Source organism: Mirounga angustirostris, unplaced genomic scaffold (genome assembly GCF_029215605.1).
Source record: "Mirounga angustirostris isolate CCGP_5_RB_7025 unplaced genomic scaffold, mMirAng1.0.hap1 SCAF_9, whole genome shotgun sequence".
NCBI lineage: Eukaryota > Metazoa > Chordata > Mammalia > Carnivora > Phocidae > Mirounga > Mirounga angustirostris.
The window spans coordinates 24,036,977-24,109,065 of NW_026991717.1; the positions used below are offsets into that span (position 1 = coordinate 24,036,977).

General features: G+C 36.8%; 1 pseudogene; it reads right to left on the reverse strand.

The window, feature by feature from the left end:
* Positions 1 to 21,222: 21,222 nt before the first annotated feature.
* LOC123862049 (lymphoid-specific helicase-like) lies at positions 21,223 to 38,747 on the reverse strand (annotated as a pseudogene).
* Between the last annotated feature and the right edge of the window lie 33,342 nt (positions 38,748 to 72,089).

Sequence of the window (72,089 nt, forward strand, 5' to 3'; positions counted from 1 at the left end):
ATGCACAAGCTAACCATCCATCTGAAGGAGCTGGAACAACAACAGCAAATAAAATCTAAACCAAGCAGGAGAAGAGAAATAATAAAGATTAGATCAGGGATCAATGAAATAGAAACCAGAAAAAAAAAAAAAACAGTAGAAGAGATCAATGAAACTAGAAGATGGTTCTTTGAAAGAATTAATAAGATCAATAAACCACTGGCCAGATTTATCCAAAAGAAAAGAAAAAGAATCCAAATTAATAAAATCATGAATGAAAGAAGGGAGATCAACACTAACACCAAGGCAATAGAAACAATTACTAGAAATTATTACCAGCAACTAAATGCCAACAAATTAAGGAACCTGGAAGAAATGGATACCTTCTTGGAAACTTATAAACTACCAAAACTGAAAGAGGAAGAAACTGACAACCTGAATAGACCAAAAACCTGTAATGAAATTGAAGCAGTTATCAAAAACCTCCCAAAAACAAGAGTTCAGGGCCAAATGCCTTCCTAGGGAATTCTATGAAACATTTAAAGAAGAAATAATACCTATTCTTCTGAAACTGTTTCAAAAAATAGAAACAGAAGGAAAACTTCCAAACTCGTTCTATGAGGCCAACATTACCTTGATTCCAAAACCAGACAGAGACCCCATCAAAAAGGAGAATTACAGACCAATATCCCTGATGAACATGGATGCAAAAATACTCATCAAGATACTAGCCAATAGGATCCAAGAGTATGTTAAAAGTGTTATCCATCACAACCAGGTGCGATTTATACCTGGGATGCAAGGATGCTTCAATATTTGCAAATCAATCAATGTGATAGAACACATTAATAAAAGAAAAGACAAGAACAATATGATCTTCTCAATTGATGCAGAAAAAGCATTTGACAAAATACAGCATCCTTTCCAGATTAAAACTCTTCCGAGTGTGGGGATGTGTATTCCTCATTTTCATAAAAACCATCTATGAAAAGCCCACATTGAGTATCACTATCAACAGGGAAAAGCTGAGCGCTTTTCCCTTTCAGATCAGGAACATGACAAGGATGCTCACTCTCACCACTATTGTTCAACATGGTACTCCAAGTCCTAACATCATCAGTCTGACAATAAAAAGAAATAAAAGGCATTCAAATTGGCAAAAAAGAAGTCAAACTCTCTCTCTTCACAGATGACATGATACTTTATGTGGAAAATGCAAAAGACTCCACCCGAAATTACTAGAACTCATACAGCAATTCAGTAATGTGGCAGGATACAAAATCAATTCACAGAATTCAGTTGCTTTTCTATACATTAATGATCTAACTGTAAAGAAATTAGAGAATCAGTTCTATTTACAAGAACCCCAAACCCATAAGATATCTAGGAATAAAACTAACCAAAGATGTAAAGGATCGGTATTCTAGAAACGACAGAACACTTATGAATGAAATTGAAGAAGACACAAAAAGATGGAAAAATATTCCATGCTTATGGATTGGAAGAATAAACATTGTGAAAATGTCTATGCTGCCCAGAGCAATCTACAATTTCAACCCCAACCTTATTAAAATACCATTGATCTTTTTCACAGAGCTGGAAGAAACAATCCTAAAATTTGTACGGAACCAGAAAAGACAGTGAATCGCCAAGAGAATGTTGAAAGAAAAAAAAACAAAACAAAACAAAAAACCTGGGGGCATCACAATGCCCAACATCAAGCTATACTACAATGCTGTGATCACCAAGACAGCATGGTATTGGCACAAAAACAGACACATAGCTAAGTGAAACAAAATACAGACCCCAGAAATGGACCCTCAACTCTATGGTCAACTAATCTTCGACAAAGCAGGAAAAAACATCCAATGGAAAAGAGATAGTCTCTTCAATAAATTGTGCTGTGAAAACTGGACAGCCACAAGCAGAAGAATGAAACTGGACCATTCCCTTACACCATACACAACGATAAACTCAAAATGGATGAAAGAGCTCAGTGTGAGACAGGAATCCATCAAAATCCTAGAGGAGATCAGAGGCAGTTACCTCTTCAACCTCAGCCACAACAACTTCTTTCATGATAGGTCTCCAAAGGCAAGGGAAACGAAAGCGAAAATGAACTTTTGGGACTTCATCAAGATAAAAAGCTTCTGCACTGCAAAGGAAACAGTCAACGAAACTAAGAGGCAACCCATGGAATGGGAGAAGATGTTTGCAAGACACTTCAGATAAAGGGCTGGTATCTAAGACCTATAAAGAACTTCTAAAACTTAACATCGAAAAAACAAATAATCCAGTCAAAAAATGGGCAGAAGACATGAGCAGACACTTCTCCAAAGAAGACCTACAAATGGCTAACAGACACATGAAAAAATGTTCATCATCATTAGCCATCAGGGCAATTCAAATCAAAAACACAATGAGATACCACCTTATGCCAGTTAGAATGGCAAAATATGACTGGGCAGGAAACAGCAAATGTTGGCTAGGATGTGAAGAAAGGGGAACCTTCTTACACTGTTGGTGGGAATGCAAGTTGGTACAGCAACTTTGGAAAACAGCATGGAAGTTCCTCAAAAAATTAAAAATAGAGCTACCCTATAACACAGGAATTGCGCTCCTGGGTATTTACCCTAAAAATACAGATTAGTGAAAAGAAGGGACACCTGCACCCCAATGTTCATATCAGCAATGTCCACAATAGCCAAACTCTAGAAGGAGCCCAAATGACCTTCAACAGATGAATGGATAAAGAATATGTGGTTCATATATACAATGGAATATTACTCAGGCATCAGAAAGGATGAATAACCCCCATTTGCATTGACATGGATGGAACTTGAGGGGATTATGCTAAATAAAATAAGTTAAGCAGAGAAAGACAATCATCATATGGTTTCACTCATATATAGAAAATAAGGAATAGCACAGAGGACATTAGTGAAAGAAACGGAAAACTGAAGGGGAAGATATCAGATGGGGGAGATGAATCATGAGCGACTATGGACTCCAGGAAACAATCTGAGGCTTTCAGAAGGGGGATGGGGGATGGGGTATTAAGGAGGGCACATGTTGTAATGAGCACTGGCTGTTATATGCAAATAATGAATCACTGAACACTATATCAAAAACTAATGATGTACTGTATGGTGACTAACATAACATAATAAATAAAGCAAGAAAGAAAAGAAAACATTTTTAAATATTTATTTACCCTAGAGAGAGCACAAGTCGGAGGGACAAATGGAGAGGGAGAGAGAATATCAAACTCCAAACTGAGAACAGAGCCTGATGCAGGGCTCAATTTCAAGACCCTGAGATCACAACCTGAGCTAAAACCAAGGATCAGATGCTTAACCAATTGTGCCACAGACACGTCCCAAGAAAACATTTTAAATGCAGCAAAACAAAAGAAGACAGCTACATAAAAGGGAAACCCCATAAGGTCATCAGTAGACTCTTCAGCAGAAACTTTGCAACTCAGAAGAAAGTAGCATGATATAGACAAAATGCAGAATGGGAAAAATCTCCTCCAAGATTACTCTATCCAGCAAGGCTATCATTCAGAATAGGAGAGATAGAGTTTCCCAGGCAAACAAAAAAGTGAAAGAGTTCATGACCACAAAGCCAGCCCTTAAAAAACATTAAAGGGAAAAAAAAATCTAACGATGCACTCTATGTTGGCTAATTGAACATAATAAAAAATAAAATAAAGTAAAATAAAAAATAAAGGGAATTCCTTGAATGGAAAGTAAAGATCAAACATGACAACATGTAAGTAGGAAAAATAAAAAAGCAGTAAAATGAATATTTCTGTAAAAAATCAGACAACGAGCTCACAGAATTCAAAAAATGTAAAATATGGTATATCCCTAAAACTTGGGGAGGAAAGAGTAAAGAATGAATTCAGTCTTAAATGTCCAACTTAATACAGACTGATATATGCAGAAAGGTTATATACAAACCTAATGGTAACCACAAACTAATCCCACTAACTGATATACCAAATAAAATAGAAGGAAATCTAAATATATCACTAAAGAAACCAACAAATTATGAAAGAGAGAAAGAGAAGAATCAGAGGAAAACAAGGGGGAAAAACACCAAAAAGTAATAAAATGGCAATAAATACATAATTACAAATAATTATTTTGAACGTAAATAGACTAAATAGTCCAATCAAAAGATATAAGGTGTTTTAATCAGGAAAGGATGCTGTCTTTTGTCAATGCTTTTTCTGCATCAATTGAGAGGACCATATGGTTCTTCTCTCTCCTCATTAATGTGTTCTATCACATTGATTGATTTGCGAATGTTGAACCACCCTTGCATCCCGGGGATAAATCCCACTTAGTCATGGTAGATGATCCTTTAATGTATTGTTGGATCCTTTTAGCTAGGATCTTGTTGAGGATTTTGGAATCCGTATTCATCAGGGATAATGGACTGAAATTCTCCTTTTTGATGGAGTCTTTGCCTGGTTTGGGGATTAAGGTAATGCTGGCCTCATAGAATGAGTCTGGAAGCTCTCCTTCTGTTTCCATTTTTGAAACAGCTTCAGGAAAATAAGTATTATTTCTTCTTTGAATGTTTGGTAGAATTCCCCAGGGAATCCATCAGGCCCTAGACTCTTGTTTTTTGGGAGATTTTTGATCACCACTTCAATCTCGTTACTGGTTATTGGCCCATTCAGGTTGTCAATTTCTTCCTGTTTCAGTCTTGGGAGTATATAGGCTTCCAGGAAGGCATCCATTTCATCCAGGTTGCTCAGTATATTGGCATACAGTTGTTGATAATAATTTCTAATAATTATTTCTATTTCCTTGGTGTTGTAATCTCTCCCTTTTCATCCATAACTTTATTAATTTGGGTCCTTTCTCTTTTCCTTTAGACTAGTCTGGCCAGTGGTTTATTGATCTTATTAATTCTTTCAAAGAACCAGCTTCTAGTTTCGTTGATCTGGTCTACTGTGTTTCTGGTTTCTAATTCATTGATCTCTGCTCTAATCTTAATTATTTCTCTTCTAATGCATGGCTTAGGCATCGTTTGTTGCTTTTTCTCTAGTTCTTTAAGGTGTAGACTTAGTTGGTGAATTCGGGATTTTTTCCTATTTTTTGGAGTGAGGCTTGGATGGCTATGTATTTCCCCCTTAGGACCACCTTTGCAGTATCCCATAGGTTTTGGACAGATGTGTTTTCATTCTCATTGATTTCCATGAATTGTTTAAGTTCTTCTTTGATTTCCTGGTTGACCCAAACATTCTTGAGCAGAGTGGTCTTTAGCTTCCAAGTGTTTGAATTTCTGCCAGATTTTTCTTGTAACTGAGTTTCAGGTTTTTTTTTTTTTTTTGAAGACTTTATTTATTTATTTGAGACAGAATGAGAGAGAGAGAGAGCACATGAGAGGGGGGAGGGTCAGAGGGAGAAGCAGGCTCCCTGCCGAGCAGGGAGCCCGATGCGGGACTCGATCCTGGGACTCCAGGATCATGACCTGAGCCGAAGGCAGTCGCTTAACCAACTGAGCCACCCAGGCGCCCCTGAGTTCCAGTTTTAAAGCATTCTGGCCTGAGAATATGCAGGGAATAATCTCAATCATTTGGTACTAGTTGAGACTGGATTTATGACCTAGTATGTGGTCTATTCTGGAGAGAGTTCTATGTGTGCTCAAGAGGAATGAGTATTCTCTTGTTTTAGGATGGAATGTTCTGTATATATCTATGAGGCCCATCTGGTCCAGTGTGTCATTCAAAGTTTTTGTTTCTTTGTTCATTTTCTGCTTAGATAATCTGTCTATTGCTGAGAGCAGAGTATTGAGGTCTCCTACATTTAATGTATTGCTATCAATATGACTATTTTGGGTAACAGTTGGCTTATGTAGATAGCTGCTCCCATGTTGGGGGCATAGATATTTATAATTATTAGATCTTCTTGTTGGATAGACACTTTAAGATGATATAGAGTCTGTGTCTCTAACTACAGTCTTTAGTTTAAAATCTAATTTGTCTGATATAAGAATTGCTACCCCAGCTTTCTTTTGGGGTCCATTGACATGGAGATGGATCTCCATCCCTTCACTTGCAGTCTTCAGAGTATAGGGATAGAGGGAATATTCCTCAATTTCATAAAATCCATCTGTGAAAAACCCACAGCAAATATCATCCTCAATGCGGAAAAGCTAAGAGTCTTTCCCTTAAGATCAGGAACACATCAAGGATGCACACTCTCGCCACTATTGTTTGACATAGTCCTGGAAGTCCTAGCAAAAACAATCAGACAACAAAAAGAAATAAAAGGTATTCAAACTGGCAAAGAAGAAGTTAAACTCTCTCTTTTCACAGATGACATGATACTTTATGTGGAAAACCTGGAAGACTCCATCCCCAAATTACTAGAACTCATACAGCAATTCAGTAATGTGGCAGGATACAAAATCAATGACAGAAATCAGTTGCTTTCTTATACACTAACAATGCAACTGTACGAAGAGAAATGAGAGAAATGATTCCATTTACAATAACACCAAAAAGCATAAGATACCTCGGAATAAACCTAACCAAAGAGGTAAAGGCTCTATACTCTAGGAACTACAGAACACTCATGAAAGAAATTGAAGAAGACACACACACACAAAGAAAAACATTCCATGCTCATGGATCAGAGGAATAAACATTGTTAAAAGTCTATGCTACCCAGAGCAATCTATACCTTCAATGTCATCCCAATCAAAATTCCAATGGCATTTTTCAAAGTGCTAGAAGAAACAATCCTAAAATTTGTATGGAATCAGAAGAGACCCCGAATTGCCAAGAAAATGTTGAAAAAGAAAAACAAAGCTAGGGCATCAAGTTGCCCAATTTCAAGCTATATTACAAAGCTGTGATCACCAAGCCAGCATGGTACTGGCACAAAAACAGACATATAGACCAATGGAACAGAATAGAGAGCCCAGATATGGACCCTAAACACTATGGCCAAATAATCTTTGACAAAGCAGGAAAAAACATGCAATGGAAAAAGACAGTCTCTTCAATAAATGGTGCTGGGAAAATTGGACAGCCACATGCAGAAGAATGAAACTCGACCATTCTCTAACACCATACACAATGATAAACTCAAATGGATGAAAGACCTAAATGTGAGACAGGAATCCATCAAAATCCTAGAGGAGAACATAGGCGTTAATCTCTTTGACATTAGCCACAGCAATTTCTTTCAAGTTACAACTCCAAAGTCAAGTGAAACAAAAGCAAAAATGAACTTTTGGGATTTCATCAAGATAAAAAATTTCTGCACTGCAAAGGAAACAGTCAACAAAACTAAGAGGCAATTCACAGATTGAGAGAAGACATTTGCAAATGACACTACAGATAAAGGGCTGGTATCCAAGATCTATAAAGAACCTCTCAAACTCAACACCCAAAAAACAAATGATCAAGTCAAAAAATGGGCAAAAGACATGAACAAACCCTTATCCAAAGAAGACATACAAATGGCTAACAGGCACATGAAAAAATGTTCATCATTAGCCATCAGGGAAATTCAAATCAAAACCACAATGAGATACTACCTTACACAGTTAGAATGGCAAATATTGACAAGGCAAGAAACGACAAATGTTGGAGAGGTTGTGGAATAAGGGGAACCCTCTTACACTGTTGGTGGGAATGCAAGTTGGTACAGCCACTTTGGAAAAGAGTGTGGAGGTACCTCAAAGAATTAAAAATAGAGCTACCCTATAACCCAGCAATTGCACTCCTGGGCATTTACCCCAAAGACACAGAATTAGTGAAAAGAAGGGCTATATGCACCCCAATGTTCATAGTAGCAATGTCTGCAATAGCCAAACTGGAAAGATTTGAAATGCCCTTCAACAGATGAATGGATAAAGAAGATGTTGTCCATTTATACAATGGAATATTACTCAGCCATCAGATAGGATGAATACCCAACTTTTACATCCACATGGATGGGACTGGAGGAGATTATGCTAGGTGAAATAAGAAAGGCAGAGAAAGTCAATTATCATATGATTTCACTTATTTGTGGAACATATGGGATAGCATGGAGGACATTAGGAGAAGGAAGGGAGAAATGAAGGGAAGGCATCAGAGGGGGAGACTAACCATGAGAGACTATGGACTCTGAGAAAGAAACTGAGGGTTTGAGAGGGAGGGGGGTGTGGGGATGTGTTAGCCTGGTGATTAGTATTAAGGAGGGCATGTGCTGGATGGAGCACTGGGTGTTATACGAAAACAATGAATCATGGATCACTACATCAAAAACTAATGATGTATGGTGACTAATATAATAAAAAATAGATTTGGGTGACATAATGGATTTAAAAAACGGCAAATCTATATACTTCTTACAGGAGACTCCTCTGGGACATAAAGACACAGCTGCAGATTGAACGTGAGGGGATGGGGAAACATTTATCATGCAAATGGAATTGAAAAAAAAAGCCAGAGTAGCAACACTTATATCAAACAAAATAGATTTTGAAACAAAAACTGTATAAGAGACAAAGAAGGATGCTACATCATTATGAAGGGGACAATAAAACAAGAAGATATATAACAATTATAAATACTTGTGCACCCAACATGGGAGCATCCAAATACATAAAACAATAACAAACAGAAAGAAACTAATTGATTGTAATACAATAATAGTAGGGGATGTTAACACCCCACTTACATCAATAGATCATCCAACCAAAAAATCAAGAAGGAAACAAATGCTTTGAATGACACATTGAATCAGGTGGATTTAACAGATGTATTTAGAAAATTCCATCATAAAACGGTAGAATACACATTCTTTTCAGGTGCTCATGGTACATCCTCCAAAATAGATTATATATTAAGCCTCAAAGCAAGCCTCAACAAATTTAAATAGGTCAAAGGAATACCATGCATCTTTTCTGACCCAAATGCTATGATGCTAGAAATAAACCACAAGAAAAAAAAATCCAGGAAGACCACAAATACATAGAGGTCAAATAGCATGCTAGAAAACAATGAATAGGTTAATCAAGAAATCAAAGAAATCCAAAAGTATATGGAAATAAATGAAACTGAAAACTCAATGGTCCAAATCTTTGGGGTCCAGCAAATGTGGTTCTGAGAAGGAAGTTTATACCAATATAAGCCTACCTAAAGAAACAAGAAAAATCTCAAATAAACAACTTAACATTATACCTAAAGGAGCTATAAAAAGAACAAACAAAACCTAAAGACAGCAAGAGGAAGGAAATAATAAGTACAGCAGAAATAAATGATATAAAAACTGGAAAAAAAAACAATTATGATCAACTATATGCCAATAAATTAGGCAATCTGGAGGAAATTGATGCATCCCTAGAGACATATACACTACCAAAACTGAAACAGAAAGAAATAGAAAACCTGAACAGACCAATAAAAAGGAAAGAACTTGACAGCAATCACAAATCTCCCAACAAACAAGAGTCCAGGGCCAGATAGCCTCCCAGCAGAATTCTACCAAACATTTAAAGAATTAATACCTAGACTTCTGAGGCTGTTTCAAAAAATTGAAACAGAAAGAAAATTTCCAAACTCATTTTATGAGGCCAGCATTACCTTGATCCCCAAACCAAAGATACCACCAATAAATAAATAAATAATAAATAAATAAATAAATAAATTTTATTAATTAATTAAATAATAAATAAAACAGACAATCCCTGATGAACACGGATGCCAAAATTCTCACCAAAATACTAGTTAATAGGATCCAACAGTACATTAAAAGGACTATTCACCACCATCAAGTGGGATTTATTCCTGGGGTGCAAGAGTGGTTTAACATCCACAAGTCAATCAATATGATACACCACATTAATATAAGAAAGGACAAGAACCATATGATCCTCTCAATAGATGCAGAAAACACATTTGACAAAATACACATGCTTTCTTGATAAAACCTCTCTTCTGTGTATGAATAGAGGGAACATACCTCAATATTATAAAAGCCCTCTAGGAAAATCTGACAGTGAATATCAACCTCAGTGGGGAAGAACTGAGAGTTTTTTCTCTAAAGTCAAGAACACAACAGGGATGCCCATTCTCACACTGCTGTTCAACATAGTACTAGAAGTCATACCGTCAGCAATCAGACAACACAAAGAAATAAAAGGCATCCAAATTAGCAAAGAAATCTAACTCTCACTCTTCCACAGATAACATGATATTTTATGTGGAAAACCCCAAAGACTCCACCCTGGAAATGCAAGGAGTCATATAGGAATTCAGCAAAGTGGCAGGATATAAAATCAATGCACAAAAGTCAGTTGCATTCCTATACACTAACAATGAGCAGAAGAAAGAGAAATCAAGGAATCGATCCCATTTACAATTGCAACAAAAAGCATAAGATACCTAGAATTGAACCTAACCAAAGAGGGAAAGGATCTTTACTCTGAAAACTATAGAACACTTATGGAAGAAATTGAGGAAGACACAAAGAAATGGGAAAACATTGCACACTCAAGGATTGGAAGAACAAATATTATTAAAATGTCTATGCTATTGTATGGTGACTAACATAACAATAAAATTTTAAAAAATAAGTAAAATAAGTAAATGAAAAAAAAATGTCTGTGCTACCCATAGCAATCTACACATTCAATGCAATCCCTTTGAAAATACTCTCAACATTTTTCACAGACCTGGAACAAACATTCCTCAAATTTGCATGGTACCATAAAAGTCCCCAAATATCCAAAGGAATGTTGAAAAAGAAAACCAAAGCTGGAAGCATCACAATTCCAAATTTCAAGATATATTACAAAACTGTAATCATCAAGACAATATGGTACTGTCACAAAGACAGACACATATATCAATGCAGTAGAATAGAGAACCCAAAAATGGACCCTCAACTTTATGGTCGATTAATCTTCAAGAAACAGGAAAGAATATCCAATGGAAAAAATGTTTATTCAACAATTGGTGTTGGGAAAACTGTACAGCAGAATGTAGAAGAATGAAACTGGACAACTTTTTAATTAACATATAATGTATTATTTGTTTCAGGGGTGCAGGTCAATGATTCATCAGTCTTACACAATTCACAATGCTCACCATAGCACATACCCTCTGCAAAGTCCATCACCCAGACACCCTTTCCCTTCCATCTTCCTCTCCTCCAGCAAACATCAGTTTGTTTCCTGAGATTAAGAATCTCGTATGGTTTCTCTCCCTCTCTGGTTTCATCTTGTTTCATTTCCGCCCCCCCTTCCCCTATGAACCTCTGTCTTGTTTTTTAAATTCCTCATATCAGTGAGATCATATGATAGTTGTCTTTCTCAGATTGACTTATTTAGTTTAGCTTAATACCCTCCAGTTCCATCCTCGTCATTGCAGATGGCAAGATCTCTTTCCTTTTGATGACTGCATAATATTCCATTGTATATATATATCACCTCTTCTTTATCCATTCATCTGTCGATGGACATCTTGGCTCTTTCCACAGTTTGGCTATTATGGACATTACTGCTATAAACATCAGAGCGCATATACACCTTCGGATCCCTACATTTGTACCTTGGGGTAAATACTCAGCAATTGCTGGGTCGTATGGTAGCTTTATTTTCAACTTTTTGAGGAACCTCCATACTGTTTTCCAGAGTGGTTGCACCAGCTTGCATTCCCACCAACAGTGTAGGAGGGTTCCCCTCTCTCCACATCCCCACCAACATCTGTCATTTCCTGACTTGTTAATTTTAGCCATTCTGACTGGTGTAAAGTGGTATCTCATTGAGGTTTTGATTTGGATTTCCCTGATGCTGAGCAATGTTGTACACTCTTTCATGTGTCTGTTGACCATTTGGATGTCTTCTTTGGAAAAATGTCTGTTCATGTCTTCTGCCTATTTCTTGATTGGATTCTTTGTTCTTTGGGTGTTGAGTTTGATAAGTTCTTTCTAGATTTTGGATACTAGCCCTTCATCTGATATGTCATTTGCAAATATCTTCTCCCATTCTGTTGGTTGACTTTTGGTTTTGTTGACTGTTTCTTTTGTTGGGCAATAGCTTTTTATCTTGATGAAGTCCCAAGATGTTGCCCTTGCTTCCCTTGCCTTTGACGAAGTTTCCAGGAAGATAAGTTGCTGTGACTGAGGTCGAAGAGGTTGCTGCCTGTGTTTTCCTTCAGGATTTTGATGGATTCCTCTCTCACATTTAGGTCTTTTATCCACTTTGAGTCTATTTTTGTGTGTGGTGTAAGGAAATGGTCCAATTTCATTCTTCTGCATGTGACTGTCCAGTTTTCCCAACACCATTTGTGGAAGAGACTGTCTTTTTTCCATTGGACATTCTTTCCTGCTTTGTCAAAGATTAGTTGACCATAGAGATGAGGGTCCATTTCTGGGCTCTCTATTCTGTTCCATTGATCTATGTGTCTGTTTTTGTGCCAGTACCATACTATCTTGATGATTATAGCTTTGTAATAGAGCTTGAGGTCCAGAATTGTGATGCCACTAGCTTTGTTTTTCTTTTTCAACATTCCTCTGGCTATTCATGGTCTTTACTGGTTCCATACAAATTTTAGGATTATTTGTTCAATTTCTTTGAAGAAGGTGAATGGTATTTTGATGGGGATTGCATTAAATGTGTAGATTTTTCTAGATAGCATAGATATTTTCACAATACTTGTTCTTCCAATCCATGAGTATGGAACATTTTTCCATTTCTTTTGTCTTCCTCAATTTCTTTCATGAATCTTCTACAGTTTTCTGAGTAGTGATTCTTTGCTTCTTTGGTTAGATTTATTCCTAGGTATCTTATGGTTTGGGGTGCAATTGTAAATGGGATCGACTCCTTCATTTCTCTTTCTTCTGTCTTGTTGGTTTATAGGAATGCCACTGATTTCTGTGCATTGATTTTATATCCTGCCACTGGACTGAATTCCTATATGAGTTCTAGCAGTCTTGGGGTAGAATCTCTTGGGTTTTCCACATAAAGTATCATATCATCTGCAAAGAGTGAGAGTTTGACTTCTTCTTTGCCTATTTGGATGCCTTTTATTTTTGTTGTTGTTGTTGTTGTCTGGTTGCTGAGGCTAGGACTTCTAGTACTATGTTGAATAGCAGTGGTGATAGTGGGCTAAACTTGACCACTTTCTTACACCACACACAAAAATAAACTCAAAACGAATGAAAGAGCACAATGTGAGACAGGAATCCATCCAAATCTTAGAGGAGAACCCTTGCAGCAACCTCTTTGGCCTTGGCCAAAGCAAGTTCTTCCTAGACATGTCTTCAAACGCAAGGAAAACAAATGCAAAAAAAATGAACTCTTGGGACTTCATTAATGTAAAAAGCTTTTGCACAACAAAGGAAACAGTCAACAAAACCAAAAGACAACCAACAGAATGGGAAAAGATATTTGCAAAGGATATATCAACGAAAGGGCAGGTATCCAAAATAAGCTCTTTAAGTTCTATAAAGAATTTATCAAACATAACAGCACACAAACAAATAATCCAATCAAGAAATGGGCAGAAGACATGAACAGACATTTCTCCAAAGAAGGAATACAAATGGCCATCAAACACGTGAAAAAAGCTCAACATCCCTTGACATCAGGGAAATACAAATCACAACCACAATGAGATCCCACCTCACATTAGTCAGATTGGCTAAAATTAACAATTCATGTTACAACAGATGTTGGCAAGGATGTGGAGAAAGGGAACCCTCTTACACTGTTGGTGGGAATGAAAACTGGTGCAGCCACTCTTGAAAACAGTATGGAGTTCGCTCAAAAAGTTAAAAATAGAGCTACCCTACAACCCAGCAATTGCACTACTAGGTATTTACCCAAAGGATACAAACATAGTAATCCGAAGGGGCACCAGCATCCCAATATTCATATAAGCAATATCCACAATTGCCAAATATGGAAAGAGCCTAGATGTCCATCAACAGATGAATGGACAAAAAAGTAGTGGTATATACATACAATGGAATATTACTCACCCATCAAAAAAAAAATCTTACCATTTACAATAATGTGAATGGAACTAGAAGGTATTTTCCAAACCGAAAAAGTCAATCAGAGAAAGAAAATTATCATTTGATTTCACTCATATGTAGAATTTAAGAAATGAAGCAGATGGTCATAGGGAAAGGGAGGGAAAAATAAAATATGATGAAAATATGATGAGAGGGAGACCAACCATAATAAGCTCTTAACTATAGGAAACAAACTGAGGGTTGCATGTAGAGAGTTGGGGTAACTGGGAAAAGGGATGGGGTAACTGGGTGATGGGCATTAAGGAGGGCATTTGATGTAATGAGCACTGGGTATTATATGCAACTGATGAATTGCTAAACTCTATCTCCGAAACTAACACACTATATGTTAATTAACTGAAGTTAAATAAATTTAAAAACACAAGAAAAGATAAATGAAACCAGAGCTGATTCTTTGAAAAGATAAAAACAATTAATAAACCTCTAGCCAAATTCATCAAAAAATGAAGAGTAAGGACTCAAATAAAATTACAAATGAAAGAGGAGAAATAACAACCAACATTACAGAAATGGAAAACCTTATAAGAGAATATTATTAAAATGATATGCCAACAAATTGGACAAGCTGGAAAAATGGATAAATTCCTAGAAACATATAAACTACCAAAACTGAGGATGGAAGAAATACAAAATTTAAATAGACTAATTATAAGCAATGATATTGAATCATTAATCAAAAAACTCCCAACAAAGGAAAGTCCAGAACTAGATGGCTTCACAGACTAATTCTACCAAATATTTAATGTAGTGTTAATACCTATTCTTCTCAAACTATTCCAAAAAATAAAGGAAGAAGGAAAATTTCCAAATTAATTCTATGAGGCCAGCATTACTCTGACACCAAAACCAAAGAAAGACACCACTGAAAAAGAGATTACAGGTCAATGTCTCTGATGAACATGGATGCAAATATCCTCAGCAAAACACAAATAAACAGAATCCAACAATACATTCAAAAAATCATTCACCACTATCAAGTGGGATTTATGCCTGGGATGTAAGTATGGTTCAATATACACAAATCAATCAATGTGATACATCACATCAACAAGAGAGAGGTTAAGAACCATATTATCATTTCAATATATGCAGAAAAAGCATTTGACAAAGTACAACATCCATTTATGATAGAAAACCCCAACCAAAGTAGGCTTAGAGGGAACATACCTCAACATAATAAATGCCATATATGAAACACCCATAGAGATCATCGTACACAATGGGAGAAAACCAAGAGCTTTCCCTCTAAGCTCAGGAACAAGACAAGGATGTCCACTCTCACCATTTTTATTCAACATAGTACTGGAAGTCCTAGCCATGACAATTAGACAACAAAAGAACTAAAAGTCCAAATTGGTAAGAAAGAACTAAAACTTTCATTATTTGCAGATGACATGATAGTATACATCAAAAACTTTAACGACTTAACCAAACTATGGAAAGAGCTGAGATGCCCTTCAACAGATGAATGGATAAAGAAGATGTGGTCCATATATACAATGGAATATTACTCAGCCATCAGAAAGGATGAATACCCAAATTTACATCCACATGGATGGGACTGGAGAAGACTATGCTAAGTGAAATAAGTCAAGCAGAGAAAGTCAATTATCATATGGTTTCACTTATTTGTGGAACATAAGGAATAGCATGGAGGACACTAGGAGAAGGAAGGGAAAAATGGGGGGGGGGATTGGAGGGAGAGATGAACCATGAGAGACTATGGACTCTGAGAAACAAACAGGGTTTTAGAGGGGAGGGGGAAGGGGGGATTGGTTAGCCCGGTGATGGTTATTAAGGAGGGCATGTACTGCATGGAACACTGGGTGTTATATGAAAACAATGGATCGTGGATCACCACATCAAAAACTAATGATGTATTGTGTGGTGACTAACATAACATAATAAAATTTAAAAAAATAAAAAAAATAAAAATAAAAAAAGACTCAAGCAAAAATTCTTAGAACTTATAAATGAGTTCATGAAAGTTGCAGGGCACAAAAAGAATGAGCAGAAATCTCTTGCATTTCCATACATTAACAATGAAGTAGTAGGATTAGAAATTAAAGAGCCATTCCATTTATAATTGCACACAAATTAATAAGATACTTAGGTAAAAACCTAATCAAAGAAGTGAAAGGCCTGTACTCTGAAAACTATAAAACATTGACAAAAGAGGTTGAAGACATCACAAAGAAATGGAAAGACTTTCCTTCCTTATGGATTAGAAGAACAAATACTGTTAAAATGTCTACATTCTATATATTTAATGCAATCCCTATCAAAATACAAACAACCTTTTTCACAGAACTAGAACAAACAGGGAATGACAAAAGACCCCAGATAGCCAAAGCAATTTTGAAAAAGAAAAAGTTGGAGGTTTCACAATTCCAGACTTTAAGTTATATTACAAAGGTATAATAAAACAGTATGGTACTGGCACAGAAGTAGACACATATCAATGGAACAGAATAGAAAACCCAATTATATGGTCAATTAATTGTTGACAAAGCAGGAAAGAATGTCCAATGGGATATGGAGAATCTCTTCAACATATGAGATTGGGAAAACTGGTCAGCTACATGCAAAGAAATGGAACTGGACCACTTTTTTCACCATATATTTAAATTCAAAATGGATTAAAGACCTGAATGTGAGACCTGAAACCATAAAAATCCTAGAAAAGAACACAGGCAGTAAGGTTTCTGGTATCAGTCATAGCAATATATTTCTAGAGATGTCTCCAGTAGTAAGGAAAAAATAAAGCAAAAATAAACTATTAGGACTAAATCAAAATAAAAAGCTTCTGCATAGCAAAGGAAACAATCAACAAGCTAAAAAGTAACCTACAGAATGGGAGATATTTGCAAATGACATATCCAATAAAGTCTTAATATCCAAAATATATGAAGAACTGATACACTTCAACATCCAAAAACCAAATAATTCATTTTAAAAATGGGCAGAAGAAATAAACAGACATATTTTTTTTCAAAGAAGACATCCACATCCAGGTGGCCAAGAGACACATGTAAAGATGCTCAATATCACTAATAATCAAGGAAATAGTTATCAAAATTACAATGACATATCAGCTCACACCTGTCAGAATGTCTAAAATGAAACACACAAGAAACAAGTTGTTGGCAAGGATGTGGAGAAAAAGGAAATTTGTGCAATGTTGTGAAACTGTCTAATGGGAATATATCTATATAGATATAATGTAATATTACTAAGCCATAATGAATAATGAAATCTTGACATTTGCAATGGCATGAATGAAGCTAGAGAATATGTGAAATAAGTCAGTCAGGGAAAGACAAATACCATATGATTTCACTCATATGTATAATTTAAGAAAAAATACAAATGAGCTAAGGAAAAAAAGAGAGAGAGAGAAAGACAACCCCAGGAACAGACTCATACATATTGAGAACAAGCTCATGGTAACCAGAGTGGAGGAGAGCATGGGGATGGGTGAAATAAGTGATGGGGATTAAGGAGTGCACTGGTCATTATGACTACTGGGTGATGTATGGAACTGTTGAATCACTATAAGGTGAACATCTAACACTATTATAACACTCTATGTTTGCTATACTGGAAGATAAAATGAAAGTTTGGAGAAAGAAAATAAATAAAGTAAAAAGATTAAACAATAAAAAATGAATCTTTTGGAATAAAAAATGTAAACTAGGCAAACTTTGCTGTATAAAATTGTGTTATTATATACTCAAAATAAAAACATTCTAGTATTTACTCATCCTTACAGAATATTTTATGAAAATTTTATTTTAAATTATACTGTATCACCAATTTTTTATGTTGTCTTTGGAAGAAACATTTAATAAGGATTATGTATAAAGAAAAAAATTATCTCACTTTGTGAAAAGGAGAAGCTAAATTAGGTTCAATCAATATATTAAATTATTTGGGAATCATTATCAAGAAGTGATGATAAAACTTATTAGGATATATCTCTGTGGGGATATGTTACTAATAAAGGTATTGCAGAAAGTTTATAAAGTTTATAGAAATTTATCAATTATTGGTGTCTAGTTATTATGTTTAAATATTGTATTACACAAAGTAACTACTTTTTCTTAACAAATGATTTATTTCTTGTAAGAAACATTTATTTGGTAAACTATTTTATAGAACTATATCCTAAAGTGAAACAATTTCTTATTTAAACAACAGAAAGCATAATCCAATCTGTCCCCCATCAAAAGGCTACTCCATAACTGAAGTATCTGAAACCCATGAACTGTACTGCTAAAAGAGGGGGGAAAGACATGAAATTTCCACAGGAAAACTGTGTAAATCTGACAGTGGTTAAGCACACATCAGCCAGTACCCAAAAATATTACTGAGCCTGAAAGATTAATGGAAAATCTAAACTTGCTATGAACAATTCTTTGTTCTTAATAAATTTCAGAAATTACTATCTCTTAATTGTGTTGGTACACGTTATGTAAGGTAAACTGATAAAATCAAAAAAGTAAAGTGGACTGTATTATTGTCGATCTGATTCTTTATTTTGGTTAACAGCTGGCTTATGTACTTGGCTGCTCCCATGTTGGGGGCAAAGATATTTACAATTGTTAGATCTTCTTGTTGGATAGACCCTTTAAGAATGATATAGTGTCCTTCTGTGTCTCTAACTACAGTCTTTAGCTTAAAATTTAATTTGTCTGATATGAGAATTGCTACCCCACTTTCTTTTGAGTTCCATTGGCATGAAAAATTGTTCTCCATCCCCTCACTTTCAGTCTGGAGGTATCTTTAGGTCCAAAATGAGTCTCTTATAGACAGCATATGGATGGTTCCTGTCTTTGTATCCAATCTGCAATCCTGTGAAGTTTCATGGGAGCATTTAGGCCATTCATGTTGAGGGTTAGTACTGAAAGATATGTGTTTATTGCCATGCTATTGTCTGTACAGTCCCTGCTTCTATGGATTGTCTTTGTAAATTTCTGGTCCATATTACTCTTGGGGTCTTTCATATTTTATAGGATCCCCCTTAGTATTTCTTGCAGGGCTGGCTTTGAGGTCACATATTCTTTCAGTTTCTGCTGGTCCTGGAAGCTCTTTATCTCTTGGTCCATTCTGAATGATAGTCTTGCCAGATAAAGTATTCTTAGCTGCATGTTCTTCTCATTTAGTACGTTGAATATGTCTTGCCAGCCCTTTCTGGCTTGCCAGGTCTCTGTGGACAGGTCTGACCTTATTCTGATGTTCGTCCCTCTGTACATAAGGAATCTCTTCCCCCTAACTGCCCTTAGGATGGCTTCCTTAGTTCTAAGATTTGTAAGTTTTACTATTATATGCTAGGGCAGTGGTCTGTTCTTGATCTTGGGAGGGGTCCTCTCTGCCTCTAGGATATGAATGCCTGTTTCATTCCCCAGATTAGGAATTTCTCAGCTATGATTTGCTCAAATATATCTTCTAGTCCTCTCTCTTGCTCTCCATCCCCTCAAGGATCCCGGTAATTCTGACACTGGAATGTTTCATGGCATCGTTGATTTCTCTAAGTCTGTTCTCATGGATTTTAAGCTGTTTGTTCTAGGCCTCCTCCTGTTCCTTCCTTTCTATCAGTTTATCTTCTAGATCACTAATTCGTTCTTCTGCCTCATTTACCCTAGCAGTTAGAGTATCTAGTTTAGACTGCATCTCATTCATAGCATATTTTAAGTTTAGCCTGATTAGCTCTCATTTCTGCCTTAGAGATTCTATGTTGCCATTAATGGTTTTCTCAAGCCTAGTTAATTTCATCATAAGTGTTACCCTGAAGTCTATTTCAGACATCTTTCTTATATCCATATCCATTAGGTCTGTGGGAGAGGCCATTGCCTCTGGTTCTTTTCTTTGTTGGGAGTTCCTTCTCCTAGTCATTCTGTTGAGAGGTGGTTGAGGGGATGTACAGAGTTGAAAATACCAACCACAATCCAGGCAAGGTGCATCCTGGGAAAGTTTGGAGTAATTGGAAGCTACCACCAAAAAAACAACCAAAATGAAACCCAAGAATAAGATTTATAAAGTAAAAAAAAGGGGGGGGATGAGGGGAAGGGGAGCTATAATCTCTCAATGTGGGCAAGGTAAAGTGTTTCAGTTCTTCCTGGGTGTACTTTGTTCTCTTTGTTAGAGAGCACTACTTCCCAGAGTTATGGGGAGATTAAAACTAATATATATATAAATAGGTAGTATTGAATAGGGGAAAAAGGACTACTTTGAAGATTATATCTATAAAGAATAAAAAGTATATAGGTGTGAAAAAGTACAAGTTAAAAAGTTCCTATGGAATATGTTGCATTAAACATCTAGTTGGAATAATAAGTAGGTAAAAAGAAAAAAACAGAGAAGAAACATGAGAAAGAATAAAAAAAGAAAGCTGTATTTAAGTAATACACAGGTCATGAGGCAACACCAGTAGCTCAATATACTATTTTCCCCTAGTGTTGGGGTTTTACAGTTTTATGGGAACCCTCGGGTTTTTGTCTTGTTCTTCCAGCTTGTCTTCTGGGGGAGGGGCCTGCTGCATCGTAGATGGAACTGGAGTGGATTATGTTAAGTGAAGTAAGTCAAGCAGAGAAAGACAATTATCATATGGTTTCACTCATATGTGGAACATAAGCAATAGCATGGAGGACGATAGGGGAAGGGAGGGAAATCCAAAGGGGGAGAAATCAGAGAGGGACATGAACCATGAGAGACTATGGACCCCAAGAAACAATCTGGGAGTTTCAGAGGGGAGGGGTGTGGGCAGAGGGGGTAACAGGGTGGTGGGTATTGAGAGGGCACTTACTGTGATGAGCACTGGGTGTTACACTTAACTAATGAATCACTGAACACTACATAAAAAAACTAATCAGGTACTATACAGTGGCTAATGGAACATTAAAAAAAAAAACGTAAAGTGGACTGGATTTTAAAGCAAATACAGGTAAATTACTAGATATATACAAGAACTTTAAAAGGAGTCTTTAGCTCAAATTTAAAACAAACATTCATGGGGCACCTGGATGGCTCAGTTGGCAAGTGTCTGTCTTCTGCTCAGGTCATGATCTCAGGTTCCTGGTATTGAGCCCCACATCAGGCTCCCTACTCAGCCAGGGAGTCTGCTTCTCCCACTCTCTGCTCATGCTCTCTCTCTATCTCTCTCAAATAAATAAACAATAAAATCTTAAATACAATAAAACAAACATACAGGACTGGAATCCTCAGAATTTTCTAGTGTCTTAAAAATCTCCATTTCTCTTTATCTGTCCTGAGGCATTCATTTGATTAACAAGATCACTTCGATCTAAAAGATCTTTATCACTAATGACCGCTCTTGATACTTTTACTTCCTTTTCATAAACCTAGATTTTAATAATTCCATTAATTCCTTAAGGTCTAAAATTTTCTTAGATTAATTTAATTGAGACTGACCACCTTGGAAATGATTTTCATGGATGATCAACTTTTCCAGTGCTCTTTTAGCATCTGCTCTTTCCTCATTTTTCTGATCCATAGTATTTGCTGTGATGAGATGATACACAACTGGCTTTGACTGTCCAATTCTATGAGATATATCCTGAGCTTGAAGATCAAAGTGGGGGTTCCAATCACTATCATCAATGATAACTGTATATGCTGCAGTCAAATTAATGCCCAAATCACCAGTTCATGTACAATCAAAAAAGATAAAGAGAAAATGGAGATTTTCAAGATAACTAGAAAATTCTGATGATTCCAGTCCTGAAAGTTTGTTTTAAATTTGAGCTAAAAAAAAACGTCTTTTAAAGTTCTTGTTTGCATCCAGTAATTTACCTGTATAGGTTTTATTTATTTTTTTAAATATTATTTTATTTTATAATGTTATGTTAGTAACCATACAATACATCATTAGTTTTTGATGTGGTGACCCACAATTCATTGTTTTTGTATAGCACCCAGTGTTCCATGCTGTACGTGCCCTCCTTAATAACCATCACTAGGCTAACCCAACCCCCCCCCACAAACACAAAATCGTGTTTGTTTCTCAGAGTCCATAGTCTCTCACGGTTCGTCTCCCCCTCCGATTTCACCCCCTTCCTTTTTCCCTTCCTTCTCCTAATGTTCTCCATGCTATTCCTTATGTTCCACAAATAAGTGAAACCATATGATAAGTGACTTTCTCTGCTTAACTTATTTCACTTAGCATAATCTCCTCCAGTCCCATCCATGTTGATGTAAAAGTTGGGTATTCATCCTTTCTGATGGCTGAGTAATATTCCATTGTATATACGGACCACATCTTCTTTATCCATTCATCTCTTGAAGGGCATCTCAGCTCTTTCCACAGTTTGGCTATTGTGGACATTGCTGCTATGAACATTGGGGTACATTGGCCCTTCTTTTCACTACATCTGTGTCTTTGGGGTAAATATCCAGTAGTTCAATTGCTGGGTCATGGGGTAGCTCTATTTTTAATTTTTTGAGGAACCTCCACACTGTTTTCCAAAGGGGCTATACCAACTTGTAATCCCACCAGCAGTGTAAGAGGGTTCCCCCTTCTCCACAACCTCTCCAACATTTAGGTTTTAAAATCCAGATTATCCACTTTACTTTTGTGATTATGCATATTTTTTTTTCTCTCTGAATAATCCATGGATCAATCAAGCCTGCTAAAGTTTTTTTTGTTTTGTTTTTTTTTTTGTTTTGTTTTGTTTTTTTTTTGAGAGAGAGAGAGAGAAAGAGAGCATGAGCAGAGGGCAGAGCAGAGAAAGAGGTAGAGAGAGAATCTTAAGTAGGACCTAGACCTAGCACAGAACCCAAGGCAGGGCTCAATCTCACAATCCTGACATCATTACTTGAGTGAAAATCAAGAGTTGGAGGCTTAACCACTGAGTCACCCAGATACCCCGAACTTGAAATTTCTAAAATGACAGTAATCCACTAAAATGTCCAACATTCTTGTCATTAAAAAACAACAACAACAAAAAAAAAAAAAAACGCAGAAACTTGACCTCTGGCTTTTAGTTCTGGCAGCATTGGACACAAAATTAAGAATTTCCCAGAATTTGTTACAAAATCTTCATCAATCTTAAACTCTTGTGTGATCTGGTCTATAGGATACTCAGTCAAATATGGATGATTACAGCATTTATGAAGGAGCATCATTATATTCTGCACCTTCAGATTAACTTCAGATTGTACAGGGGTGTTCATTTCCACAACAGCCCTTTCTCAGTCTACTCCTGGCAACATTTGACTGGTCAATTTTTCCAGCTCACTAGGGAAATCATCTATTTTGCTATAATTTATTGACTTTCTAGTTTGTCATCTTGGTCATACCGTGGTACTTAGTTAACTGTTCCTATTTCACTGGATTCAGGTGTGTTTGCAACTGCACCACTCACAATGGCTGTATAAAAGAGTTGTTTCTTTGAAAGTGGTGCATAAATGACTACTTCTCATTTAGGAGGAATTTTAAAAGCAACATCAGATTTTAGTCACCTAGGTAAAAAAGATGTTAGAATCTGGTGCAGCATGTGCAAACACTCTGTTCTCTTTATTTACCAATAATATCTTCTGCAGTTTCAGAAAGACTAGTGATATCATACCAAGATTCAAAGCTTTTCAAGTCACCAAATACATCTGGCAACAGAAAGTTTAGTGATAGCCAAAGTTCTGAAAAATTGTTTTACAAGGGAGTCCCAGGCAAAAGAAGTTTGTTATCTGCATTGAATCATTTTAACTACCTGATCAGATGGCACTTCATATTCTTAATCCAGTGTCCTTCATCTACTATTAAGTATTTCCAATAACTGTGTTGTAAAGTCTTTTGGTGTCTCATGGCTATTTCAAATGAACTAATTACCACAGGATGAATATTCAGTGCCCCTTTTTACTTTTGAATATTCTTTACACAATTTTCAATGTTCCTGCTGGGTCCCATGAAATAATTTAGTAGGAATGTCTGGTGTAAATCTTTACAATTCAGCCATCTATTTAGGAAGTGTAAACAAAGGACCACAGACAAGAAAAGATCCTTGTAGTCCTCTCTGAATCATTAATGCAATTGTAGCAATACACTGAACTGTCTTTCCCAATCCCATTTCATCTGCTAAAATGCCATTAATTCCGTTTTCCCAAAGTATCCTAAGCCATTCCATATCTTCCACTTGGTACCATTGCATCACTCTTTCTGGGAAGTGTTCTGTTTGTTGAAATGGTACTCGCTGTTCATGACAATTCTGAACTGGGATGAAAAACAATTTAGTATTCTGCCTAACCATTTGAAACAATTTATATTTAATTATACTATTTGAATCTTCGTTTTTCTGAAGGTCTTTTATACAGAAAAGGACCTTTTATACAGATTAAAAAAGGACCTTTCATTCTCTTTCTTTCTTTCTTTCTTTCTTTCTTTCTTTCTTTCTTTCTTTCTTTCTTTCTTTCTTTCTTTCTTTCTTTCTTTCTTTCTTTCTTTCTTTCTTTCTTTCTTTCTTTCTTTCTTTCTTTCGCCATGGACAAAATTTCCTCTTTTGCCATTACCTCTGAAATATTGTATGATTCATCTTCTCTTCCTCTCTACTTTCTCATTACTGGATTGTATCCACCTACATCAATGGAATTTTTACCTTAGTAACTTTTAAAGATTATTTTCATCTCTCCAATTCATCTTTCTTCTTCTGTTCCTCTAGTTGTTGCTGTTCCATTTAGTCAATAAAAAGTTGGAGTAGATCTTGTTTTTTATGTTGAAGTCTACCATACTGAATGTCCACAGGCTCTCTATCCCATGACATGGGAGTCTTTTCTATCATCCTTCGTTCTCTCTCAAACCTAGCAGCCTCAAGCTCTTCCTCCTCCAGCATGGCTTGGGTAATCACTGCAATCTGCAGTTATTCAACCATATGTGGGGCTAGACCCACTGCTGCTTGCAGGCCACTATGCCAGCATGGCTGGACACGCAGCGTGGAACCAGTCCTCTCTCAGAATCTGTACCACTGCACTCTAAGACTCACAGCTGCTGCCTGCCCAGCCTTCCTTGCCAAATCCCCAGCCAGGGAAAAATACATGTAACAAATAAGTTCTTTTTTTTGTTGCATATCTTTTTTTTATTTTTTTAATTTTATTATATTATGTTAATCACCATATATTACATCATTAGTTTTTGATGTAGTGTTACATGATTCATTGTTTGTGTATAGCACCCAGTTCTCCATTCAATACATGCCCTCTTTAATACCCATCAACAGGCTGCCTCATCTCCACACCCCCATCCCCTCTAGAAACCCTGTTTCTTTCCTCAGAGTCCATAATCTCTCCTGGTTCGCCCTCCCCCATTCCCCCCCCTTCATTTTTCCCTTCCTACTATCTTCTTCTTCTTTTTATTTTTAACGTATAATGTATTATTTGTTTCAGAGGCACAGGTCTGTGATTCATCAGTCTTACACAATTCACAACACTCACCATAGCACATATGCTTCCCATTGTCTATCACCCAGACATCCCATCCCTCCACCCCCATCAATCCAGCAACCCTCAGGTTGTTTCCTGAGATTAAGAATTCCTCATATCAGTGAGATCATATGATACATGTCTTTCTCTGGTTGACTTATTTAGCTCAGCATAAACCCTCCAGTTCCATCTACATTGTTGCAAATGGCAAGATTTCATTCCTTTTGATGGCTGCATAATATTCCATTGTATATATATACCACTTCTTCTTTATCCATTCATCTGTTGATGGACATCGTGGCTCTTTCCATAGTTTGGCTATTGTGGACATTGCTGCTATAAACATCAGAGTGCACGTACCCCTTGGGATCACTACATTTGTATCTTTGGGGTAAATACACAGTAGTGTACTTGCTGGGTCATATGGTAGCTCTATTTTCAACTTTTTGAGGAACCTCCAGATTGTTTTCCAGAGTGGCTGCACCAGTTTGCATTCCCACCAACAGTGTAGGAGTGTTCCCCTTTCTCCTCATCCCCGCCAACATCTGTCATTTCCTGACCTGTTAATTTTAGCCATTCTGACTGGTGTGAGGTGGTATGTCATTGAGGTTTTGATTTGGATTTCCCTGATGCTGAGTGATGTTGAGCACCTCTTCATGAGTCTGTTGGCCATTTGGATGTCTTCTTTGGAAAAATGTCTGTTCATGTCTTCTGCCCATTTATTGATTGGATCATTTATTCTTTGGGTGTTGAGTTTAATAAGTTAAAGGCCCCTACTGTTATCGTATTGCTGTTGATGTGTTTCTTTACTTTTGTTATTAATTGGCATATATAATTGGCTGCTCCCATGTTAGAGGCATTGATATTTACAATTGTTAGATCTTCTTGTTGGATAGACCCTGTAAGTAGGATATAGTGTTCTTCCTCATCTCTTATTATAGTCTTTGGTGGGGCGCCTGGGTGGCTCAGTTGGTTAAGCAACTGCCTTCGGCTCGGGTCATGATCCTGTAGTCCCGGGATCGAGTCCCACATCAGGCTCCCTGCTCAGCAGGGAGTCTGCTTCTCCCTCTGACCATCCTCCCTCTCATGCTCTCTGTCTCTCATTCTCTCTCTCGCAAATAAATAAAATCTTTAAAAAAATTTATTATAGTCCTTGGTTTAAAATCTAATTTGTCTGACATAAGGATTGCCACTCCAGCTTTCTTTTGGTGTCCATTAGCATGGTAAATCATTTCCACCCCCTCACTTTCAATCTGGAGGTGTCTTTGGGTATAAAATGAGTCTCTTTCAGGCAGTATATCAATGGGTCTTGTTTTTTTTATCCAATCTGATAGCCTGTGTCTTTTGATTGGGGCATTTAGCCCATTTACATTCAGGATAACTATTGAAAGATAGGAATTTAGTGTCATTGTATTGCCTGTAAGGTGACTGTTACTGTATATTATCTGTGTTCCTTTCTGGACTATGTTGCTTTTAGGCTCTCTCTTTGCTTAGAGGACCCCTTTCAAGATTTCTTGTAGGGCTCGTTTTGTGCTTGCAAATTCCTTTAGTTTTTGTTTGTCCTGGAAGCTTTTTATCTCTCCTTCTATTTTCAATGACAGCCTAGCTGGATATAGTATTCTTGGCTGCATATTTTTCCTGTTTAGTGCTCTGAATATATCATGCCAGTCCTTTCTGGTCTGCCGAGTCTCTGTGGATAGGTCTGTTGCCAATCTAATGTTTCTATCATCGTAGGTTACAGATCTCTTGTCCTGAGCTGCTTTCAGGATTTTCTCTTTGTCTCTGAGACTCGTAAGTTTTACTAGTAGATGTTGGGGTGTTGACATTTTTTTATTGATTATGAGGGGAGTTTTCTATGCCTTCTGGATTTTGATGCCTATTTCCTTCCCCAAATTATGGAAGTTCTCTGATATAATTTGTTCCAATATACCTTCTGCCCCTCTGTCTCTTTCTTCTTCTTCTGGGATCCCAAATATTCTAATATAGTTTAGTCTTATGGTATCACTTATCTCTCAAATTCTGCCCTCGTGATCCAGTAGTTGTTTATCTCTCTTTTTCTCAGCTTCTTTATTTTCCATCATTCAGTCTTCTATATCACTGATTCTCTCTTCTGCCTCATTTATCCTAGCAGTTAGAGCCTCCATTTTTTATTGCATCTCACTTTTTGATTTCGACTTGGTTAGATTTTAGTTCCTTTATTTCTCCAGAAAGTGTTTCTCTAATATCTTCCATGCTTTTTTCAAATCCAGCTAATATCTTTATAATCGTCATTCTGAACTCTAGTTCCGACATCTTACTAATGTCCATATTGATTAGGTCCCTGGCAGTCGGTACTGTCTCGCTCTTTTTTTTGAGGTGATTTTTTCCATCTTGTCATTTTGTCCAGAGGAGAATAGATGAATGAGAGAACAAAATGCTAACAGGGTAACAACAACCCCAGAAAAATGTACACTAAACAAATCAGAAGAGACCTGAGCCCAGAGAAAAAGAAAGGGAAGGAAAGAAAGACAGAAAAAAAAAAAAAAGAACAAGAAGATTAAAAAAAGAATATGATCAAATATTGTCAGGCTGGTGCATAGACCAGTGCTACACACTAGATTTTGCACATATTTTGGTCTGTTAGAAGAAACTGCCTCCGAAAATTTTAAAGAAAGAAAAGCTTATATATGTACAAAAATGACTGTAAAGATGAAAATTATAGAAGATTTTATAAAAGGAATTGATAAGATAAGAAGGTGGTTGAAAAAAAAAGGAGAAATTTAAAGAAAAGAGGCATGATTGTGATCAGGCAGGAGACTAGAACAAAGCTATACACTAGAGATTTAGGGTATATTTTGTCTATTAGAAGAAACTGTATCCCAAAATTTCAAAGAGAGAACAATTAATATATATATATATATACCAAAAATAAGGTTAACTACTATAAAGGGACAGAATATGACTCTAAAAATGAAAAATAAATACGATTTTTAAAAAAGGGATTGATAAGGTGTTGGTTGAAAAGGGGAAAAAGAAAAGAAAAAAAAAAGAAAATTAAAAAAAATAACCTTGAAAGACTAAAGAATCAGGGGGGAAAAAGCCATGAATTCTATGTGCTGTATTTCCCTAGTGCTGGCGTTCTGCCGTTCTCATTGATCAGTAAACTTGGTCTTGGCTGGCTGTTCTTGCTGATTTTCTGGGCGAGGGGTCTGTTGCAGTGGTTCTCAAATGTCTTTGCCTGAGGCGGAATTGCCCTGCCCTTGCCAGGGGCCAGGCTAAGTAATCTGCTCGGGTTTGCTTTCGGTAGCTTTTGTTCCCTGCAAGCTTTCCATACAGATGTGGAGGACAAGAGTGAAAATGGCAGCCTCCCAATCTCTGCCCTGGAGGAGCCAGGAACTTGGGCCCCCCTCCTCAGTGAGCCCCCAGAGTAAAGCAGTCAATCACTCCTTTCTTCCCGGTCTCGGGCCGCACTCCATGCTCACCCAGCCTGTGACTGAGCATTTCTATCTCTGGCACACGACCCCGCTTGGAGTCTCCAAACCCAGCAGATTCCTGCAGAGTGCTCACACACCACTCCTCCTGGGGGAGGAATGGGAGTCTCCCCAGATCTGCCACTTGTTCAGACTCTGCTTGAAGAGCAGTGGCTGACTGTGCCACAGATCATGGTTTATGGCAACCCCAAGCTGAGAGCCCACTCCGTGGCTCCATCTTTGCAGCTGGCTTCCCTGCTCTAATACCTGGGAGCTCTGATGCACTTAGGCACCCCCAATCTTTCTGTGACCACAAGGGTCCTGAGACCACACTGTCCCAGTGAGGGTTCCATCCCCTGCTTAGCCGCTGGAGAGACATCCCTCAGCGAACCAGACTTCTAAAAGTTCCAGTTTTGTGCTCCACCGCTCTATCACTTGCCAGTAGCAGCTGATGGAGGCTCCCTTCCCCCACCGTCTATCTTCCCAAATATCAGCTCTGATTCACTTCTCTGCACATCCTACCTTCCAGAAAGCGGTCACTTTTCTGTTCAGAGAGTTATTGCTATTATTTTCTTCGATCTCCTGTTGAGTTTGTAAGTGTTCAGAATGGTTTGATCCTTATCTAGTGAATTCCCGGGATCAAATGAAATTTAGGTCTCCTACTCCTCCGCCATCTTGCTCCTCCCCTAACAAATAAGTTCTTATTAGAAATTTAACAAAGACCTATTTGTTTTAGTTTTATTGAGAATGAATGGATATATATCACTGCATGTTCTCTAAAGATTTTATTTTTAAGTAATCTCTACACCCAACATGGGGCTCAAACTCACAATCATGAGATCAATAGTTGAATGGTCTACTGACTGAGCCAGCCAGTTGCCCCATCACTGTATAATTTTAATGCATAGAGCATGATGGTTTGATTTACATATATCATGAAATGATAACCACAATAGGTTCGGCTAACATTCCATCTTCTCCTATAGATACAATAAAAGGAAAAACTGAAAAAAAAAGAAGAAAAATTGTCCTTGTAATAAGATTTCTTAAGATTTACTCTAACAAATTTCCTATATATCCCACAGCAGTATTAGCTCCAGTCATTATGTTGTACATTGCACACCCATGGCATATTTATCTTGTAAAATAACAAAATTTAACTGAGTAAACTTTTTGTTTGAGTATAGTTTACACATGATGTTACATTATTTTCAGGTGTACAACATAGTGATTCAACAATTTTATAAATTATGCTGTGCTCACCAGTAGTGTAGCTATCATCTGTCACCATAAAACACCATTACAATATTATTGACTATATTCCCCATACGTTTGTTCCATTACGTTCAATCTTGAACCAACCAATGAAATGTCTTATTTTGCTTTTTAAAAGTTAGGGACAGAGTTAGATTTACTCCTAGACTAAAATAAAAGGATTTACCCTTCCCCCTTAACAAAGACCTGGAGATAGAGATGAAGGTATTATCTTTCCAAGTCAATGCCAGAGTAAAGGAAAGGAAAAGAAGGAAAAGGAGTTTAATGTTCATTTGAATTTGAAGTCTTGATTCATCATCTTTGGTGGCAGCAGTCAATGCTGATATCAGTTACTTCTCATCCTCATTAACTTAATTTAGAGATCTCAAGGATCTTTTAGATTTGCAGCAATGTCTGTGGACTGGATTATTTGGTAAGGTGCTTTTCAACGGGTCACAAGACTATCTTCCTCTGATGATGTTTGAGAATACCAGTCACCAAGCTCTTGACTATGACTGTTAGATTCCTTTGAATAGGACTAAGAAAGGCTTCTTTAACCTGTTGGTGACAGGCTTGATCATAAGATATTAGAGACTTACAGAAGCAGATTATACTTGCATAAGGCAGCAAGAAATCAGAATGTTGAATACTGGCAGAATTTCAAGAATTTCTACGGTTTTTGTTAATGCTCCTGTGATTTGTCCAGTCAAGTGGGTGGCTCAATCATTGGATATAGGGGAAAGTACAATTCAAGTGGGAAACACATTTTTAAACTTTTTTTTTTTTTTAACTGTGAGGCTATCTGCTTTCCAGGAAGGAAAGTCTATCCGATCTGGAAAATATATAACAACAAGAACATATTGAAAACCCATACAACGTGGCAGTAAAATGAAGTCCAGCTACAGGTAATTAAAGGGCCAAGAAGGAAGTGTGAAGTCTCTAGGAACAAACAAACATTTTTTCCAGGATTATGAACCAAACAGATCAGACATGGCTAGTCGACTGTTTCTGCAATTTCATAGAAGTCTCTACACCAATGTCTATTCATAATCTGAGTCATCTTAAATGCACTATTGTAGGTCAAGGAATGTAAAACAACAACAACAACATAAAAATATGGGGTTTTCCAGGGATCTAGGAAGAACTTGTGGCTGTCTTGATTCCCATTGTCCCAAGTGTTTCTTAGTTTACAGTCATTGCCCACCTTTATTTCTGATTCAAAAGCAGACTGTTGTCATGTTACAAGGATATCAAGATGGCAAAAGTCTGACAATGAGGAGGAATTTCTTGCATAAGTACAATGGACTTTATCCATGTGTGTCACAGTCTTACAAATACAATATAGAGAAGACAGTATAATTTATTTAACAATGTTTTCCATGTATTTTACGTGTCAAATAAGGTTAATTAGTTCAACAAATTATTTGGAATATTGAAGGTAAAAAAAATAAACAAAAATTTAGAATTTGAGTTTGGGAAGTTTGTCAAAAATATCGAAAAGATTGGAGCGCCTGAGGGGCTCAGTGGGTTGGAGTGTTCTACTTCTTGATTTTGGCACATGTCATGATCTCAGGTATATGTGATCAAACCCCACATTGGGCTGGGTGCTTGGCATGGAGCCTTCTTTTTTTTAAATTTTTTTATTGTTATGTTAATCACCATACATCATTAGTTTTTGATGTACTGTTCCATGATTCATTGTGTATAACACCCAGTACTCCATGCAGAACGTGCCCTCTTTAATACCCATCACCAGGCTAACCCATCCTCCCACCTCCCTCCCCTCTGGAACCCTCAGTTTGTTTTTCAGAGTCCATCATCTCTCATGGTTCGTCTCCCCCTCCAATTCCCCCCCCTTCATTCTTCCCCTCCTGCTATGTTCTTATCATTATTTTTTTTTCTTAACATATATTGCATTATTTGTTTCAGAGGTACAGATCTTTGATTCAACAGTCTTGCACAATTCACAGCACTCACCATAGCACATACCCTCCCCAGTGTCTATCACCCAGCCCCCCCCATCCATCCCACCCCACCCCCTACTCCAGGAAGTCTCAGTTTGTTTCCTGAGATTAAGAATTCCTCTTGGGCGCCTGGGTGGCTCAGTTGGTTAAGCGACTTCCTTCGGCTCAGGTCATGATCCTGGAGTCCCTGGATCGAGTCCTGCATCGGGCTCCCTGCTTGGCAGGGAGTCTGCTTCTCCCTCTCCCGCTCCCCCCTCTTGTGCTCACTCTCTCTCTCAAATAAATAAATAAATAAAATCTTAAAAATAAATTCCTCTTATCAGTGAGATCATATGATACATGTCTTTCTCTGATTGACTTATTTGGCTTAGCATAACACCCTCCAGTTCCATCCACGTCATTGCAAATGGCAAGATCTCATTCTGATTGATGGCTGCATAATATTCCATTGTATATATATACCACATCCTCTTTATCTATTCATCTGTCGATGGACATCTTGGCTCTTTCCACCGTTTGGCTATTGCGGACATTGCTGCTATAAACATCGGGGTGCACGTACCCTTTCGGATCCCTACTTTTGTAACTTAGGGGTATATACCCAGTAGTGCAATTGCTGGATCATATGGTAGCTCTATTTTCAACTTTTTGAAGAACTTCCAAACTGTTTTCCAGAGTGGTTGCACCAGCTTGCATTCCCACCAACAATGTAGGAGGGTTCCCCTTTCTGGCATGGAGCCTTCTTGGGATTCTCTCTCTCTCTCCCTCTGCCCTCCACCCTCCCTCCCTGTCTAAAAACAAATAAAAAGGATGAGGGTTTTTTTGTATATTTTTAAGGCATACACTTATTGTGATGAGCACCATGTATTGTATATAAGTGTTGAATCACTAAATTGTACACCTGAAACTGATATTTCATGGTATGTCAACTACCTGGAATTCAAATAAAAACTACGTATGCCATCCTGATCAAAATTATAATGACATTTTTTTTCAAAGTGCTGGAACAAACAATCCTAATATTTGTATGGAATCAGAAGAGACCCCGAATCACCAAGGAAATGTTGAGAAAGAAAACCAAAGCTAGGGGCATCACGTTGCCTGATTTCAAGCTATATTACAAAGCAGTGGTCACCAAGACAGCATGGTACTGGCACAAAAACAGACATATAGACCAATGGAACAGAATAGAGAACCCAGATATGGACCCTCAACTCTATGGTCAAATAATCATCGACAAAGCAGGAAAATCTATGCAATGGAAAAAAGACACTCTCTTCAATAAATGGTGCTGGGAAAATTGGACAGCCACATGCAGAAAAATGAAACTCGACCATTCTCTAACACCATACACAAAGATAAACTCAAAATGGATGAAAGACCTCAATGTGAGACAGGAATCCATCAAAATCTTAGAGGAGAACATAGGCAGTAATCTCTTTGACATCAGCCACAGCAACTTCTTCCAAGATACATCTTCAAAGGCAAGTGAAACAAAAGCGAAAATAAACTTTTGGGACTTCATCAGGATAAAAAATCTTCTGCACAGCAAAGGAAACAGTCAACAAAACAAAGAGGCAACCCACAGAATGGGAGAAGATGTTTGCAAATGACACTACAGATAAAGGGCTGGAATCCAAGACCTATAAAGAACTTCTCAAAAACAACACCCAAAAAACAAATAATCAAGTCAAAAAATGGGCAGAAGACATAGACACTTCTCCAAAGAAGACATACAAATTGCTAACAGACACATGAAAAAATGTTCATCATCATTAGCCATCAGGGAAATTCAAATCAAAACCACAATGAGATACCACCTTACACCAGTTAGAATGGCAAAAATTGACAATTTTGAAGAGGTTGTGGAGTAAGGGGAACCCTCTTACACTGTTAGTGGGAATGCAAGTTGGTACAGACACTTTGGAAAACAGTGTGGAGGTGCCTCAAAGAATTAAAAATAGAGCTACCCTGTGACCCAGCAATTGCACTACTGGGTATTTACCCCAAAGACACAGATGTAGTGAAAAGAAGGGCCATGTGCTCCCCAATGTTCATAAGGACAATGTCCACAATAGCCAAACTGTGGAAAAAGCCAAGATGCCCTTCAACAGATGAATGGATAAAGATGTGGTCCATATATACAATGGACAAATACAGCCATCAGAAATACCCAACATTTACATCAACATGGATGGGACTTGAGGAGATTATGCTAAGTGAAATAAGTCAGGCAAAGAAAGTCAATAATCATATGATTTCACTTATTTGTGGAACATAAGGAATAGCATGGAGGACATTAGGAGAAGGAAGGGAAAAATGAAGTGGGGGAAATCAGAGGGAAAGATGAACCATGAGAGATTGGACTCTGAGAAACAAACTGAGGGTTTTAGGGGGAGGGTGGGGGGATGCGTTATCCCAGTGATGGGTATTAAGGAGGGCATGTACTGCATGGAGCACTAGGTGTTATACAAAAATAATGAATCATGGATCACTACATCAAAAATTAATGATGTATTGTATGGTGACTAACATAACATAATGAAATAAAATAACAAAACAAAACAAAACAGGGGTGCCTGGGTAGCTCAGTTGTTAAGCGTCTGCCTTCAGCTCAGGTCATGATCCCAAGGTCCTGGGATTGAGCCCTGCATCAGGCTCCCTGCTCCATGGGAAGCCTGCTTCTTCCTCTCCCACTCCCCCTGCTTGTGTTCCCTCTTTTGCTGTGTCTCTCTCTGTCAATTAAATAAATAAAATCTTTAATTAAAAAATACATATAGTTATTATTTAAGCAAAACTAAAAAAAATTAAATAAAATTGTTTTAAAGTATTTTCCTAAATAGGATCACAGATAATCATGAAATGTAAAAAAAAAAAAAAAAAAAAAGGTAAAAAAAAAATCTTTCACTATCTGTTATCAAAATTAGACCAAAAGTAAAAAAAAAAAAATCCTTTTAACAGAGAAACAACCAAATTCTCATTTTGCTTCAGCTCATTTTTATATTAAAACTCATATTTTAGATAAATGTATTTTAATTTTAGACAGCTTGACTACACATTAAAATTTATTTTCAAAGTTTTATTTTCTATAAAACTTCTACAACTTTCTTTTTTACATTCTAATCTGGTCCTATGTTTTATTTTCTCTTTAAAGCAGCTTCATTTTAAAATAAAATTCCTTTTTTTTATCAACAATAAAATGGAGTCTCCACCATTCATACTTACCTGGCATATAGAGATGTTTCACTTATTAATAATAGGAGTTTCAATTATTGCATATGTTAATTTTTTTAACTTGTGAAACCCTAATTTCCACTGAAAACTTAGTAATCAATTGTGAATTGTTGTATCTGCATTTGTATTTGCAAATTTATTAATACATTTTAAAATTTCTAGAAACATGCTTACACAGCAAAGGAAACAGTCAACAAAACTAAAAGACAACCTATAGAATGGGAGAAAATATTTACAAATACCTTATCAGGTAAAGGGCTAGTGTTGAAAACCTATAAAGAACTTATCGAACTCAGCACCCAAAAACAAATCCAGTCAAGAAATGGGCAGAAGACATGAACAGACATTTCTCCAAAGAAGACATGTAATAGGCTAACAAACACATGAAAAAATGTTCAACATCACTTGGCATCAGGGAAATTCAAATCAAAACCACAATGAGATACCACCTCACACCAGTCACAACTCAGGAAACAACAGATGTTGGCACTACAGCTACCCTATGGCATAACGGTTGCACTACTGCAGAGAAAGGGGAAACCTTTCACAGTGTTGGTGAGAATGCAAAGTGATGCAGGCACTCTGGAAAACAGTATGGAGGTTCCTCAAAAAGTTAAAAATATAGCTACCTTATGAGCCAGCAACTGCACTATTAGGTATTTATCCAATTGGATAAATATTTATCAAAGGGCCACATGCACCCCAATGTTTATAGCAGCAATGTCCAGAATAGCCTAACTATGGAAAGAGTCCAGATGTCCATCAACAGTTGAATGGATAAAGAAGATGTGGTGTATATACACAATGGAATATTACTCAGCCATCACAAAGAATGAAATCTTGCCATTTCCAGTGACATGGATGGAACTAGAGGGTATTATGCTAAGTGAAATTAGTCAGTCAGAGAAAGAAAAATACCATGTGATTTCACTCATATATGGAATTTAAGAAACAAAACAGATGAACACAAGGGAAGGGAAGGAAAAATAAAATAAGATGAAAACAGAAAGGAAGCAAACCATAAGAGACTCTTAACTATAGGAAACAAACTGATGACACCTTCTTTTCACTACATTCTAGTACTATACTGAACAATAGTGGTGAGAGTGGGAATCCCTGTCATGTTCCTGACCTTAAGGGAAAAGATCTCACTTTTTCCCCATTGAGAATGATATTTGCTGTGGGCTTTTCATAGATGGCTTTATGATATTGAGGTATGTTCCCTCTATCCCTATACTGTGAAGAGTTTTAATCAAGAAAGGATGCTGTAGGGGCACTTGGGTGGCTCAGTCGTTAAGCATCTGCCTTCAGCTCAGGTCATGATCCCAGGGTCCTGGGATTGAGCCCCGCATTGGGCTCCCTGCTTGACAGGAAGCTTGCTTCTCCCTCTCCCACTCCCCCTGCTTGTGTTCCCTCTCTCACTGTGTCTCTCTCTGTCAAATAAATAAATATTTTTTTTTAAAAAAAGATGCTGTATTTTGTCAAATGCTTTTTCTGCATCAATTGAGAGGATCACATGGTGTCATCAGGGAAATACAAATCAAAACCACAATGAGATACCACCTTCACCAGTTGGAATGGCTAAAATTAACAAGACAGGGAACAACAAATGGAGGCGATGATGTGAAGAAAGGAGAACACTCTGACACTGTTGTGTGGAATGCAAGCTGGTACAGCCACTCTGGAAAACAGTATGGAGGTTCCTAAGGAAGTTAAAAATACAGCTACCCTATGACATAACAGTTGCACTACTGGGTATTTACCCCAAAGGTACAAATGTAGTGAAAAGAAGGGCCACTTGCACCCCAATGTAAATAGCAGCAATGTCCACAATAGCCAAACTGTGGAAGGAGCCAAAATGTCCTTCAACAGATAAATGGACAAAGAAGATGTGGTTCACATATACAATGGAATATTACTCAGCCATCAGAAAGGATGAATACCTACAATTTACATTGACATGGATGGAACTAGAGGGTATTATGCTAAGTGAAGTCAATCAGAGAAAGACAATTGTCATATGGTTTCACTTACCTGTGGAACGTAAGAAATAGCACAGAGGATCATAGGGGAAGGGAGGGAAAACTGAATGGAAAGAAGTCATAGAGGGAACCAAACCATGAGACTCTTGACTCCAGGAAACAAACTGAGGGTTCTGGAAAGGGCGATGGGTGGGGCGATGGGGTAAGTGGGTTATGGGCATTAAGGATGGCATGTGGTGTAATTTGCACTGGGTGTTATACACCAATAATGAATCATTGAACACTACACAAAAAACTAATGATGTACTAATTGAATTTAAATTTTAAAAAATGGATTGTTTCAGGAATGATGGCTTTCCCTTAGGGGAAAAACAAGATGTCTTGTCATGCAGATTACTTCATTTTTGGAGAGGAGGAATGGAGATGCCCCATGTGGCAGACTCATCAGCACTGATTGAAAAATTCCCAGCTGACCAGTTTAAGATTACATTTCTAGGGGAGGTTGAAATTGCAATTCGATTACATATTAAGGTTCAGATTTGCAACTCGATCTAAGTGACAACATTTTGGGCTTGTGTGTGTGTGTATGTGTGTGTGTGTGTGTGTGTTTTAACAATCTTATAACTGGCAGTTTGTACCTCTTAACCACCTCCTTACGATTTGCCTTCCCTCAGCTCCTCACTTCTTTTTTTTTTTTTTTTAAGATTTTATTTATTTATCTGAGACAGAGAGAATGAGAGAGACAGAGAGCACACGAGAGGGGGGAGGGTCAGAGGGAGAAGCAGGCTCCCTGCCAAGCAGGGAGCCCTATGCGGGACTCGATCCAGGGACTCCAGGATCATGACCTGAGCCGAAGGCAGTCGCTTAACCAACTGAGTCACCCAGGTGCCCAGCTCCTCACTTCTGATAACCATAAGTCTGATCTCTCTTACAATTCATTTGCTGTTTTGGTTTATTTGTTTTTTTTAAATTCCACATATAAGTGAGACCATATAGTATTTGTTTTTCTCTCTCTTAACTTGTTTCACTCAGCATAATGCCTTCAAGTTTCATCCATGTTGCTGCAAATGACAGGATATCCTTGTTATTTTTATGGCTGAAAAATATTCCATTATATATATATCACATTTATCAATTCATCCATCAATGAACACTTAGGTTGTTTACACATCTTGTTTATTGTAAATAATGCTGCTAATAAGCATGGTGGTGCAGATATCTTTTCATATTAGTGTTTTTGTTTCCTTTGCATATATTCCCAGTGTGAAATTGCTGTGGCATACGTAGTTTTTTTGAGGATCTTCAGTACAGTTTTCCACAGTGGCTGTACCAATTTACAATCCAACCAACATTGCATAATGGTTCTCTTACCTCCACATCAATGTGAGCATTTGTCATCTTTTGTCTTTTGGATAATGGCCATTCTAAAAAGTATGAGCTTATATCTCAGTGTGATTTTTTAAAATATTTTATTTATTTGACAGAGAGAGACACAGTGAGAGACAGAACACAAGCAGGGGGAGTGGGAGAGGGAGAAGCAGGCTTTCTGCCGAGCAGGGAGCCCAATGTGGGGCTCGATCCCAGGACCCTGAGATCATGACCCGAGCCAAAGGCAGACGCTTAACGACTGAGCCACCCAGGCGCCCCTATCTCAGTGTGATTTTAATTTGCATTTCCTTAATGACTAGTGATGTTGAGTGTATTTTCATGTACTTTTTTGGGCTTTCATATATCTTCTTTGGAGAAACATTTGTTTAGATCTTTGCCCATTTTTAAATTGGGTTATTTGTTCTTGTTCTTACTACTGAATTCTATGAGTCATTTATATATTTTAGGCGTGAACCTCTTGTCAGGTGTTTGGTGTGCAATTTTTTTTTTCCCCACTCTGTAGTTTTGTTTTGTTTTTTTTTCACATTGTTGATGGTTTCTTTTGCTGTGCAGAAGCTTTGTAGCTTTATTTAGTCCCACTTGTTTAGTGTTTTGTTTTGTTTTTGCTTCTGCTTTAGGTGTCATCCAAAAAATTATTACTCAGACCCAACTTAAGGAGTTTTTATTTCTATGTTTTCTTATAGGATTTGCATGGTTTTGGGTCTTATGATTAAGGTTTTCATCTATTTCAAGTTAATATTTTTAGTGATATAAGATGGATCCAATTTTATTCTTTTATGTGTGACTATCCAATTATCTCAGCACCATTTATTAAAGATGAGGTATTTTCTCCATTGAATATACCTGGCTCTCTGTTGAAATATTAGTTGGCTGTGTATGCTTGGGTTTGTTTCTTGAACATGGGATCCCTTTCCATTTATTCCTCTCTTCTTCAATTTCTTTTATCAATGTAGTAGTTTTCACTGTAGAGATGTTGCAACTTCTTAGTTGACTTTATTTCTAAGTATTTTACTCTTTTTGATTCTTTTGTAAATGGTATTAATTTCTTTTTACCAGAAAATTTGTTGTGAATGTCTAAAAATCCTACTGATTTATTTTAATATTGTATCCTGTAACATTACTGAATTCATTAATTATGTCTAACAATTTAAGTTGCATCCTTAGGATTTTCTATATATAAAATAATGTCACTGCAAATAAAGACAATTTTACTTCTTCCTCTCCAATTCTGATTTTTTTTTCTTTTGTGGCTTCTGGGGCTAGAACTTACAATACTACATTGAGTAGGATTTCTTTTTTCTTATCTTTCTTCTGCAGTTAAAATTTCTAGTACTATAGTAGAATAGATGTTGTGACAGTTTCTTGTTCCTGATCTCAGAGGAAAAGTTTCACCCTTTCACCATTGAGTATTATATTAGCTGAGGCCTTGTCATATATGACCTTTATTACATGGAGCTGTGTTCTTTCTATGCCTAATTTCTTAAGAGTTTTTATCATGAATGAATATTAAATTTTGTCAAATTCTTTTTCTGTGTCTATTGAGGCAGTAATATACTTATTTTTCCTTCCATTCTGTTAATGTGATGTATCGCATTATTTTATATGGATGTGTTGAACCAGGCTTGCATCCCAGGGATAAATTCTACTTGATCATAGTAAATGATTTTTTAAATATGCTGCTGAATTAGGTTTGCTAGGGATACCTGGGTGACTCAGTCAGTTAAGCATCTGCCTTCAGCTCAGGTCTTTATCCTGGGGTCCTGGGATGGAGTCCCACATCGGGCTCCCTGCTGCTTCTCCCTCTGCCTCTGCCTATCTCTCTCTATCTCACAAATAAATAAATAAAATCTTAAAAAAATAATTAGGTTTGCTAATGTTTTTATTTTTTAATTTTATTATATTATGTTAGTCACCATACAATACATCATTAGTTTTTGATGTGGTGATCCACGATCCATTGTTTTCATATAACACCTAGTGCTCCATGCAGTATGTGCCCTCCTTAATACCGATCACCAGGCTAACCCATTCCCCCACCCCCTCCCCTCTAAAACCCTCAGTTTGTTTCTCGGAGTCCATAGTCTCTCATGGTTCCTTTCTCCCTCCGATTCCCACCCCCTTCATTTTTCCCTTCCTTCTCCTAAGGTCCTCCATGCTATTCCATATGTTCCACAATAAGTGAAACCATATGATAAATGACTTTCTCTGCTTGACTTATTTCACTTAGCATAATCTCCTCCAGTCCCATCCATGTGGATGTAAATTTGGGTATTCATCCTTTCTGATGGCTGAGTAATATTCCATTGTATATATGGACCACATCTTCTTTATCCATTCATCTGTTGAAGGGCATCTCAGCTCTTTCCACAGTTTGGCTATTGTGGACATTGCTGCTATGAACATTGGGATGCATATGGCCCTTCTTTTTACTACATTTGTATCTTTGGGGTAAATACCCAGGAATGCAATTGTTGGGTCATGGGGTAGCTCTATTTTTAATTTTTTGAGGAACCTCCACACTGTTTTCCAAGTGGGTTTGCTAATATTTTTAAAGAAGTTTTGCATCTATAATCATCAGGGATATTGGCCTCTTTCCTTTTCTAGTAAGATTATTTTCTGGTTCGATATCAGGATAATGCTGGCCTTGTAAAATGAATTTAGGAAGGTTTCCCTCCTCTTCTAATTTTTGGAAGAGTTTGAGAAAGGTTGGTGTCAATTCTTCCTTAAGTATTTGGTAAAATTTACCAGTAAAGCCATTTGATCCTGCATTTTATTTTTATTGAGATACTTTTAATTACTGATTTAATGTCTTTACTGGCAATTGATCTCTTCAGATTGTCTATTTTTATTCAATTTTGATAAGTGATATGTTTCTATGATCTTTAAAAAATATTCTAGGTTGTCCAGTTTGTTAGTATACTTGTTCAAAGTAGTCTTTATCCTCTGAATTTTTGTGGTATCATTTGTAATGTCTCCCTTTTCATTTATAATTTCATTGCTTTGGTTCCTTTTCTTTCTTACTTGGTTAACTTAGCTATTGGTTTGTCAATTTTATCATTTTAAAGAAACAACCATTGATTTAGTTAATCTTTTCTATTGTTTTTCTGTTCTTTTATTTATTTATCCTCTAATCTTTATTATTTTCTTTCTTTTGCTAACTTTGGGCTCAGGTTTTGTTTTGTATTTTTTTTTAATAATTCCTTAAATCATAGACTTAGGATGTTTATTTGGGATTTTTCTAGCTTCTTACTATGAAAATTTATTGTTATGAACTTCTCTGTTAGAACTAGTTTTGTTATATCCCTTAAGTTCTGCTATGATATGTTTTTTTTTTTGTTTGTCTGAAACTTTTTTATTTCCCCTTTATTTCTTCTTTGATCTATTGGTTGTTCAAAAGACTATTGTTTAATTTCCATGTGTTTTATTTTTTATTTTCCATTTTCTCCCTTCTTTATTTCTAGTTTTATGCCATTGTGATCAGAGAAAATATTTCACATGATTTGAATCTTCATGAATTGTCTAAGAATTGTTTTGTTACTTAACATAAGTTCTATTCTAGGAAATGTTTCATGTACATTTGAGAAAAATGTATGTGCTGCAGTTCTTGGATAGAATGTTCTGTACATGTATGTTCACTCCATTTGTTCTACATTGCTTTCTAATCTGCTGTCTCATTGTTTGTCTGGGTAATCTATTCATTGTTGAGAGTGGGATTTTAAAGTCTCCAACAATTATTATATTACTGTTTATTTCTTCTTTTAGCTCTGTTTTTGCTTTATATATTTAGCTACATTAATGTTGAGTGCATAAATATTTTTGTCTGTTATTTTTATATTTTAATTTTACTTTTTATTAATTTTTTACCTAAATTCTACTTAATTAGCATATAGTGTAATATTAGATTCAGGAGTGGAACTTAGTGAATCATTACTTAAATATAACCTCCAGAGCTCATCATAACAAGCGTCCTTCTTAATAACCATCACCCATCTAGCCCATCACCCACCAACCTCCCTCCATCAATCCTCACTTTGTTCTCTATCATTAAGAGTCTCAGGGTTTGTTTTCCTGGTTTTTTTCCTCGCCGTATGTTCATCTGTTTTGTTTCTTAAATTCCACATATGAGTGAAATCAAAGAATATTTGTCTTTCTCTAACTTACTTCACTTAACATAATACCCTCTAGTTCCATCCACTTCACTGCAAATGGGAACATTTCCTTCTTTTTGATAGCTGAGTAAAATTCCATTGTATATATATACCACATCTTCTTTATCCATTCATCACTCAATGGACATTTGGGCTGTTTCCATATTTTGGCTATCATTGATAATGCTACTATAAACATTGTGGTGCATGTGCCCCTTTGAATCTGTATTTTTGTATCTTTGGGTAAATATCTAGTACTGCAACTGCTAGGTCACAGTGTAGCTTATTTTTACCTATCTGAGGAACCTCAATACTGTTTTTCAGAGTGACTGCACCACTTTGCATTCATACCAACAGTGTAAGTTGGTATGAATCTTCTTTCTCTGCAGCCTTGCCAACATCTGTTGTTTCCTGTGTTGTTAATTTAAGTCATTCTGACAGGTGTACAGTGGTATCTCATTGTGGTTTTGACTTGTATTTCCCTGATGGTAAGTGATGTTGAACATCTTTTCATGTGTCTGTTACCCAATTATGTGTCTTCCTTGGAAAAATGTCTATTTATGTGTTCTGCCATTTCTTCACTGAAATATTTGTTTTTTGGGGGGTGTTGAGTTTGATAGGTTCTTTATATATTTTGGATACCAGCATTTTATCAGATGTCATTTGCAAATATCTTCTCCCATCCCATAGGCTGCCTTTTAGTTTTGTTAATTGTTTCCTTCACTATGCAGAAGTTTTTCATCTTGATGAAATCCCAATATTCATTTTTGCTTTTGTTTCCCTTTCCTAGAGTGATGTGTCTAGTAAGAAGTTGCTATAACCAAAGTGAAAGATGTTACTTCCTGTGTTCTCCTCTGGATTTTGATGGTTTCCTACCTCAAATTGTCCTCCATCCATTTTGAAATTATTTTTGCATATGGTGTAGGAAAGTGGTCCAGTTTCATTCTTCTGCATGTTTCTGTCCAGTTTTCCGAACACCATTTGTTGAACATGCTGTCTTTTTTTTTTTCCATTAGATACTCTTTCCTGTTTTGTCAAAGAGTAGTTTACCATATAGTGGTGGTTTTCTATCCTGTTCCATTGATCTGTGTATGTTTTTGTGCCAGTAACCATACTTTCTTGATGACTATAGCTTTATAATAGAGATTGAAGTCCAGAATTGTGATGGCTCCAGTTCTGTTTTTCTTTTAGAGGATGCTTTGGCTCTTCAGGGTCTTTAGTAGTTCCATTCAAATTTTAGGACTGTTTGTTCTAACTCTGTGAAAAAATGATGGTGATGTTTTGATAAGGAGTGTGTTGAATGTTTACATTGTTTTGGGGAGTATAGACATTTAAACAATATGTGTTCTTCCAATCCATGAGCATGGGCATTTTTCCATTTCTTTGTGTCTTCTTCAATTTCTTACTTAGATGTTCTATAGTTTTCAGAGTACAGATTGTTTACATCTTTGGTTAGGTTTATTCCTAGATATCTTATTGGTTTTGGTGCAATTGTAAATGGGATCAATTTCTTTATTTCTTTTTCTGCTGCTTCATTATTTGTGGACAAATGCAACATATTTCTGTACATTGATTTTATATCCTGTGACTTTGCTGGATGAATGTATTAGTTCTAGCAACTTTTTGGTTGGATCTTTCAGGTGTTCTACATAGAGTATCATGTCCGCAAATAGTGAAGGTTTGACTTCCTTGCCAATTTGGATGACTTTTATTTCTTTTTTTATCGAATGCTGAGGCTAGGACTTCCAGTATTTTTAAAATATTTTATTTATTTATTTATTTATTTATTTATTTATTTATTTATTTATTTGAGAGAGAGAGCGAGATCACAAGCAGGGGAGAGGCAGAGGGAGAGGGAGAAGCGGACTCCCTGCTGAGCAGGGAGCCTGATGTGGGGCTTGATCCAGGACCCTGGGATTACAACCTGACCTAAAGGCAGATGCTTAATGAACTGAGCCATCCAGGCGCCCATAAGACTTCCAGTATTATGTTAAATAGCAATGATGAGAATGGATATTACTGTTTTGTACTGACCATAAATGAAAAGCTCTCAGTTTTTCCCCAGTGAGGATGATATTAGCTGTGGATCTTTCATATATGTCCTTTATGATGTTGAAGTATGTTTATCCCTACTTTGTTAAGGGTTTTTATCAAGAATGGATACTGTATTTTGTCAAATTACCCCCCCTCCGCATTACTGGAGAGGATCATATAGTTCTTATCCTTTTTCTTATTAATGTGGTGTATCTCATTGATTTGCAAGTACTGAACCAACCCTGAAACCCAGGAATAAATCCAACTTGGTTGTGGTGAATAATACTTTTGCTGTACTGTTAGGTTCTATTTGCTAGTATCTTGTTGAGAACTCTTCCATGCTTGTTCATCAAGAATACTGACCTGTACTTCTCCTTTGTAGTGTGGTCTTTGTCTTATTTTGGAATCAAGGTAATGCTGGACTCAAAAAGGAATTTGGAATTTTCCTTCCATTTCTATTTTTTGGAAGAGTTTCAAAAGAATAGGTATTAACTCTTCTTTAAATGTCTGATAAAAGTCCCCTGGGCAGTCATCTGGCCCAGGACTTTTGTTTGTTGGGAGATTTTTGATTAGTGATTCAATCTCTTTGCTAGTAATGGGTCTATTCAAATTTTCTATTTCTTCCTGTTTCAGTTTTGGTAGTTTGTATGTTTCTGGGTTCCTGGAATTGGCTTTCTAATCTTGTTAAATTAAAGAATGCTGAAGACTTTATTTCCATTATTTTTTTTTATTTAAATTCAAATAGCCAAGGTATAGTACATCATTAGTTTTTGACATAATGTTCAATGATTCATTAGTTGAGTATGACACCTAGAGCTCATCATACCACATGCCTTCTTTAATGCCTATCACCCAGTTACCCCATCCCCCCACCCACCTCCCTTTCCTCATCCTTCAGTTTGTTTCTCAGAATCAAGGGTCTCATATGGTTTGTGTCCCATCTGATTTCTTCCCATTCAGTTTTCTCAATACCCATATTGTCTTCTGCACTACTTATGTTCCACATATGAGTGAAACCATATGATAGTTGTGTTTCTCTGATTGACTTATTTCACTTAACATAATGCCCACCAGTTCCATCCATGTCAGTGTACTTGGTAGCTATTCATCCTTTCTGATGGCTGAGTAATATTCCATCGTATATATGAACCACATCTTTAGCCATTCCTTCAACAAAGCAGGAAAAAATATCCAATGGAAAAAAGCCTCTTCAGTAAATGGTGCTGGGAAAATTGGACAGCCACATGCAAAACAATGAAACTGGACCATTCTCTTATCCTACACACAAAGGCAAACTCAAAATGTATGAAAGATCTAAATGTGAGGAAGGAAACCATTAAAATCCTAGAGGATAACAGAGGCAATGACTTATTAGACCTTGGACAAACCAACTTTTTGCAAGATACGTCTCTAAAGGCAAGGGAAACGAAAGAAAAAATGCACTTTTGGGACTTCCTCAAGATAAAAAGCTTCTGCACTGCAAAGGAAACAATCAATAAGACTAAGAGGCAACCTACAGAATTAGGGAAAATATTTGCAAGTGAAATTTCAGATAAAGGCTTGTATCCAACATCTATAAAGAACTTCTCAAACTCAACACCCAAAAAAACAAATAATCCAGTCAAGAAATGGGTAGAAGACACGAACAGACATTTCTCCAAAGAAGACATACAAATGACTAACAAACACGTGAAAAAATGTTCCACATCACTTGCCATCAGGGAAATACAAATAAAAAACAAAATGAGATACCACCTTACACCAGGAAGAATGGCTAAAATTAACAAAACAGGGAACAAATGTCAGTGAGGATGTGGAGAAAGGGGAACCCTCCAACACTGTTGGTGGGAATGCAAGCTAGCACAGCCACTCTGGAAAACAGTATGGAGGTTACTCAGAATGTTAAATATAGAGCTACCCTATGATGCAGCAATTGCACTACTGGGTATTTACCCCAAAGATACAGATGTAGTGAAAAGAAGGGGCACCTGCACCCCAGTGTTCATAGCAACAATGTCCACAATAGCCAAACTATGGAAAGAGCCAAGATGTCCTCTGACAGATGAATGGATATGTAATGGAATATTACTCAGACATCAAAAAGAATAAAATCATGTAAGAGAAAGAGAAATACCATATGATTTTACTCATATGTGGAATTTAAGAAAAGAATCATATGAACGCATGAAAAAAGAAAGAGACAAACCAGGAAACAGATTCTTTTCTTATTAATATAAGAATTTTTTAAATCTTTTTTATTTAAAATCAATTAACATATAGTGTGTTATTAGTGTCAGAGGTAGAGTTTAGTGATTCATCAGTTGCATATAACACCCAGTGTTTGTTGCATCAAGTGCCCTCCTTAATACCCATCACCCAGTTACCTACCCACTCCCACCTCCCTTCAGCAACCCTCAGTTTGTTTCCTATAATTAAGAGACTCTTACAGTTTGATTCTCTCTTTTATTTCATCTTATGTTTTCCTTTATTTTTTCTCCCTTCCCCTATGTGCATCTATTTTCTTTCTTAAATTCCACATTAGTGAAATCATATTGTATTTGTCTTTCTCTGACTGACTTATTTCACTTAGCATAATACCCTCTAGTTCAATCCATGTCATTGCAAATGGTAAGAGTTCATTATTTTTGATGGCTGAGTAATATTCCAGTATATATATGTACACACATACACACACACACACATATACATATATATGCCACTTCTTCTTTATCCATTCATCTGTCAATGAATGTCTGGTCTCTTTCCATATTTGAGCTATTGTGGACATTGCTGCTATAAACATCTGAGTGCACATACCCCTTAAAATTACTATGTTTGTATCCTTTGGATAAATACCTAGTAGTGCAATTGCTGGGTTATAGGGTAAATCCATTTGTAACTTTGAGGAACCTCCATACTGTTTTCCAGAGTGGCTGTACCAGTTTGCATTTCTACCAACAGTGTAAGAGGGTTCCCCTGTCTCTCATCACCCCCAACATCCGTCATTTCCTGACTTTTGAATTTTATCCATTCTGACTGATGTGAGGTGGTATCTCACTGTGGTTTTGATTTGTATTTACCTAATCCCAAGTGATGTTGAGCATTTTTTCATGTGTCTGTTGTCCATTTGTGTGTCTTCTTTGGAGAAATGTGTTCATGTCTTCTGCCCGTTTCTTGACTGGATTATTTGTTTTTTGTGTGTTGAATTTGATAAGTTCTTCATACATACTCTTAACTATAAAGAACACACTGAGGGTTACTGAAGGGGAAGTGAGAAGGGGGATGGATTAAATGGGTGATGGGATAAGGAGGGCTCTAGCAGTAATGAGCACTGGGTGTTGTATACATGATGAATCACTAAATTATACACCTGAAAAATATTACCCTGTATGTTAATCAACTAGAATTTAAATAAAAACTTGAAAAAATGTTAAATGAATGCTGCTGTACCAATACATATATCCGACAAAATGGACTTTGAAACACAGACTAACAAGACACAAAGGACACTCTGTAATAATAAAGGAGTCAATCCAACAAGAAGATATAACAACTGTAAATATTATGTACTCAACATATAGGCAATAAAATACATACAGCAGGTATTAACAGACATAAATGAAGTAATCAAGAGTAATGGAAAAATAGTAGGTAACAAAAACATCCCAATTACATCAAAGGAAATATCATCCAATCAGAAAATCAATGAAGATATGGTAGCTTTTAATAATACATTGGACCAGATGCATCTAAGAGATGTATTAAGAACATCCCATCCTCAAAAAGTAGAATACACATTCTTTTTAAGTTCACATGGAACATTATACAGAATAGATTATATGCTAGGCCACAAAACAGGTCTCAACAAATTAAAAAAGATTAAATGAATACCACACATTTTTTCTAACCACAAAGTTATGAAAGTAGAAATGAACCACAGAAAGGGAAGGAGCAAGATGGCAGAGGAGTAGGAGACCTAAATTTCGTCGGGTCCCAGGAATTCAGCAAGATATCTATCAAACCATTCTGAACACCTACAAACTCAACAAGAGATCAAGGAAAGAATAGCAGCAACTCTCTGAACAGAAAAGCGACCACTTTCTGGAAGGTACGATGTGTGGAGAAATGAAACTGAGTGATATTTGGGAAGATAGGCCATGGGGGGACAGTGCTTCCATCAGCCAGCTACCAGGAAGTGATAGAGCACCGGAGCACAAAATCAGAACTTTTAGAACTCTGCTGTGATGAGGGACATCACTCCAGTGGCTAAGCGGGGGGTGCAACCCTCGCTGGGACTGTGGGTCTCAGGACCCTCGGGGTCCCAGAAAGACTGGGGGTGCCTGAGTGTGGCAGAGCTCCCAAGTATTGGAGCAGGGAAGCTGGCTGCAAAGACGGAGCCAAGGTGTGGGCTCTCAATTGGGGATGCCATAATCTATGATCTGTGCAACAGTCGGGCCATTGATCTTCCAGCAGAGACCCAACAAGCAGCAGATCTGGGGAGACTGCCCTTCCTCCACCAGGAGAAGTGGCATGGGAGCGCACTGCAGGAAATCTGCTGGGTTTAGAGACTGCAATTGGGGTCGTGTGCCAGAGAGAGAAACCCTCGGTCACAGGCCGGGTGAGCACGGAGTGTGGCCAGAGAAAGAGAGATGGGAGTGATTGACTGCTTTTCTCTGGGTGCTCACTGAGGAGTGGGGCCACGAGTTCTCGGCTCCTCTGGGGTGGAGATTCTGAGGCCAACATTTTCATTCTCATCCTCCAAAGCTGTACAGAAAGTTTGCAGGGGAAAAAAAGCTACTGAGAGCAAACCCAAGCAGATTACTTAGCCTGGGCCCTGGCAATGGTGGGGAAATTCCGCCTCTGGCAAAGACTTTTGAGAACTACTGCAACAGGCCCCTCCCCCAGAAGATCAGCAAAAACAGCCAGCTGAGACCAAGTTTACCAATCAATGAGAACGGCAGAACTCCAGCACTAGGAGAATACAGCACATAGAATTCATGGCTTTTTTCCCCATGATATTCAGTCTTTCAAAGTTAATATTTTAAATTTTCTTTTTTTTCTTTTTCCATTTTTTTATTCTACTTTTTCCCTTTTTCAACCAAAATCATATCAATCCTTTTTCAAAAATCGTTTTTTATTTTTCATTTTTAGAGTCATATTCTATCCCTTCATTGTAGTTAACCTTATTTTTGGAATATATATAAGTTGTTTTCTCTTTAAAATTTTGGGTTACAGTTTTTTCTAACAGACCAAAATATATGCTAAATCTCTAGTGTATGGATTTGTTCTAGTCTCCTGCGTAATCACATTCTCTCACTTCGTTTTTTTTAAAGTTCTCTTCTTTCTTATTTCAACCAACTTCTTATCTCATCAATTCATTTTATAAAATCTTTCAAAATTTAAATCCTTACAATCATATTCCATCCGTTCATTGTAGTTACCCTTATTTTTGTACATATATAAGTTTTCCTTTCTTTAAAGTTTTAGGAGGCAGTTTCTTCTAATAGACCAAAATATGCCCAAAATCTAGTGTGTGGTACTGACCTATTCCCCAGCCTGATCATATTTGATCATATTCTTTTTTTTTCTTTTTCTTTTTTTTTTTATTTCCCTTTCTTTTCTGTGGTTTCAGGTTTCTTCTGATTTGTTTAGTGTATATTTTTCTAGGGTCGTTTTAACCCTGTTAGCATTTTGTTCTCTCATTCATCTATTCTCCTCTGGACAAAATGACAAGACGGAAAAAATCACCTCAAAAAAAAAGAAAAAGAGGCAGTACCGACTGCCGGGGACCTTATCAATATGGACATTTGTAGAATGTCCGACTAGAGTTCAAAATGACAATGATTATTATTATTTTTTTTTAAGATTTTATTTATTTGCGAGAGAGACAATGAGAGACAGAGAGCATGAGAGGGAGGAGGGTCAGAGGGAGAAGCAGACTCCCTGCTGAGCAGGGAGCCTGATGTGGGACTCGATCCCGGGACTCCAGGATCATGACCTGAGCCGAAGGCAGTCGCTTAACCAACTGAGCCACCCAGGCGCCCCAAAATGATGATTATAAAGATACTAGCTGGGCTCCAAAAAGCATGGAAGATATTAGAGAAACCTTTTCTGGAGAAACAAAGGAACTAAAATCTAATCAAGTTGAAATAAAAAAGTCTATTACTGAGATACAATAAAAAATGGAGGCTCTAAGTGCTAGGAAAAATGAGGCAGAAGAGAGAATTAGTGATCTAGAAGACCAAATGATGGAAAATAAAGAAGCTGAGAAAAAGAGAGATAAACAACAACTGGATCATGACGGCAGAATTCGAGAGATAAGTGATACCATAAGATGAAACAACATTAGAATAATTGGGATCCCAGAAGAAGAAGAAAGAGAGAATGGTGAAGAAGGTATATTTGAGCAAATATTAGCAGAGAACGTCCCTAAATTGGGGAAGGAAAGAGGCATCAAAATCCAGGAGGCACAGAGCACCCCCCTCAAAATCAATAAAAATAGTTCAACAGCTGGACATCTAATAATAAAACTTACAAGCTTCAGAGACAAAGAGAAAATCCTGAAAGCAGCTTGGGACAAGAGATCTGTAACCTACAATGGTAGAAACATTAGATTGGCAACAGACCTATCCACAGAGACTCAGCAGACCAGAAAGGACTGCCATGATATATACAGAGCACTAAATGAGAAAAATATGCAGCCAAGAATACTACCTCCAGCTAGGCAATCTTTGAAAATAGAAGGAGTGATAACAATATTCTAGGACAAATAAAAACTAAACGAATCTGCAAACACAAAACCAGCCTTACAATAAATATTGAAAGGGGTTCTCTAAGCAAAGGGAGAGCCTAAAAGTAACATAGACCAGAAAGGAACACAGACAATATACAGTAACAGTCCCCTTACAGGCAATACAATGGCACTAAATTCATATCTTTCAATAGTTACCCAGAATGAAAATGGGCTGAATGCTCCAATCAAAAGATAAGGTATCAGATTGGATAAAAAACAAGAACCATTGATATGCTGTCTGCAAGAGACTTATTTTAGAACCAAAGACACCCCCAGATTGAAAGTGAGGGGGTGGAAGACCATTTACCATGCTAATGGACACCAAAAGAGAGCTGGGGTGGCAATCCTTATATCAGACAAATTAGATTTTAAACCAAAGACTATAATAAGAGATGAGGAAGGACACTATATCCTTCTTAATGGCTCTATCCAAAAAGATCTAACAATTATAAATATCTATGCCCCTAACATGGGAACAGCCAATTATATAAGGCAATTAATAACAAAAGCAAAGAAACACATCGACAACAATACAATAATAGTAGGGGACTTTAACACCCCCCTCACTGAAATGGACAGATCATCTAAGCAAAATTTCAACAAGGAAATAAAGGCATTAAATGACACAGTGGACCAAATGGACTTTGCAGATACATTCAGAACATTCCATTCCAAAGCAACGGAATACACATTCTTCTCTAGTGCCCATGGAACATTCTCCAGAATAGGTTACATCTAGGTCACAAATCAGGTCTCAACTGGTTCCAAAAGATTGGGATCATTCCCTGAATATTTTTGGACTAAATGCTTTGAAACTAGAACTCAATCACAAGAGGAAAGTCGGAAAGAACTCAAATACATGGAGGCTAAAGAGCATCCTACTGAAGAATGAATGGGTCAACCAGGAAATTAAAAAAGAATTAGAAAAAATTCATGGAAAACAGTGAAAATGAAAACACAACTGTTCAAAATCTTTGGAATGCAGCAAAGGCGGTCATAAGGGGAAAGTAAATAGCAATACAAGAAACAAGAAAGGTCTCAAATACACAACTTAACCTTACACCAAAAGGAGCTGGAGAAAGAACAGCAAACAAAGCCTAAAGCTAGCAGGAGAAGCGAAATAATAAAGATCAGAGCAGAAATCAATGAAATAGAAACAAAAGAACAGTAGAACAGATCAACGAAACTAGGAGCTGGTTCCATGAAAGAATTAATAAGATTGATAAGCCCCTGGCCAGACATATCAAAAAGAAAAGAGAAAGGAACCAAATAAATAAAATCATGAATGAAAGAGGAGAGATCACAACCAACACCAAAGAAATACAAACAATTATAAGAACATATTATGAGCAACTCTATGCCAACAAATTAGATAATCTGGAAGAAATGGATGCATTCCTAGAGATATATCAACTACCAAAACTGAACCAGGAAGAAATAGAGCCTGAACAGACCTATAACCACTAAGGAAATTGAAGCAGTCATCAAAAATCTCCCAAAAAACAAAAGCCAAGGGCCAGACGGCTTCCCAGGGGAATTCTACCAAACATTTCAAGAAGAATTAATACCTATTCTTCTGAAACTGTTCCAAAAAATAGAAATGGAAGGAAAACTTCCAACTCATTTTATGAGGCCACCATTACCCTAATCCCCAAACCACACAAAAACCCCATCAAGAAGAATTACAGACTAATATCCTTGATGAATACGGATGCAAAAATTCCACCAAAATACTAGCCAGTAGGATCCAACAGTACACTAAAAGGATTATTCACCACGACCCAGTGGGATTTATCCCTGGGCTACAAGGTTGGTTCAATATCTGCAAATCAATCAATGTGATACAATACTTTAATAAAAGAAAGAACAAGAACCATATGATCCTCTCAATAGATGCAGAAAAAGCATTTGACAAAGTACAGCATCCTTTCTTGATCAAAACTCTCCAGAGTATAAGGATAGAAGGTACCTACCTCAGTATCATAAATGACATCTATGGAAAACCCCCAGTGAATATCCTTCTCAATGTTGAAAAACTGAGAGCTTTCCCCCTAAGGTCAGGAATGCAGCAGGGATATCCACTATCACCACTGCTATTCAACATAGTACTAGAAGTCCTAGCCACAGCAATCAGACAACAAAAAGAATAAAAGGCATCCGAATTGGCAAAGAAGAAGTCAAACTCTCACTCTTTGCAGATGATATGATGCTTTATGTGGAAAACCCAAAAGACTCCACCCCAAAACTGCTAGAACTCATACAGGAATTTAGTCAAGTGGCAGGATATAAAATCAATGCACAGAAGTCAGTGGCATTTCTATTAACCAACAACAAGACAGAAGAAAGAGAAATGAAGGTGTCGATCCCATTTACAATTGCACCCCAAACCATAAGATACTTAGGAATAAATCTCCCCAAAGAGGCAAAGAATCTGTACTCAGAAAACTATAAAATACTCATGAAAGAAATTGAGGAAGACACAAAGAAATGGAAAAACGTTCCATGCTCATGGATTGGAAGAACAAATATTGTGATGATGTCAATGCTACCTAGAGCAATCTACACATTCAATGCAATCCCTATCAAAATACCATCCACTTCATTCAAAGAAATGGAACAAATAATCCTAAAATTTGTGTGGACCGAAAAGACCCTGAATCGCCAGAGGAATGTTGAAAAGAAAAGCAAAGCTGGTGGCATCCCAACTCTGGACTTCAAGCTCTATTACAAAGCTGTCATCATCAAAACAGTATGGTACTGGCACAAAAGCAGACACATAGATCAATGGAACGGAATGGAGAGCCCAGAAATAGACCTTCAACTCTATGGTCAATTCATCTTTGACAAAGCAGGAAGGAATGTCCAGTGGAAAAAAGACAATCTTTTCAACAAATGGTATTGGGAAAATTGGACAGCCACATGCAGAAGAATGAAACTGGACCATTTCCTTACACCACACACAAAAATAGACTCAAAATGGATGAAAGACTTAATATGAGACAGAAGTCCATCAAAATCCTAGAGAAGAACACAGGCAGCAACCTCTTCGACCTCAGCCACAGCAACTTCTTCCAAGAAACATCACCAAAGGCAAGGGAAGCAAGGGCAAAAATGAACCCTTGGGAATTCTTCAAGATCAAAAACTTTTACATAGCAAAGGAAACAGTCAACGTAGCCAAAAGACAACTGACAGAATAGGAGAAGTTGGGACACCTCGGTGACTCAGTCGTTAAGCGTCTGCCTTTGGCTCAAGTCATGATCCGTGGGTCCTGGGATCAAGCCCCGCATCATGCTCTCTGCTCAGCAAGAAGCCTGCTTGTCCCTCTCCCACTCTCCCTGCTTGTGTTTTCTCTCTCATTGTCTCCCTCTGTCAAATAAATAAAATCTTAAAAAAAAAAAAGAATGGGAGAAGATTTTTGCTAGTGACATATCAGACAATGGGCTAGTATCCAAAATCTATAAAGAACTTATCAAACTCAACACTCAAATAACAAATAACCCCATCAAGAAATGGGCAGAAAACATGAACAGACATTTCTGCAAGGAAGACATCCAAATGACAACAGACACATGAAAATTGCTCAACTTCGATCAGCATCAGGGAATTCCAAATCAAAACCTCAATGAGATACCACCTCACACTAGTCAGAATGGCTAAAATTAAGAAATCAGGAAATGATAGATGTTGGTGAAGATGCAGAGAAAGGGGAACCCTCGTACACTGTTGGTGGGAATGCAAGCTGGTTCAGCCACTCTGGAAAACACTATGGAGGTTCCTCAAAATTTGAAAATAGAGCTACCCTACAACTCCGCAGTTGCATACTGGGTATTTACCCCAAAGATACAAATGTAGTGATCTGAAGAGGCACCTGCTCCCCAATATTTATAGCAGCAATGTCCACAATAGCCAAATTATTGAAATAGCCCAGCTGTCCATCAACAGATGAATGGATAAAGAAGATGTGGTATGTATATACAATGGAATATTATGCAGCCATTGAAAGGAATGAAATCTTGCCTTTTGCAATGACTTGGATGGAACTAGAGGGTATTATGCTAAGCAAAATAAGTCAATCAGAGAAAGACATGTATCATATGATCTCACTGGTATGAGGAATTCTTAATCTCAGGAAACAAACTGAGGGTTGTGTGAGTGGTGTGGTTGGGAGGGATGGGGTGTCTGGGTGATAGACATTGGAGAGGGTATGTGCCATGGTGAGCACTGTGATTTGTGTAAGACTGTTGAATCATAGACCTGTACCTCTGAATCAAATACTACACTATATGTTAAAAAAAAAAAAAAAAGGAAGAAAGTAGCAATGGAGAAATTAAGGGGGGAAATCAGAGGAGGAGATGAACCATGAGAGACTATGGACTCTGAGAAACAAACTAGGGTTCTTGAGTGGAGGAGGTTGGGGTGATGGGTTAGCCTTGTGATAGGTATTAAAGAGGGCATGTATTGAATGGAGAAGTAGGTGTTATATGAAAACAATGACTCATGGAACACTACATCAAAAACTAATGATGTAATGTATGGCGATTAACATAACATAATAAAATAAAATTAAAAAAAAGAAACCAACCACAGAAAAAAATCTGGAGAGAACACAAATAAATGGAGGTTAAATGGCATGCTGATAAACTACAGATGGGTCAATCAAAAAAACCAGAAAATCAAAAATTACATGGAGACAAATGAAACTAAAAACAAAACTGTCCAAAATCCTTGGGATGCAGCAAAATCTGTTCTAAGGGAAAAGTTAAAGCAATACAGTCCTGCCTCAAGTGCCAAGAAAAATCCCAAACAAATAAGCTAAACTTTCACCCAAAGAAGATTTAAAATTAAAAGAAAACTAAACACAAAAAGAGTGGAAGGAAATAAGAAAAGTTATAATAGAAATAAATGAAATAGTAACCTTAAAAAAATAACAGAAAAATGGAAGAGATATTCAAACAGGATCTAGTTCTCTGAAAAGGTCAACAAAATTGCTAAGCATTTAGCCAGACTCAAAAAAAAAAAGAGAGAGAGAGAGAGAGAGAGGACTTACATGAGCAAAATCAGAAAGCAAAGAGGAAAAAAAACAATCCTACAAAAATACAAAGAATTGTAGGAAAATATTATGGATAGTCACCATACAGTACATCGTTAGTTTTTTATTAGTGTTCCATGATTCATTGTTTGCATATAACACCCAGTACTCCATGCAATATGTGCCCTGCTTAATACCCATCACCAGGCTAAGCCATCCCCTCACCCCCTCCCCTCTAAAACCCTCAGTTTGTTTCCCAGAGTCCATAGTGTCTCATGGTTCCCCTCTGATTTCCCCTTTCATTTTTCCCTTCCTTCTCCTAACGTCTTTCGTGTTATTCCTTATGTTCCACAAATAAGTGAAACCATATGATAATTGGCTTTCTCTGCTTGACTTATTTCACTTAGCATTATCTCCTCCAGTCCCATCCATGTTGATGCAAATGTTGGGTATTCATCCTGTCTGATGGCTAAGTAATATTCCATTGTATATATGGACCACATCTTCTTTATCCATTCATCTGTTGAAGGGCATCTGGGCTCTTTCCACAGTTTGGCTATTGTGGACCTTGCTGCCATGAACTTGGCATGCATGTGTCCCTTCTCTAAACTACTTCTGTACCTTTGGGGCAAATACCCAGTAGGGCAATTGCTGGGTTATAGGGTAGCTCTATTTTTAACTTTTCAGGGAATCTCCACACTGTTTTCCAAAGTGGCTGTACCAACTTGCATTCCTACCAACAGTGGAAGAGGGTTCCCCTTTCTCCACAACCTGTCCAACATTTGTTGTTTCTTGCCTTGTCTATTTTTGCCATTCTAACTGGTGTAAGGTGGTATCTGAATGTGGTTTTGATTTTAATTTCCCTGATGGCTAATGATGTTGAACATTTTTTTCATGTGTTTGTTAGCCATTTGTATGTCTTCTTTGGATAAGTATCTGTTCATGACTTCTGCCCATTTTTTGACTGGATTATTTGGTTTTTTGGATGTTGAGTTTGAGAAGTTCTATATAGATCTTGGATACCAGCCCTTTATCTGTAATGTCATTTGCAAATACTTTCTCCCAATCTGTGGGTTGCCTTTTTGTTTGGTTGGCTGTTTCCTTTGCAGTGCAGAAGCTTTTCATCTTGATGAAGTCCCAAGAGTTCATTTTTGCTTTTGTTTGATTTACCTTTGGAGACGTGTCTTGAAAGAAGTTTCTGTGGCGAATGTTGAAGAGGTTACTGCCTATGTTCTCTTCTAGGATTTTGATGGATTCCTATCTCTCATTGAGGTCTTTCATCCACTTAGAGTTTATCTCTGCAAACACAGACAATGGCTTTGAATGACACATTGGATCACATAGATTTAACACATATATTTAGGAAATTTAATTCTAGAACAGCAGAATGCATGTCATTTTCAGATGCACATGGAACATTCTCAAGAATAGATCACACATTAAGCCACAAAACAAGTCTCAACAAATTAAAAAAAAAAAAGAATCAGAGTCATACCATGCATCTTTTCTGACCACAACACTATGAAACTAGAAAACAACCACAAGAAAGTGTGTGGAAAGAACACAAATATAGGAATGTTAATTAACATGCTACTAAAGAATGAATGGATTAAGCAAGAAATCAAAGAAGAAACCCAAAGTACATGGAAACAAATGAAAATGAAAACACAATGGTCAAAAGTCTTTGGTATGAAGCAAAAGTGGTTCTAAGTGGGAAGTTTAGAGCAATATGGTCCTACCTCAAGAAGCAAGATGAATCTCAAAGAAAGAGCTATAGAAAGAACAGCAAAACCCAATACTAGTGAAAGGAAGGAAATAATGACGATTAGAGCAGAAATAAATGATAGAAATTAGAACAAAACAACAAACAAACAAAACAAACAAACAAACAAAAAACAGTGGAACATATACATAAAACCAGGAGCTGGTTCATTGAAATGCTAAACAAAATTCATAAACCTCTAGACAATCTCATCAAAAGGAAAAAAGAAAAAGGACTCAAATAAATAAAATTACAAATGAAAGAAAAAAATAACAACCAACACCACTGAAATCAAACAATTGTAAGAGAATATTATGAAAAAAAAAGATATATGCCAACAAATTGTACAACCTAGAAGAAATTAATACATTCCCAGAAATATATAACCTACTAAAACTGAACCAGAAAGAAATAGAAAATTTGAATGGACAGATTACCAGGAAGTGGATTGCATCAATATTCAAAAAAGTCCCAATGAGCAAGAAGTCCAGGAACCGATGGCTTCACTGATGTTTTCTACCAAACATTTAAAGAAGAGTTAATGCCTATTCTATTCCAATTATTCCAAAAATAGAAGAGGAAGGGGGCACCAGGGTGGTTCAGTCAGTTAAGTGGCTGACTTTTGATTTTGGCTCAGGCCAAAATCAGGGTCCTGGGATCAAGTCCTGCATCAGGCTCTGCAAAGAGCAGGGTGTCTGCTTCAGGATTCTCTCTCCCTCTGCCCCTCCTCCACCTTGCTCATGCTCTCTCACTCTAAAATAAATAAATAAATAAATAAATAAATAAATAAATAAATAAATAAATAAATCTTAAAAAAAAGAGGAAGGAAAACTTTCTAATTCATTTATCATGCTAAAGGACACCAAAAGAAATTTGGGTAGCAATCCTTATATCAGACAAATTAGATTTTAAACCAAAAACTGTAATAAGAGATGAGGAAGGACACTATATCTTATTTAAAGGATCTATCCAACAAGAAGATCTAACAAATGTAAATATTTATGCCCACAAAATGGGGCAGCCAATTATAGAAACCAATTAATAACAAAATTAAAGAAACACATTGATAATAATATAATACTAATAGGGGACTTTAATACCCCACTCACTGCAATGGACAAATCATCTAAGCAGATCAAAAAGGAAAAAAACGCTTTGAATGACACACTAGACCAGATGGACTTCACAGATATATTCAGAGCATTCCATCCTAAAGCAACAGAATACACATTCTTCTCAAGCACTCATGGAACTTTCTCCAGAATAGATCACATACTGGGTCACAAATCACGTTTCAACCAATACCAAAAGATTGGGATTATCCCCTGCATATTTTCAGAGCACAATTGTTTCAAACTTGAATTCAATCAAAAGATCAAATTTGGAAAGAACTCAAATACATGAAGATTAAAGAGCATCCTACCAACAAATGAATGGATCAACCAGAAAATTAAAGAAGAGTTTTAAAAATTCATGGAAACAAATGAAAATAAAAACACAACTGTTCAAAATCATTGGGATGCAGTGATGGCAGTCCTAAGAGGGAAGTGTATAGCAATACAAGCCTTTCTCAAGGAACAAGAAAGGTCTCAAATACACACCCTAACTTTACACCTAAAGGAGCTGTGAAAGAAGCAAATAAAACCAAAACTGAGCAGAAGAGAATTAATAAAGATTAGAACAGAAATCAATGAAATAGAAACCAAAAGAACAGTAGAACAGATCCACAGCAAAACTAACTAAGAACTGTCTTCTTTGAAAGAATTAATAAGATTGATAACCCCCTAGCCAGACTAATAGAAAAGAGAAAGGACCAAGATAAACAAAAGAATGAATGAAAGAGGAAAGATCAAAATCAACACCACAGAAATACAAACAATTATAAGAACATATTATGAGCAAATATATGCCAACAGATTAGGCAATCTGGAAGAAATGGATGCATTCCTAGAAAGGTATAAACTACTGAAACTAAAACAGGAAGAAAAAGAAAACCTGAACAGCTCACAACCAACAAAGAAATCGAAGCAGTAATCAAAAATTTCCCAACAAACAAGAGTTGAGAATCAGATGGCCTCCCAGCAAAATTCTACCGAACATTTAAAGAATTCCTACAAACAGTGCACAAGAGATCCTTTTTTACTACAGCCACACCAACACTTGCTGTGTCTTTGTTTTTTATTTTAGCCATTCTGATAGGTCTGAGGTGATATCTCATTGTATTATTGATTTGCATTTCCCTGCTAGGAAACGACAATGAATTTTTTTTTCATGTGTCTGTTAGCCATCTGTATATCTTCTTTGGAGAAATTTCTGTTGATGTCTTCTGTCCATTTTTTTAAATTGCATTTTTTTGGGGGGGTGTTGAGTTGTATACATTCTTTACATAGTTTGGATAGTAACCCTTTGTTGGATGTGTCATTTGCAAATACCTTCTCTCATCCCATAGGTTGCCTTTTAATTTTGACGATTCTTGCCTTCAATGTGCAGAATCTCTATATTTTGATATAGTCCCGAAAGTTTATTTTTGCTTTTATTTCCCTTGCCTCAGGAGACCTATGTAGTAAAATTTTCTTATGGCCAATTTCAGAGACATTACTGTCAATGCTCTTTTCAAGGATTTTTATGGTTTCAGGTCTCACATTTAGGTCTTTATTCATGTTGAGTTTCTTTCTGGGTATGGTGGAAGAAAGTGGTCCACCATTCTTTTGCATTTAGCTGACCAGTTTTCCCAATACAATTTGTTGAAGAGGCAGCCTTTTTCCCACTGGACATTCTTTCCTTCTTTGTCAAAGAGTAATTGACCATATAACTGTTGGTTTATTTCTGTGTCTTTAATTCTGTTCCATTCATCTGTGTGTCTATTTTTTAGGTCAGTACTGTTTTGATGACTACAGCTTTGTAATATAACTGAAGTCTGGAATTCTGATACTTTCATTTTCAAAATTGCTTTGGCTATTAAGGGTCTTGGTCCATACAAATTTTAGGATAGTTTGTTCTAGTTCTGTGAAAAATGCTGTTGGTAATGTGTAGATTGCTTTAGGTAGTTTAGACATTTTAACAATATTTGTTCTTCCAACCCATGAACATGGAATGTCTTTCCATTTCTTTGTATTATCTTCAATTACTTTCATCAGTGTTTTATAGTTTTCAGAGTACAGGTCTTTCACCTCTTTGGTTAGGTTTATTCCTAGGTATCTTATTATTTTGGTGCAATTGTAAATGGGATTGTTTTCTTGGTTTCTCTTTCTGCTGCTTCATTATTAGTGTATAGAAATGCAACAGATTTCTTCACACTGATTTTGTATCCTGTGACTTTACTGAATTTTTCAGTTCCAGAGGTTTTTGGTGGAGTTTTAGGGTTTTTTGTTTGTTTGTTTGTTAGGGAGGGAGGGGGTGAGAGGAAGAAAGAGAGGGTAAGAGAGAATTTTAATCAGGTTCCATGCCCAGTATGGAGCCCAACATGGGGCTCAGTCTCACAACCCTGAGATCATGACCTGAGCTGAAATCAAGACTCGGATACTTAACTGACTGAGCCACCCAGGTGCCCCTAGGGTTTTTTATATAGAGTATCATGTCACCTGCAATAATGAGTTTTACATCTTGCTTGTTAATTTGAATGCATTTTATTTATTTTTCTTGTCTGATTATTGTGACTAGCACTTCCAGTACTATGTTGAATAAACGTGGTGAGAGTTGGGCACCTGGGTGGCTCAGTCAGTTAAGCATCTGCCTTCAGCTTAGATCATGATCCTGGGGTCCTGAGATTAAGGCCCACATCTGGCTCCCTGCTCAGTAGGGAGTCTGCTTCTCCCTCTGCAACCACCCCCCCCGGTCATGTCATGCACTCTCTCATAAATTAATAAATTCTTTTAAAAAGTGGTGAGAGTGGACACTTTGTCTTCATCCTGACCTTCAGTGAAAAGCTCAGATTTTCCCCATTGAAGATGATGTTCACTGTGGGTTCATATATGGTCTTTATTATATAGAGGTATGTTCCCTCTAAACCTAATTTTGGGGGGCTTTTATCATGTATGGATGTTTTACCTTGTTAAATGCTTTATCTTCATCTATAGAGATGATCATATGTTTCTTATATTTTCTCTTATTGATGTGATGTATCACATTGATTGATTTGTGAATATTGAACCACTCTTGCATCCCAGGAATAAACCCCACTTGACTGTGAATGATTTTTTTTTTTTTAATGTATGGCTAGATTCTGTTTTCTAGTATTTTGCTGAGGATATTGGAATCTATGTTTATGAAGGATATTGGCCTGTTTTCTTTTCTTTCTTTTTTTTTTGTGATGAATTTTGTGGTTTTGTTATCATGGTAATGCTAGCCACATAAAATTAATTTAGAAGTTTTCCTTCTATTTTTTTTTAATAGCTTGAGAAGAATAGGTATTAACTTTTCTTTAAATGTACGGTAGAATTCATCTGTGAAGCATTTTGGTCCTGAATTGCTCATTGGGAGTTTTTTGATTACTGATTCAAACTCCTTGCTGGTAATTGCTCTGTTCAAATTTTCTATATTTTGCTGCTTTAGTTTTTTTAGATTATATGCTTCTGTGAACGTTTTTTAGAAGACTTTATTTATTCATTTGCCAGAGAGATAGAGAGAGAGCACAAGTAGGGAGAGCAGCAGGCAGAGGAAGTAGCAGGCTCCCTGCTGAGCAACAAGCCTGATGCAGGACTGGATCCCAGGACCCTAGGATCATGACCTGAGCCAAAGGCAGACGCTTAACCAACTGAGCCACACAGGTGTCCCATTTCTGTGAACTTAATTTCTTCTTGGTTGTAAAATTTGTTGGTATATAGTTTTTCATAATATTCTCATATAGTTTTTTTTTTTTTGTATTTCTGTGGATTTTGTTGCCATTTCTCCTCTTTCATTGGTGATTTTGTTTGAGTCCTTTCTTCGTTGTTGTTGCTGTTATTGTTGTTGTTGTTGCTATTGTTATTGTCGAGTCTGACAAGAGGCTTATCAATTTTGTTTATCTTTTTAAAAATTTTTTTGTTTTTTATTTTTTTTATTTTATTATGTTATGTTAGTCATCATACAATACATCATTAGTTTTTGATGTGGTGCTCCATGAACGACTGTTTTCGTATAACACCCAGTGCTCCATGCAGTACATGTCCTCCTTAATAACCATCACCAGGCTAAAATATCCCCCCTCCCACCTCCCCTCTAAAACCCTGTTTGTTTCTCAGAGTCCATAGTCTCTCATGGTTCATCTCTCCCTCTGATTCCCCCCCCCTTCATTTTTCCCTTCCTTCTCCTAATGTCTTCGATGCTATTCCTTATGTTCCACAAATAAGTGAAACCATATGATAATTGGCTTTCTCTGCTTGACTTATTTCACTTAGCATAATCTCCTCCAGGCCCCTCCAAGTTGATGTAAAAGTTGAGTATTCATCCTGTCTGATGGCTGAGTAATATTTCATTATATATATGGACCACATCTTTATCCATTCATCTGTTGAAGGATATCTGAGCTCTTTCCACAGTTTGGCTATTGCAGACATTGCTGCTATGAACATTGCAGTGCATATGGCCCTTCTTTTCCCTACATCTGTGTCTTTGGGGTAAATACCCAGAAGTGCAATTGCTGGGTCATAGGGTAGCTCTATTTTTAATTTTTTTGAGGAACCTTCAAACTGTTTTCAAAAGTGGCTGTACCAACTTGCATTCCCACCAACAGTGGAAGATGGTTCCCCTTTCTCCACAACCTCTCCAACATTTGTTGTTTCTTTCCCTGTCCATTTTTGCCATTCTAACTGGTGTAAGGTGGTATCTCAATGTGGTTTTGATTTGGATTTCCCTGATGGCTAATGATGAACATTTTTTCATGTGTCTGTTAGCCATTTGTATATTTTCTTCATAGAAGTGTCTTTTCATATCTTCTGCCCATTTTTAAACTTGATTATTTGTTTTTTGGGTGTTGAGTTTGAGAAGTTCTTTATAGATTTTGGATACCAGCCCTTTATCTGTAGTGTCATTTACAAATATCTTCTCCCATTCTGTAGGTTGCCCCTTTGTTTGGTTGACAGTTTCCTTTGCTGTACAGAAGCTTTTTATCTTGATGAAGTCCCAAATGTTCATTTTTGCTTTTGCTTCACTAGCTTTTGGAGATGTATCTTGAAGGAAGTTGTTGTGGCCGATGTTAAAGAGGTTACTGCCTATGTTCTTTTCTAGGATTTTGATGGATTCCTGTCTCACATTGAGGTCTTCTATACATTTTTTTTAAAGATTTTATTTATTTATTTGACAGAGAGAGACATAGCGAGGGAGGGAACACAAGCAGGGGGAGAAGGAGGGGAGAAGCAGGCCTTGAGGTCTTCTATACATTTTGAGTTTATCTTTGTGTATGGTGTTAGAGAATGGTCGAATTTCATTCTTCTGCATGTGGCTGTCCAAATTTCCCAGCACCATTTATTGAAGAGAGTGTCTTTTTTCCATTGCATGTTTTTTCCTGCTTTGTCGATGATTAGTTGACCATAGAGTTGAGGGTCCATATCTGAGTTCTCTATTCTGTTCCATTGGTCTATATGTCTGTTTTTGTGCCAGTACCATGCTGTCGTGGTGATCACAGCTTTGCAATATAGCTTGAAATCGGGCAATGTGATGCCCCCAGCTTTGTTTTTCTTTTTCAACATTTCCTTGGCAATTCGAGGTCTTTTCTGATTCCATACAAATTTTAGAATTGTTTGTTCCAGCACTTTGAAAAATGTCATTGGAATTTTGATCGGGATGCCATTGAAGGTATAGATTGCTCTGGGTAGCATAGACATTTTAACAATCTTTATTCTTCTGATCCATGAGCATGGAATATTTTTCCATCTTTTTATGTCTTCTTCAATTTCTTTCATGAATGTTCCTTAGTTCCTAGAGTATAGATCCTTTACCTCTGTGGTTAGGTTTATTCTGAGGTATCTTATGGTTTTGGGTGCTATTGTAAATGGAATCATTTCCCTAATTTCTCTTTCTACAGTTGAGTTGTTAGTGTATAAGAAAGCAACTGATTTCTGGGCATTGATTTTGAATCCTGCCACATTACTAAATTGCTGGATGAGTTCTGGTAATTTGGGGGTGGAGTCTTTCAGGTTTTCCACATAAAGTATCATGTCGTCTGCGAAAAGAGAGAGTTTGACTTCTTCTTTGCCAATTTGAATACTTTTATTTCTTTTTGTTGTCTGGGCACTGTGGCAAGACAGATGTTGGCGGGGATGCGGAGAAAGGGGAACCCTCCTACACTGTTGGTGGGAATGCAAGCTGGTGCAGCCACTCTGGAAAACTGTATGGAGGTTCCTCAAAAAGTTGAAAATAGAGCTACCATATGATCCAGCAATTGCACTACTGGGTATTTACCCCAAAGATACAAAAGTAGGGATCCGAAGGGGTACGTGCACCCCGATGTTTATAGCAGCAATGTCCACAATAACCAAACTGTGGAAAGAGCCAAGATGTCCATCGACAGATGAGTGGATAAAGAAGAAGTGGTATATATATATACAATGGAATATTATGCAGCCATCAAAAGGAATGAGATCTTGCCATTTGCAATGACGTGGATGGAACTGGAGGGTATTATGTTGAGTGAAATAAGTCAAACAGAGAAAGACATGTATCATATGATCTTACTGATATGAGGAATTCTTAATTGCAGGAAACAAACTGAGGGTTGCTGGAGTGGGGGGTGGGTTGGGAGGAATGGGGTGACTGGGTGATAGACACTGGAGAGGGTATGTGCTCTGGTAAGTGCTGTGAATTGTGCAAGACTGTTGAATCTCAGATCTGTACCTCTGAAACAAATAATGCAATATATGTTAAGAAAAAAAAAAAAAAAGATGAAGAAGAAGGTAGCGGGAGGGGAAGAATGAAGCCGGGGAAATCAGAGGGGTAGACGAACCATGAGAGACGATGGACTCTGAAAAACAAACTGAGGGTTCTAGAGGGGAGGGAGGTGGGAGGATGGGTTAGCCTGGTGGTGGGTATTGAGGAGGGCACATTCTGCATGGAGCACTGGGTATTATGCACAAACAATGAATCATGGAACACTTCATCTAAAACTAATGATGTAATGTATGGGGATTAACATAAGAATAAAAAAAAGAAAAAAAAAGGTTGAAAAACTCAAAAAAAAAAAAAAAACTTCTAGTACTATGTTGAAAAATAGTGGCAAGAGTGGGCATCCTTGATGTGTTCCTGATCTTACAGGAAAGGCTCTCAGCTTTTCCCCATTGAGGATGATATTCGCTGTGGGTTTTTCATAGATGGATTTTATGAACTTGAGGAATGTTCCCTCTATCCCTATACTCTGGAGAGTTTTAATCAGGAAAGGATGCTGTATTTTGTCAAATGCTTTTTCTGCATCAATTGAGAGGGCCATATGGTTCTTCTCTCTCCTCTTATTAATGTGTTCTATCACATTGATTGATTTGCAAATGTTGAACCACCCTTGCATCCCAGGGATAAATCCCACTTGGCCATGATGGATGATCCTTTTAATGTATTGTTGGATCCTATTAGCTAGGATTTTGTTGAGGGTTTTGGAAGCCATATTCATCAGGGATATTGGTCTGAAATTCTCCTTTTTGATGGGGTTTTTGCCTGGTTTGGGGATTAAGGTAATGCTGGCCTCATAGAATGAGTCTGGAAGCTTTCCTTCTGTTTCTATTTTTGAAACAGCTTCAAGAGAAGAGGTATTGTTTCTTCTTTGAATGTTTGCTGGAATTCTCAGGGGATCCATCAGGCCCTGGACTCTTGTTTTTTGGAATTTTTTGATCACTGCTTCAATCTCATTACTGGTTATTGGCCTATTCAGGTTGTCAATTTCTTCTTGTTTCCATCTTGCTTTCCAGGAAGGCATCCATTTCATCCAGATTGCTCAGGTTATTGGCATGTAGTTGTTGATAATAATTTTATCTTTTCAAAGAACCAGCTCCTGGATTCAACACTCTGTTGTACTGTTTTGTTTTTTGTTTTGTTTTTTTAAGTGTAAATTTTTAAAAAATATTATTTATTTCTTCTCTAGTCTTTAGTATTTTCTTTCTTCCACTGTTTTGGGGTTTTGTTGTCCTTCTTTTCTTAGGTCCTTTAGGTATAAAGTTAGGTTATTTGATATTTTTCTTGTTTCCCGAGATGGACGTGTATTGCTATAAACTTTGCTTTTAGAACCGCTTTTGCTACATCTCAAAAGTTTTACACCATTATGTTTTGATTTTGGAATTGTAATTTTGATTTCTTCCCTGACTTCTTGGTTGACACATTCACTGATGTAACATGTTATCTAACCTCTATATTCTTGTGATGTGTCCAGATTTTGTCTTGTGGTTGATTTCTAATTTCATAGTGTTATGGTCAGAAAAGTTGCATGGTATGATTTCGAACTTTTTCAATTTGTTGATACTTGTTTCTTGGCCTAATATGTGATCTATTCTATAGAATGTTCCATTTGCACTTGAAATGAATGTGTATTCTGCTATTTTAGGATGGAATGTTCTGAATATGTCTGCAAATGCATCTGTTCCAGTGTGTCATTCAAAATCAGTATTCCCTAGTTTATTTTCTGTTTGGAAGATTTGTCCATTGATTTAAGTGGGATGTGAAAGTCCCATGCTATTATTGTATTATGGTCAATTAGTTCCTTTATGTTTATTAACTGTTTTATGTATTTGAGCAGTCCCATGTTGGGTTCATTAATATTTACACTTCTTATATCTTTTTGCTGGATTGCCCCTTTATTATTATAAAGTGTTCTTCTTTGTTTCCTGTTACAATCTCTGTTTGTTTGTTTGTTTTTGTTTTAAGTAGGCTCCATGCTCTGGGTGGAGCCCCAGTGAGCTTGCACAACCCTAAGACCATGGTTTCACTTATTTGCAGAACATAAGGAATAGCATGGAGGACATTAGGAGAAGGAAGTGAAAAATTAAGGGGGGGAAATCAGAGGGAGAGATGAACCATGAGAGACCATGGACTCTGAGAAACAAACAGGGTTTTAGAGGGGAAGGGGGAGGGGAAGGGGCTAGCCCTGTGATGGATATTGAGGAGGGCATGAACTGCATGGAGCAATGGGTGTTATATGAAAACAATGGATCATGGATCACCTCATCAAAAACTAACGATGTATTCTATGGTGACTAACATAACATAAAATTTAAAAAAATTAAAAAAAGTGTTGGACACTTAACCAACTGAGCCACCTGGAAGCCCCACAGTCTGTTTTAATGTCTATTTTGTCCGATACAAGTATTGCTACCCTGGCATTCCTTTGACATCTATTTGCATATAAATGTTTCTCCATTTCCTTACTTCCATTCTGCAAATGTCTTTAGGTCTGATATAAATCTCTTTTAGAGAGCATATAGATTTATCTTGTTTTTTACCCACTCTGCCACCCTATATCTTTTGATTGGAGCATTTAGTCCACTTACATTCAAAGTAGTTGTTCATAGATATATATTTATTGCCATTTTTTTTACTTGTTTTGTGGTTGTTTTTGTAGTCTTTCTCTAATCCTTTCTTCTCTTTCATGGTTTTCTTTTTTTTTAAGATTTTATTTATTTATTTATTTATTTATTTATTTATTTATTTATTTATTTGACACAGAGAGAGAACACAAGCAAGGGGAGCAGCAGGCAGAGGGAGAAGCTGAAGCAAGCTCCCCACCAAGCAGGGAGTCTATGAGGGGTTCAATCCCAGGATCCTGGGATCACAACCTGAGCCAAAGGCAGATGCTTAACTGACTGAGCCACTCAGCACCCCCACCATGGTTTTGTTTAATGATATTCTTGGGTTCCTTACTCTTTATTTTTTGCACATCTATTACTGTTTTTTTGATTTGTGGTTACCATTCAGTTTATATATAACTTGTTTTGCATATAGCAGTGTATTTGGTCACTTAATTTTTAACTTATCCTTTACTCCTTTTCCCTCCCCATTTTGGATATTTAGTATCATCATTTACATCCTTTTATTTTGTCTTTCCCTTGATTGAATTTTACAGATACACTTAATTATGTATTTATTTATTTTTTGTGTGCTTTCAATTTTTTTTTTTACTCTTACTTACAGCTTTTTTTTCCACTCACAGAGTCCCCCTTAACATTTCTCACAGGCTGGTTTAGTGGTTATAAATTCTTTTAAATTTTGTCTGGGAAACTCTTTAGCTCTCCTTATATTCTGAATGATATCTTTGCTGGATAAAGCATTCTTGGTTGCAGATTTTTCTCTTTCAACACTTTGAATACATCTTGTCACTCCCTTCAGGCCTGCAGGGTTTCTGCTTAAAAATCAGTTGATTGTCTTTGGGGTTTCCTTTTATATAACTGTTATGTTTTCCTTTGCAACCTTCAAAATTATTTCTTTATCATTTTTTTTTTCCATTTTAACTACTGTGTCTTGGTTTGGACCTCCTTGGGTTGAATATGATGGGGAGTCTCTGTGGCTTCTCGCTCTGGATCTTTGTTTCCCTCCTCAGATTTGGGGAGCTTTCAACTATTATTTTATCTAATACATTTTCTGCCCCTATTGTTCTCTCTTCACATTCTGGGATTCCTATAATGTCAATGTTTTTGCTCTTCATGGAGTCACTGACTTCTCAAAGTCTATTCTCATATGGAGTATTTGTTTGCCTCTCATCTGTTCACCTGGATTGCTTTCCATTCCTCTATCCTCCAGGTTACTGATACATTCTTTTCCTTCCTGTACCCTACTAGTTATCCTACCCATTTTATTATCATTTATTGAATTCTTCATCTTTGATATGTTATTTTTATCTCTTTGTCAAGGGTCTCACTGATGTCTTCCACCCTTTTCTGAAGTCCAATGAGCATCTTTATGATGATTTATTTAAGGTCTGCATCAGGCACATTCCTTATTTCTCTTTCACTAAAATTTCCTGCTGTGATTTTGTCCTGTGCTTTCATTTGGGACATATTTCTCTGTATTCTTGTCTACCTCTCTGTGTCTGTTTCTCTGTGTTACATCTGCTCTTGAAAGTAGTGGCCTTATGAAGAAGAGTCCATGAATTACCCTAAAATGCAGTATCCGTTGTTCACTAAAACTTGTCACTTCAAGGGATTCTTCTATGTATGTTCCTTGCATCTGGCTATTGAGTCTGAGTCACTCTTCCTTTCAGTCCAGACATCTACACTGACTCTATCTCTGTTGTGGACTGCACTTGATCTCTCTGATGCTCATTTTTTATTGGATTATTTGGGGTTTTGTGTGTTGAGTTGTATAAGTTCTTTATAAATTTCTAATACTAATCCCTTATTGGATACATCATCTTTAAATGTCTTATTCCATTAGGCAGTTCTCTTTTAGTTTTGTTGATTATTTCCTTTGCTGTGCAGAAGTTTATCTGTTTGTTTATTGATATACTCCCAATACTTTATTTTTTGGTTTTGTTTCCCTTGGTTCAGGAGAAACATCTAGAAAAATAAGAGGAAAATAACTAGAAAAAAAGTAACTAGAAAAGTATTTATATACCAAAGAAATTACTGCCTGTGATCTCTTCTGGGATTTTATGGTTTAAGGTTTCACATTTAGGTCTTTAATCCATGGTGAGTTTATGTGTGTATGCTGTAAGAAGGTGGTCCAGTTTCATTCTTTCACATATAGCTGTCCAGTTTTCCCAGCACCATTTGTTGCAGAGATTGTCTTTCTCCCATTGCTCATTCTTGCCTCCTTTCTTAAAGATAAATTGACAACATAATTATGGGTTTATTTCTAGGCTTTCTCTTCTGTTCTATTGATATATATGTCTATTTTTAGGTCAATACTATACTGTTTTGATTATTACAGCTTTGTAGTATATCTTGAAATCTGAGATTGTGATGCCTCCAGTCGTATTCTTCTGTTTCAAGATTGCTTTGGCTATTTGGGGCCTTTTATGGTTCCACACAAATTTTAGGATTTTTTTCTATTTCTGTGAAAAAGTCATTGGTATTTTGATAGAGATTGCATTATATCTGTAGATTGTTCTAGGTAGTATGGATATTCTGAAAATATGTTTTTCCAATGGATGAGAATGGAATATCTCTCCATTTGTTTGTGTCATCTTCAATCTCTTTCATCAATATATTACAGTTTTGGAGTACAGGTCTTTCACTTGCTTGGCTAATTTTATTCCTAGATATTTTATTATTTTTGGTACAATTATAAATGAGATTGCTTTCTTAATTTCTCTTTCTCCTACTTCACTACTAGTATATAGAACTGTAATGGATTTGGGGAGGGGATGCAAGATGGCAGAGTAGGAGCACCCTAAGTTTATTTCATCTGATATTTACAACTATTTTTGTGTGTTTTATATATATATCTCCATCTTTTAAATCTATTCATGTATAGATGAACACATGTGGCTAAAATTGACAACACAAGAAACAACAGGTGTTGGGAAGGATGTGGAGAAAGGGGAAACCTCTTGCACTGTCAGTGGGAATGCAAACTGGTGCAGCCACTCTGGAAAACAGTATGGAAGTTCCTCAAATAGTTAAAAATAGAACTAACTGACAACCCAGTAATCACACTACTGGATATTTACCCAAAGTGTACAAAAATACTGATTTG